Consider the following 71,562-nt stretch of genomic DNA (forward strand, 5'->3'; position numbering starts at 1 on the left):
ACCACAATAAAATAAAACAATTTTTAAAGTGCATATAAAGCACAGTGCCTCATACATACTAAACACTCAGTGCCTGGTAGTATTGATGATGGTCAGGATGACGATGGCAGTGACCACTTTAATTTTATTATTAGTAAGCTGTCTTTGTGGGGTGACCAGGTGAGAGAGTAAATGACTCAGCAAATAGAGGCCCATTGTTGGGTGTAGGCTCTCAGTGAGGATGGCTCAGACTTGGGGTCTTTGGATGCAAGCATCAGTGGTGGTAACTGTCACAGTTAGCAAACTAGGCCTGGTGGTCATAGGCGGGGGCACTCTGCCTGGTGCCTTTACCCAGCACTCGGCCCTGGAAACTTGGTTCTCTCCTTCCCTTGACTGTGCTCTGCTGAGCAAGGGTGCTGCTTCCAACTTTCCTGGACTACATTTGACAAGTCTCACAGCATGGGGCTCCCTACCGTCTGCTCCTAAAGGCTATCTGACCTTTAGCATAGGAGGCGGTTGGCTGGGCGTGACATGCACGCAAATATGTGAATGTTCACACACGTACCCGCACGCATGCTCACATGCACATTCTCAAGCACATGTGCTCCCCGACCGAGCTTCTGCGAGCCTCACGTCCCTACCCCCCGCCTCACCCCCTCCCCTTCCCCTCCCACCACAAAAGCCACAGGTAACAGCAGTCCCCAGCAACACAGAAGACACAATGCAAAACCCAGAGGCAGGCTTCGTTGCCATGCTGTTTTAAGCATCAAGCAGGATGTGAGCCCAGGTGGCTAACGGCAGGGCTGACCAAAGAAAACTCTGCCTCCCTCCCTTCTGCCCTGCCCCCAACAGCGGGCTCAGGGAACTTGGAGGTATGTTCAGGGATTTTCCACGGTGCCAGGGGGCAAAACAGCTGGACTGTCACTGCATTCTGGCCCCACCATGTCCTAGCCAAACAATGTGTGCCCTTGGAGAGGTCCCACCTGTCTGGAGCTCAGTTTTCCTATCTGTAAAATGGGGAAACCAGACTCACACATGTTAAACCAGCCCACACAGGTTAAAGACCATCCAAGGATGCTGGGGGATTTAACAGCATTGTCACCGTGGCTGGATTTTGGAAAGTGAAAAGGGCTACCCATGTGCTGGGAAGTCTGGGATAGTGACTGAGCACTGCTGCTCAGGTTGTTCCCAACTTTGAGTAAGGTCATATTCCAGAATGTTCCCCACATGCCCTCCTACCCGGTGGCCAAAGTCTTATGGCTTAACTCCCTATCCTGTCAAATGGCACGGAACCCACCCAGAGTTTAGAAGTGATGGGCTCGCATGTGGGGCAGGCTGGTGTACGTGCCCCTTTTCTGGCTAGCTTTCCTGGTTGCAGTGTGTAACCAGAACACTCAGCCACCTTCTTTTACTCTCTATCTACAGGCACAGCAGGGAACCTGGAGGCCCCCCTGGTTCCTTCAGCCTGTGCACTGCCGCCAAGAGGGCACTGGTGGGCCAGGGATAGGTTGGAGTGGTCAGAGGCAGCTTCAAGGGTGTGGAAAGACCAGCAAGTCAGGAGCCAGTGAGGGCGGGAACAACTCTGGCTATATCCAAAGGGTGGCAATAGGGTAGGGCTCTCCCAGGGCCATGGACCCCCCGGGGGTTAGGGTACTGCCTTATAGTGGTCTTTTGCTGGGGGGGGGGGGAGGCAGTGATAAGAGGCTCTGCCAAGTTGTAGATAGGTTAGGCCTACTGGGCTTACAGGAGGAAAGGGACTAGCTGGCTCTCTTATCCCAGGGCTAGGGTTGGGAACCCAGGGTGAGGTACACAAGCCCAGACGGGGCCTGCCCGGGGCCAAGAAGCTCTGTGTCTGTGGAACTTCGTCCTGGAGAAGGAGGCTGAGGGCAGTGGTTTTCAGGCAAGGGGCTGGCAAGGGCTCTTGGGGTGTGGGTGGTGCAGGGTGAGGGGAGCTGAGCTAGAGGGTTGGCCAGGGAGTCTGAGCCTCTAGACTCTGCAGCCGAGGATGGCCAGAGAGGAGACTGCCAACAGAGAGGCCAAGGGGGCAGTGTGTGGGGCCTTTGCTGACAGGGGCTCCGTGTGCTGCTGCAGCCACTCGAACTCCTCCAGCAGCTGCCGCTGCTGGAGCTCCGGGCCCACCTTCTCTCGGATGGTCTGGTAATAGTGGTTCAGGTACTGGAGCTGCAAAGGGAAGGAGGGGTTAGGACCTCCCCAGGCCAGGCTGCCAAAAGGTGAGACCTTTTCACCAAAAGGTGAGACCTCGGTGCCATCCAGCCCCCTGCTGTGGTACTGCAGCTGCCCACCTCAGCCCTTATGTACCCCACAGGTCCCTAGCCATCCTCAGGCCACAGGCATTTTCTGGGCCTTTTTAGAGGCAGTTCACCACAGTGGCTGTTTAGTGTCATAGTGACTTTCATGGGGTGGGTGGCAGATGGGAGTGGCTCAGGAATGAAAGTAAGGCAAGCATAATTATCCCCATTTTACAGAAGAAGGGACTGAGGCTTATGCTAGGACTTGAGGTGGCAGAGACTCCCCAGGAGTTCACTACTGGGGGTTGGGTAGGTTGGTCTGACCAAAGAGTTCTAGAAGCTTTGGGGTCTCTGGTGAGTAGGGGATGGATGCCTCAGGATGTGCTTATAAATGCCAACAGCGTGGACCCTCCCAGGTGAGGGGAAGTGGCAGAGGGTCTTGGGGTAGAGGGAGAAGAGGCAAGAGAGGCCCAGGGTTGGGAAGAAATCAGTCAGTGGTTCATGGGCTGAAAGATCAAAGTGCTGAGGATCACTTACCTGCTCAGGAGACAGCAGGCTGACATCAATGAGGTTCCGGTCATAGGGCACCAAGGATACCACTTCAAAGGTCAGGTAGGACCCGGGGTACTGGGATGCCACAGGGAAGGTGGGAAAGCAGGAGAATGAGTGAGGAGAAGGTGGTAGGCTGAAGGGAGGGAGGGAATGCTTCACTCAAGCCATGGGCACAGGGAACTGACACTTGTCAAGCTTGAGATTCAAGATAGGCCTGAACATCCTACAGTCTCCTTGACCCTCCCCAAACCCCAGTCTATCACTTAACACCTCGCCTTTGGTCCTTCCATCTGGATTCCTAAAATTTAGACTTAGGTCTGTATTTCTCAAAGTGTGTGCATCTATAGCACTGAGGGGGCTTGTTAAATATGTAGATTCCAGGGTCCACCCCCACCTCCCCAGACCACTGGAGTGAGAATCTCTAGCACAGGGTTGGGAAACTACATTTAAGTAATTTTAAGATAAGTTATTAGGTTTTTATATCTATCCATGTAATCTATATCTCTATATATTTCTATCTACCTACGTCTCTTTGTATCTATCAATGGACCTACCTATAGAGATAAATATAAAGAAGAATAAAGAGTCTATAATTCCCATTTCCCAGAGATCCTTTGCTTGCTTGTGCTTAGAAAGTTCAAACTACAAAAGAATACACAATAAAAATTGAAAGTCTCCTCCCTGCCTGGTTTCCTTCCTGAAAACATTTAAGACATATACAGTACGTAGGTTTATATGTGTGTATGTGTGTATGTATGTATTTTAATCCACACAAAATGGATCCCACCTGCTTTTCTGCACCTGCTCACCACCCTCTTAAAAGGGAACATAGGAGAGCACTGCATATTAGCACAAAGATATCTACCTCAGTCTCTTTTGAGGGCTGCGTAAGGGTCCATAGTATGCAGATGATGATTTATGTAATCAGTGATGGATATTTAATCTGTTTCCACTTCTTTTTCACTATGACCATAGTACAAGTACTACAATCAGCATCAATGTATAAAACAGTTTGGTGACCTTTTGGGACTATATCCAGAAGATACATATTTGGCAGAGGTATTGCTGAGACAAAAGGGATAGGCATTTCAAATAGATGTTTTGATAGATATTGTGAAGCTGTTCTCCAGAAAGATTGTATCAGTTTGTATTTCCTCCAGCAGTGTGAGAGGGCCCGTTTCCTCATACGTTCAACAGTACTGGGTATCACCAAAATCTCTCACTTTGGCCAATCACACAGGTGGAACATGGTATTCTATTGTTGTTTTGATTTGTATTTCTTTAAGAATAAAGATGAGCATCTTTTCACATTTATGGAGCATTTGTGTTGATCTTAGTGAGTTGCCTCTTCATGTCCTTTGCTTTTTTTTCCCCCCTGTTTTCCCTATTTTTGTCTTACTGGTTTGTAAAAAGCTCATGGTGAAAGAAGGAAATGCATCCTTTCTTTGCTATACGTGCTTTGTTTGTCATACATCTTTTGACTTTGTTTATGGTCTTGTTTCCATACAGACAGTTTTAAATTTAATTGATCAATTTCCTTCACGGCTTCCAGGTCTTGCATAGAAAGGCCCACTTTCACCCTGGGATTATAAATGAATTTATATAGATTTTCTTCCAGATCTTTTATGGTTTTTACCTTTAAATCTTGAGATCAATTCAGAATTTTATTTAGGTGTAAGAGTAAGGTTCTTCACTTTAATAAACCCCCAAATTAGCCATTTGTCCCCCCTGCCCATTTATAAAATGTCTCTGGTCTTTATTGTTTTGAAATGCCAGCTTTATTATAAATTAAATTCTCACTTTGTTTGTAGAAATTAGAGGACATATTTCTGGACTGACTATTCTGTTTCATTGTTACATCTGTCTCTCTCATCTTTAGTGCCATACTGTTTTAGTTACAGTAGCTTCAGAGTCTGTGCTAATATCTGAAAAGCCTAGTTTCCTTTATTGCTCTCCTTTCTCAGAATTTTCCTCTCTACTTAGCTATTTTTGCACGTTTATTTTTACAAATTTTACTATCATTTCGTGAAGTCACAAAAGCATCCAGTTAGCATTGGAATTGTGGTTGTCATGAATTTATAGATTAATTTAGGGAGAAATGACATCTCCATAATACTGAGGCTCCTTTCCAGAGAGCACCATTTACTTAAATCTTTTTTATGTCCCTCAGTAGAGATTTTCTCCATATAAGTCTTTTTAAGTTTATACATAAGAATTTTATCCTGTTGGCTGCTATTATAGGGAATCTTCATGTCGAACAAACTCCCCTGGCCATTATTATGTGCATTGAGGACCAATGATTTAGGGCAGGGACACAGATTCATTTGGTCTAGAGTGGGACCTGGGCACTGGCATTAAAAACAAAAAGCTCTTCTGATGATGCGGATATTCTATTGTGCAAACAGGTTTGAGAAACTCTGAGTTATGGAATTTTTCTAGAGCCCAGGAAAACTTCAAATGAATTCATGCCTGCCTATTTAATGCCCTTCTCCTTTGACCTTCCTTATACCCCATGCAGCCCAAAGTCACTGCTGTGCCGTTCACAGCTCTAGGCTGCTTCAGCAGCATTTTACCTTGGTCTTTGCTTCTACCACAAGGGCCACATCTTCAAGACGGATCCCGAATTCTCCATCCTGATAGTAACCAGGTTCTAGGAGACACAGAGATGCTTGTGGTATTAAGCAGGAGGAGGACCCAAGCCTGTGTTTCCTGTCCAAATTGAGGAGTGGCTGGAGTGCCCAGCTGTCTGGCTGTCTCTTGGCTCAGGCAGACCCGCCACTGGGTAGATGCTCACTGACCACGCAGAGGCAACCTGCCAGGCCTTGTAGCCAAGCAGAGAAGACTTAAGAGCTCACTTGGATCCTGGAGGCACCCCCATCTCCTTGTGTGCTACTGTCCTGTTTCCCCACCTTTGATTGAGTCTCCAGTGTTTGGATGTACAGTCAGGAACTGACTCCCAAGGGCAAAATGAGGGTATGAGCTGAAGGGATTTAGGATTGGGGTATGACAATCCACTTGGCGCTGGGAGTGGTGGATCCCAGTGGGTCTGTGCCTGGCATGCTCCCTGAAGGCTGGCACTCCCTCAACTATAGTCCTGGGCTAGTCTTGGGCGGGGGAGGGGGTGGAAGAGCTTGAGAGCCATACCGATGGAGGTGAACATGCCCTTAGCCATGGGGAGGTTGTTGTACTGGAATCCCACTGGCCCTGGAAAAGGAGATGTAGGCAGAGCATCAACCCTCTCATACTCTCCAGCTCAGAAACTAACAGGCTCTGGGGACCAACTGGGGAAACTGGGTTTTCTCCAGCAGCACTTGTCCACCACATCTTTGTCTACCTGGGGCTGGCACAGAGACCACATTGGCTCTGTTTTTTATTACTTTGGCATCTATGCCAGCCAGCCGCTAGGCCTTGACCTGCCACTCCTCTCTCTGAGGCCCTCTCAGATGCCAAGCAGGCAGCAGGAATGGCCAGGTGTCAAGATTTCTCACTTACCCTGTGGAGCATCACCTCCCACCAGCTGGTTAACCCTGGGTGGGTCACTGCATCTCTGTGGGTCTCGGTCATTTCCATAGAACATTTCATGTTCCATAGAACATACCTATGTTCTATCTCCTTCACAAGAAGTGGGGGGGGGGGGAGCCCAGGGAAGTGCCGAAGAGACACTTACACTCATGCACACAAAGGAAGTTGCCAATGCCATGGCCTGTCCCGTGACCATAATTGAGCCCAACATCCCATAAGGCTCTGCGGGCAAACACCTCCATCATTCGCCCTGGAAGAGAGATAGCCCCCAGTCAGTCAGCTGGACCCTAACTGTCTGCTTGGCCCCTTCCTGCTCTCTTGTCCCAGAGTCAACTACCAAGATGGTACCTGTGGAGAGTGGCTCCTGAGAGGCAGGTTAGCATGCATTGTTTACAGCACATCCTACATTGTACCTACGTTACCTAGACTGATGACTCTACTATAAATTCTCCCCATCCATCAAGACACCCACTTCCTCTAGGAGTCCTCCCATGACTGCTACAGCCCACAGTAGCCTCCCCTACCCCACTGAGCTGCAGTATTAGATTAGGAGTCAGGAGGCCTGGGTTCAAGGCTTGGCTCTCCCAGTAATCTTCTGTGTGACCTTGGGCAACCTGCTTTCACTCTCTGGGCTGGATTTTTTTCATCTATACAATGGATGGGATGGTGATATAATCCCTGCCACACTAGCCTTCTAGGGTGGCAGTCTGGGTCCAGAGAAATCAGGGCCTGAGGCTCTGGGTCCAGCCTGGTTTCCAAAACCCACCTGATGTATTAGCAGGAAAGACGAGTCTGGACAGATCGATATTTCCGATCAACACACGGGTGTATGCCTCCTGATGGGGAGAGGGAGAGGTAACGTGGTGAGTAAGGGGAGGATCCTGGGAGTTTCCGAGGGGGACCTGTTGAAAGCTGGAGCTTGGTCCATGTGGTTCTCTTTAACTGGTCCACAGGGACGCTTATAGATGGCGGTGGGCTGAGGCCTGACAGTACGGGGTTGGGAGGCAAACCCCCTGGGCTAGAGTCCTGACGTAGCCACTCACAAACTCTGAGACCTTGGGCAAGCTACTTTCACCACACTGTCCCTCAATTTCCTCATTTGTAATGGAATGATCATAGTACCAGCTCGTAAGGCTGTTAGGAAGAGTAGGCCCACTTATGCACATGAGGTGCTTCAAACAGTAAATGTTCAAATACAGATCAGCGCCCTTATTACTATTATGATCATCCCTGAGTTTCCTTCAGGCCTCAGGTTTGGGTTGGGGCCTCATAATCTGGCAGGTCAGCCTTGCTCGGTTGGGATGTTTACCTTGCGGATAAAGGGAGGGAGGTGGGCTGACAGCAACCTCTTCTCCTGTTCACTCCTTGTGGCAATGTGGTAAGTCCTCTCATCACACACGTGCACACGCACGTGGGCACGCAAGCACACAGGTTTGTCATCTTGCGCACGACAGCCCGGGGCATTGGACTCAACCCACTAAACTTGAGCTGTTTGAGGCCTGGCCAGCTCTTGTTTGTTCTGTATTTCCAGCACCACGTTCAAGCCACGGTCGACTTGCTGAAAGCATGAATGTGGCCCCCTGTTCCCTCGCCACCTAGAGCACCCTCCCCTCCGTGTACATAGAGCCTCTTCTCCATGTGGGCCAGCCCTCACTGCTTTCTGAAAACCTTCAGCTCCTTTCCACCTCCGCCTCTGAGACTTCTCGTGCAATTTCTCTCTGCCTGGAATGTTTTTTTCCTCTTTTCTACGGAGCATGGGGCTAGGCACACAGACAGCACTGAATAAATATTTGTTCACTGAGTCACTGAAATGGGATGATGATAAGCTTCAGCTGAGGCCCTGTTGGTGGCCTGAAATATCTCTGGGGAAGTAGCCAGGAGCACTGGGTTTTCTGGTACTAACTTGTTGTGTGACCTTGGGCAAACTACTTAACCTCTCTGGGCCTCAGCTTTAGCCTCCGTAAAATGGAGGGTTCTTGCTGGAGTGATTGCTTGGGTGTCCGTTGGGTAAAGGTGGGTAGGGGTATTCTGGGTCCAATTCTTACCTTTTGAAAAGCAGAGGGGGTGCCCCAGTGGACCGTTCTGGTGATGTCTGTGGTTCCATCCCTGTGGAGAAGGACAGTCAGCATACACAGCTTGGCCATGTGCTTCCCGTGTGTTTCCCATTGGGGTTTGAGTGGTAAGAGTGGGGTGGTGGTGAGGTGGGTTAGGGGTAAAGGAAGAACATAGATGCCATTGTCAATTTCTCATCTTCAGCTTCTGTGCATAAAGGGACTCTGAAAGCTATGAAGTTCAAAATCACTATGTTGTCTGACATTTCTGATCTCCCACATACATACATACTCCACCCCCATCCCACCTATTTTGGCTATTTTACAAATCTGAGTTTCTTGGGTCAGCCTAGCTTTACAAGCAAATTTTCTACCAGGCTTTCGGGGAGGCAGGAGGAAGGGGACTGTCCCATTTTTACAGGTGGAGAAACCGAGGTTCAGAGAGATCATCATACTCTTACACATTCACATAGTTATTTACCATTTCTAGAACACTTTTGCAGCTCCCTGGGAAGGGTAGCAGAGGGGGCTTCATTATCCTCATTTCCCAGATGAGGCAATTGAGGCCATGAGGCATCCCCCTTTCTGAGCCTCAGTGAAGCCAGGCCTCGAACAAGCATTGACTCTCTACACAGATCTCTCCTTGTAAATATGGATCTCACACAAGGGTTTGCTCAGAGTCCCAGGAAACTGAAGCCAGAAGCCAAAAAGTCTGACTCCCAACCACAGCAGCAGCTGTTCCCCCAGATGGTCCCTGTGGTCACCACTAGGAAGGGGGAGGGGAGAGAATCCCAGGGCCCTGGGGATTCCTCCTTGGGAGCAGGTCACAGGGCGTGGCAGACTTCTTCAGAAGAGGAGAAGAGGAAGTGAGGTGACCAGTTCCCCGGCCTCACCCTCTCTGAGCATGCCCCAATCCAGCAACGCCCGTCAAATTCACTTCCTCTTTGCACATTGGCCATTTCAAGTACACAGTAGCACAACGCCAGACTATGATGAGCACAATGTGATGAGCGAAGCCTGCTAGGCTGAGCTCTCGGGTTAGCTCCCAGAGCTGCACTAAAAGCAAGCGAAGAGCCTTTGTCACTGGCACATGCACCATTGCCACAGGATAGAGAATGGGAAACTGAAACTACTCCTCGCTCTTCCATCAGTTCAGCATACCCCTTCCTGCCCACCCCTGGCCCCCCGCCAACCCTGCCCAAGCTTTTCTACAATCCACTTGCTTCCTAGATAAGAAGGGAAAAATCTACTGACTCATCTCATCTCAACTCCTGTGTGAATGATTGGTCACAAATTAGGAAAAACTGGGGTTAGTTAGCCTATTCTGCATGGGTGACATGTCTGTGTGTTCAGATTGTGTACTGTACAAAGGTAACACATCTAAAGGGGTACCAGTCACTCCGTGGTTATATACTAATTTCAATGAGAGCACACAGGTGGATGCACAGATTGTGGAGTCTTAGAGGCGGCAGGGGTGGGGGGGGGGAGAGTGCCCTCCTACATAACCCTACACATGGTCACTCACACATATCTATTCACAGACATACCCATGCTGATAGGTGTGCCCTGTTTCAGCTGTGCTCTGGGCACCCTCTGAGGGTGCTTCTCTCCTCACCTGCTGCTTGCGGAGGCCTGATCTGGCCACCACCCCCAACCTGACATGGTCGCTGCATCTGTGCAGGGTGGGGAGAAGGGGCTGAGGGAGGATGCATGCTGCTGGTGTGTGCGTGAGTAGGTGAGAATGTGAGTACAGTGTTTGTGCAGCCAGGCAGGGCTGCTAAGCATGGCTGTTCAGACTGTGTAATAATATGCAGGCTTAAAAAACACTTCACTTGGGGCGCCTGGGTGGCTCAGTCAGTTGAGCATCCAACTTCGGCTCAGGTCATGATCTCACGGTTCATGAGTTCAAGCCCTGCGTCAGGCTCTGTGCTGACAGCTCAGAGCCTGGAGCCTGCTTTGGATTCTGTGTCTCCCTCTCTCTCTGTTCTTCCCCCGCTTGCACTCCATCTCTCTCTCTCAAAAATAAATAAAGATTAAAAAAATTAAAAAAAAAAACCACTTCACTTGAGCAAGGAGAGATGTTTCTGATTCTCCCAGAGGTGCTGCACGGGCAGCCCCAATGACTTGGCTTCTGTGTTTCCCATCGTGCAAGGATCCCCAAGTATGAACATGGGAACAATGCTCAGGGTCATTCAATCCAGGGCTCTCTTTTTTCATACAAAGGATCCACACCCAGGAAGGGAAAGCTTCGGCCAGCTCTCAGGCAGCCCAGGATGTCTGTGTTGAGATATTCGGGCAGGGCAGGGTGGGGAGTACATACCAGTATTGCCCCCCAGAATCCAGCAGGTACATCTCATCTGAGGATAGCTTGCGGTGCAGCTCCTTGGTCGGACTAGGAAGGGGAGAGCCACTGAGAAGGGAATAGCCTAACCCTACACTGGGCAGGGTGGAGGTCCCGAGTGGAAGCAGAGGAACCCCCTCACCCCTTATTTCCCAAAGGGCCCTGGAAGAGTACTCAGGTGATGCTGCTAATGTACTCAGTACACACCTGCTTGTCCTATACCTCACCAAGCAAGGCCTTGGTCCCTGGGAAGAGAGAGAAGAAGGAACCCAGAATGCAGGAGCCTGGAGAGCCTCAGAGAGCAAACCAGTGCAGTCGTCTCCTTCTACATAAGGGAGAAACAGGCCCACAGAAGCCAAGAGGCTTGCAGGAGGCTGTGCAGTAAAGCTGGGGAGGAGCTCGGCCTGGACCCAGATGCTCAGTCTAGTGCTCTCTTTCTTTCTGTGACCGCTGAGAAGCCAGGGAATATGAAGGGAGAGTCCTCGAGGGTGGGGCTAGAGAGCAAGAGTTGGTAGGGCCAAGGAATTCCTACCCTGCTACTCTCTAGAGGGGAGAAGGGGCTGGGCCAAGGCAGCTGTGGGCTTGGGAGACTTTGGGGGAGGGAATTCTGGGAGAGGCCAGGCTGGCCCATGGAGGACATCTGATCTCTTCCTGCTGTGCCCATGCCAGGCTGAGGCATTCTGGTGGGTTTGGGCCCCCAAATTCTATCAGGCTGGCCTGCAGGTGTTTGTTTTCTATGGAGCCAAACATCTGGTTAGCCCACCTCTGGGCCCTCCTTAGTTGGTTCAGGCTGGGTGAACAGGGCTTTCTCCTCATGTACTCGAGAGCTTTAAGAATTAGCTAATATAAACAACTCGCAGGAAGCCAAGGAAAAACATCCAGCAGCAGCCCCGCCTCCTTTCCAGATCCCTCAGCCCTGTGTGTTCACAAAGTCTCAGCCTTTTGTGGGGAAAACTGCTCAGGCCTTTTAATTCCAAGAAGACTCCCAATCCCTGACTGAGCTCCACTGCCCATCGTAGCCTCTACAGTGCTAAAGGGTCTCAAACCTTAAATGTGGGCCTGGGCCCCAGCATTCCTTCCTTCACACCCCCAGCCCCTGCATATACCCCAGGATCCCGTCCCTACAGGGCCCTAGAAAATTCCTTCTCCTGTACCTGTAGTGGGCCAAGGCAGCATTCAGGCCACTAGCAGAGATGGTTTCGAAACTGGGTCCAGAGGAGAACTGTTCCTTTCTGGAAAGTACATGGCAGGAATGGTCAGTGGATGGGCTCAGGGTCTAGGCTGGACCCAGCATATCTAATCAGGGCAAATGAAGGTTATGGCTGCCTCTACCTCAGCCAGACTCCATTTGGCTCTCCCAGCCCCACCTCCTGGTGCCATCTTCCCAGACTCCAGTCTGTCAGTTATAGAGCATTCAAGGTCAGAGAAGGAGGGGTTGTAGACACCAATTTGCCCCCCTCCTCCCCCATTTTACAGATGCGGAAACCAAGGCCCATTGTCCCAAAGTGAGTTTATGGTAAAGTGAGAGTGAAGAAACCTAGTTTCTTGTGTCTGAAAGCTTCCCCAGCCCCACAGCAGCATCCTGCACCTCAAACCTACAGTATGCTTATGGCCTGGGCCATGCGTGCCCTCAGGGAACTTCACTCCCCAACTTGATACTTTCAAGCGGCCCAGGAGCCATACCTGTCCTGAGCCAGCCTCCCCCAGGGAAACGGGGTCTGTGCCTGAAGCAGACACCAGGGGGCACTGATGGGTTGTGGCCCTTCAAGGTGTCCCGCTTCCAGCGATTCCAGGCACTGTCATCCAACCCGCCCTGCCCAGCTCCCCGACCCCCCCCCCCCCGGCCCCCGCCTCCAAAACCTGCTACTCCTTGTTCCAGAGAGGTCCCGCAAATACAAAGAGGGTCTTCCCGCTGAAGTAAGGAGACCAGGTGCCCCTCCCTGCCCCCACCCCCACCCTTAAAAATGGTCAAAATATCAGCAGTGGTTCTTCACCCTCGGAACTTGTTGAGCAGCTCTGCCCCGGAGAACTCATCCACCGTGCCTTTGGGCACGTTCTTCTCCAGCCACACCAAGTAGCGGATCACAGCCACGGCGTCCCGCACCTGCAGCGGGCAAGCAGAGGAGAGGGCTGCAGCAGGATCACAGCCAGGGCTCTGGGATCAAGGGGATCAGGCGGCTGCTGGGGAGCTGAGCTTTGAAAACTCGAGGGTTTCACTGACTATTTGATGATCTTAAGGGATTCTTAAAGTTTATATGTGATTACAGTGTGGTTATGTTTTAAAAAGAGTTCTTATCTTTTAGCGACACTTCCTAAGTGTTTTCTTTTAGAGATACTAGGGTGTTAACAGGAGACACTGTATGATAGCTGGGATTTGCTTTAAAACCAGCCAGCAGTGGAGGGTGGGGGCGTAGGCAATGAATCTGGAGTTGTAGACCAAATGCCAGGAGCTGAAGAGGGCTGGAGCAGAGAGGTGGTGCGTGGGGATCATTATGCTGTTTTCTCTACTTTTGTATACGTTTAAAATGATCTATAAGAAAGTTTTGTAAAATGCGGCGTTTCTTCTAATTTGAACAGGAATATCCAAAAGAGCAAGCTATCCTCTTGCCGGGGTGAGGAAATCAGGCCAGCTAACACTTACTTAACACTTGGAATGTGCCAGGCAGTGATCAAAGCAATATATATATATATAGACACATATATATATACACACATATATATAATTATTCAATATAATTACATTTGCATAATTATTAATTATGTTTATATATGCATATAATATGTATACAATTATGTATTTATATACTCCTATATTATATTTACATATATTTATTTATATAAGTATATATTTATATTCATATATATACACATAGTCTATGCATATTAATGTATATATGTACACATATGTATATATGATTATATATTATATTTTATATTACTTGTATATTATAATTAGTATGTTAATTATAAGTTACTTATATATTTTATACATATTATATATTGTATAGCATATATATTTATCTATTTAATCCTCACAACAACCCTATAGTGTAGACTACTGTTATGGTACTCATTTTACAGATGAGGTAACTGAGGCCCAGAGAGCTGAAGCAACTTGCCCAAAGTCACCCAGCTAGGAGGTAGGTAGAGGAGTTGGGATTTGAATTCAGACACTCTAGCTCTAGGGCCCATGCCCTAAACCACTGTACCAGGTCGGGCATGAGGGGATGAAGCCCAGGTAGGTGCCCAGGAGTTTGGTGTCTACTTCTCTGTTTCCTTAAGCTTCTTCAGGCTCCTTTCTGATTCATCAAATCAGGAGTTTCCAAAAGGCTAGTCTTCCTGCGACTTACGTGGCTGGCCCTGAGGAGGGCCTGTTCCTTGCTATTTTTCACCGCCTTGGTCACCATCACTGGGGAGTAGGTGTCTTCTATGAGTTTCTCCTGTCATGGGCAGAGAGGAAGAGGTATGGGGCCATCTCCAGGGCACAGTGGGGTTTGAAAAGTACTGGCAGGAAAGCCCAGCTTTCCTGGGCTAATCAAGCAACGTGGTCAATGGGCTAATCTAGCAATGTGAGTTTCCTGCATGTATCATGTCATAACAGCTACCATTTATTGAGTGCCTGCTGTGTGCCAGGCACCGGGCTTTACATGGACCATCTCCTCTAAATCTCTTCAGATAAAGTCCTCTGAGGTCAGGACTCTTATTTTACAGGTAAGGAAACAGAGGTTCGGACTGGCTAAGTCACTTGTCCAAGGTCATTGCACAGCCAGTTCAGGGCAGAACCAAGACCCAGTCTCAGGTTTGGTGACTTCATAGGCTCTGGTCTACTAGGCTGTTCCCTCTCTAGTCTCCTTGACAACCTCTGAGCTCTCTGTGGACAGACATCTGCTCCCTCTTTTTCCATCCTAGGAAAGGCCTAGAAGGGGATTGACCAACTGCCTGAATGGCCAAGGGGCTGTGGCCCCACTTTAGGTTGAAACTTATCAGGGCTGGAGCAGGGGCAGGCACGATGCCTGGCCTAGGCTGGGGCCTGGCAAACCTACCGTGGGTATCACTTCATAGAGCCCATATGTAGTATAGCTGGTCCCGATCCAGATCCTCACGTTTCCTGAGGCGTAGGCCTGGATGTTGTGACGGACTTGGCTGTAATCTTCGACTTGCACACACATGGAGCCCGTGCAGCTGGAGTTGAGGTACTTCAGGGTCTCAGAGTTTAAGCAACTCCTGTTTACAAATAACCTAGGTGGGGACGGAAGATGAGGAGGGTCCTGAGGGTCTCTAAGGTTGATTCACTTCCTGGAGGTCAGAGGAACTCCAGCAAAGAACCAAGCAAACCATATTTGGAGTAGGTGGGAACAGAGGTCAAGGGGTCAGGAAAAGCCCACTGCAGGCTTCCTAGAGGATCCTGTGGGGGCAGGCAGCAGGTTCCTGGGAAGGCCGTGTACCAGGGCCGTGTAAGTGGTAGAGCAGCAAGGGGTGGGAGTTGGAGGAAGTCCTGGAGAGCAAGCCAAGGAAAAGCCATACCTGATAGAGGAGTCTGTGAGCAGTGTGTAGGAGTAGAAGAAGGGGTTATAAGGGATGTCACTGCCACGAAGGTTGAAGAGCCCTGGGGAAGAGAATTGATGGGGTCTCTTTGAGGCTGGTCTGCCCAAGGCAAGGACTTGCACACCTTTGCCTCACCATTTGCTTTGGGCCCCAAAGAGTCCCGGCAATGTGCCTGAACATTTGCCTCTGAAAGTTTCTCAGTTTGGTGGGGAGGGGGGCTTTGAGGTGCTGATAAGAGCAATGGACCCCCCCTTCTCCCAGAAAAATGAAGATGCCCCGCCAGCAACCAGCACAGTTCCAGTGGGTTCCCAGAATATCTGAAGCCCAGAGCCAGGGTCAGGTCAGAAGCCCTATGCCACACTGGGACAGAATAGGGCTCCACCAGGTGCGAAAGCTAGGAGTCTGAATGCTTTTGGGTTGCTGGCCAGGCTGATGGCAGGTGTTAGCTGGGCCCCTTTCCCTTCATGGGACAGCCTTTGCTGTTGTGCTCAGCCCCTTCCTCTGATGGCCTGTGGGCTGCCTACAGCGTGCTCTGGGCTTCCTGGTTTTCTTATTAAGCAGACATGATCTCCTGCCCCCTAGCCTTCTTAGTTCCCACAGACCATGGCCATGGAGCTCTCAGAACCCGTGGTGATAGGGTGACTGGGGGAGGAGTTCTGGGTTGCAGGTCCAAGAGGCTTGGGGTTTGGGGGGACCGAGGCGCCCACCCATGTCCATGAGTCCACACTCACAGGCCGTCTCATCAAGCGCTGACAGAAGGACAGCAGTTGGTGCCTTGGGATGCTTTTGCATCTGGCTGCGGATGTCAGATACTTTCTTCTGCCAGGTGTTCCCTTGAAGCAAAGGAGCCAAAGAAAGCATAAGCAACATACTTTCCCTTTGGCACTCTGTTCCTGAGAGGGCTCCCTCAGGGCAATCGCTTTCTGTTTCTTTCTTTTTAAAAAAATTTTGTAATATTTATTTATTTTTGAGAGAGAGGGAGCACGTGGCAGCGCAGCAGAGGGGTAGAAGGAGAGGGACACAGAGGATCCAAAGCAGGCTCTGCACTGACAGCAGAGAGTTCAATGTGGGGTTCAAACTCACGAACCGTGAGATCATGACCTGAGGTGAAGTCAGATATTTAACCAACTAAGCCACCCAGGCACCCCTTCCCATTTCTTTAAAAGCAATAGAACACTGTCTTCATACAAACTCTCACTTCTGTAATTATTAAGGACATGGACTCTCTGGGCTGACTGGGTTCAAGTTCTGGCCCTGCCATTACTAGTTGTGTGATCTTGGACAAATCACTTAACGCTTCTGTGTCTTATTTTGCATATTTGTAAAATGAGGATGGATTATCATAGCAGTATTGACATCAATAGGGTTATTTTGGGCATCAAATGAATTAATATTTGTAATGCACATAGAATGGTGTCTTGATGTATAGTAAGTCTGGTGTAACCTTCTGATCCATAAATAAGCATGCAGAACAGAGATCAAGAGAGCAGCCTTGGCTGAAGGGCAAAGGGACAAGGCTGGGTCATGATCGAGCCTCTACTCTGAAGTAACCTGGTGCCTAATAAGACACGGGTCCTTGAACATTGTTTTAATTCTTATCTGACCCATTTACAGATAAGGATGTTGAGTCTTCAGGGAGGTAAAGTGACTTGTCTAAGATTTCGTAGGTAGCAAGGGGTGGAGGGGTGGAGCAGAGATTTCAACCCAGGTCTTTTTGACTACATGGCCCACCCTCCTAATCTATATGGACACTGGACTATCTTGCTAACACTGTCAGTCCCCAGACTTGTCCTTAAACTCTGTGCCACAGAGCTGTCCTTTCTAGGATGCTTGTGTCCTGGTTCTAAGACTTTAGTTTTCATCTTTTATCCCTAGTCTCTGTAATTCACATGAAGGGTCTGTTCTGAGGCACAGCTCATATTTTGCTGACAGAAGGTCATAAACATTAAGGGTCCTAGCTGGGCTCAGAGATTAACATAAGCAACTTAATGCCATTTAAAAAAACTTTATGCAAACAGGCAAAACTATCCAACAAGAACCAAAGCTTTGGGTATGACACTCTTTAATGATTGTTTTATTTTATTGTGGTAAAATACACATACCAAAAAAATGTATCATTTTAACCATTTTAAAGTGCACAATTCAGTGGCTTTAAGAACATTCATAAGATTATGCAACCACCACTGTCTAATTCCAGAACTAATTCCAGAACATTTTTATCATTCTGAAAGAAAACCCTGTAGTCATTAGGCAGTCATTCCCTATTCTCTTCTCCCCTCAGCTCCTGGAAAACATTAATCAGCTTTCTGCCTCTATGGATTTGGCTATATTGGATATTTCATACAAATGGAACCATACACTATGGGGCCTACTCTGGCTCCTTTCCCTTAGAATTATCTTGTCCAGGTTCATGAATGTGATACATTTTTGTGACAACAAATGCAGGCAACTTTAAATTGTCTGATGCATACAGGTATCTTGGAATAATTAACTTTTCCCGTTCTTTTCCTTTGTCCCCTTTAAAGCTTATCAGTTGCTGGAGAGAAAGTCTCTCTTGTCTCTGTAAGCTTAGTGACTCAAGAACTCTGTTCTTGGGCTGCCAGGCCCAGTTCTGGCTCTGGATGGCTTTTCCTTGAAGACGAGCAGCCTACGAAGCCTCAGCATCCTGTCACTTGTGGGAAGTGACTTTAAAACCCATGTGAACTCTCCCTCAGTCCCTTGGAAGGGTTCCCCCTTTTATCCCCTCCCCTTCCAGACATAACTGCTCTCTTCTTTATCTGAATGGAATGAGTATTATTTATGATGGTACAGTCTTGGATAGCAAGTTTCTTTAAAAGCTTTTGTGAGATGCAGAATGATTCTGCAAATTATACCAGAACAGATAAAGAAAATTGGGCAGTTTTAGCTTGTTTCATCATCCTTGCTATTTTGAAATTTTCCTCCTGCTCTTTTGACTCCTTTTCAAGCAAGAAATGTGCACGGACCTGTGTGTGGAAAGGGGCCTCTCAAATTGCCCAATATTGCTAGGAATCCAAGTCCATTGGCTTGTTCAGAATTCCTGGGGAGGTAGGGGGTGGTGGTGTCCAAGACAGTGATTCATAATCAATAGCCTGGTCATGGTCAGGATTTTAGTTGCTACTTAACAAAATCTAGAGCATGCTGTTCTTTTATGATGTATTTAGATGGTATCAATGAGGTCAAGATGAAAACTATTGATGTTAGGATTTGGGGGATCAGTCAACTTTCCTTTGTGGTCCGGCCAAAACTTGAACCTTAAGTTGTATCATGGATTGACCCTGAACTTAGTTACATACTTCCTTTGTTAGCCCGGCCCACCTGACCCCAGACATCTTATTACAGGAGGGCCAGAAGTCAAGGTTTGAATGAATCAATATAAACCAGTCTCCACTACCGCACAAGCAACTCATATCATGTTTTTTTCTCTCTTCAAAGGGGTGGGGTTCTTTTTTTCCCCATCTTGCTCTGATTCCCTTGTTTCCTCACTTGCTGTTCTGTCTTCAAATCCCCTTCCTGCTCCCTCTGTCTTCAAGTCCTAACACTATTTATTCCAGTGTTTTCTAAATATGGTCTGAGGACCTTTTGATTCAGATTCTTTGAGATGACATCTGTTTTTTAAATAATCATCCCAGGCAATTCAGGTGCACACAAAGGTTCAAGAACCATTGCTCTGGTAATTCCTAGGACAAAATTTTCACCCAAAGGAGCAGCAGTGGGGACCTGTGTTGCTTCAAGTTGGGAAGGAGAAGGGGCTTAGAGAATCACCTGTGAATGCCTCCTGCAGGACATAAATGGGCTGGCTCGGAACCAGAGGCTTCTCTGACCCCCATGCCTGGTCCACAAGGTTGGGTGTGATGGACACCAGTTTTATGTTAGAGTTCATGAGGGCCATGTTATAACTCTCCCAGGAACCTGCAGAGACAGGAAGCAGTCACTTGTCCCCTGCCTGTTAGCACCTCAGGGAAAACTGTGACTCAGGCAGTTAGTCCTTATCTGCTCTGCCCCCCACTCCACTGCTGAAGCCCAGCTGCTCAGAGCAGGTCCAAGCAGTCTGGTTCTCTTGGAGCATGTCCTCTCAGCCTCCTTGTTCTGCTTTCAAAGCCTAATTGCCCTGGGCCCACCCCAACCCTGCTCACAGCCAACTGGCTAGGTTTATCTTTTTAAGCACCAATGGCTATGGGGCCCTCTTCTCAGTACTTTCCATCGTAACTGAGCTTCAGTGCCACAGTCCAAAGAATGGTGATGCTCACACCATTGGAAAGGCTGGCAAAGAAGCCAGTTCTGAAGGGGGAACCTTTTGGTACATATTTGTGAAGACCCCACCCTTGGCCAGCTGGCTGGGGTCCCAGAGCTCAGGGACCTATGATCCTGGGGGGAGGGGAATATGCTTCTTTGCGCAGAAGCTCACTGAACTTCTTTGACCCTTCCAAGCTGCCTTTCAGAAGAGTGCTCCCAAGTGATTCTAGTGCCATAATTGGTACAGCTCCAGAGCACAGAGGATGGTTCTGGGTTCTAGAACATCCTGGCCTATTTGTCTGCTAGATATATATTATGTCTGTTAGATCTGAATGACTCCCTGGATCTTCTAGGTTGGGTCTCTGTACTCATGACTTAAAAAAAAATCTGCATTCATTCTTTTAAATATATTTACATTACACAGTCCATGAGTAAATCTTTGTTGCAAAATATTCTGCAACTATAACTTGAGACACTCTGTCTTTAGAGTCATCCTATTCCTCCTTCTACGAAGGTATGCGTCTTTACATCCCAGAGGGGCTGAGTCACCCTTGTTGCTGTGGACAAATGCAGGAATGAGGGAAAAACATACCAATGGAGAAGAGAAAGGGGTCGAAACCCACACGCTTTCCAGCAGGAACCTCAGTGAGGAGCCAGATGACTATGGAAGCTGTATCAACTAAGAGGAAGACAGGAAAGAATGGAAAGTCACCTCCAGGGACAGTCTCAGGCTCTCCAGTCAGGCTTCTGTCTGTGACAATCCTGCCAGGTCTGTCCTCCTTGATGTCAGCTTCAAAGGTGAGGGATGGCTTCAGATTTCCCAAGTTTCCCATAGAGGCCTTTCATGCATCCTCTTACCTGTACTTTCTTGAACCTAGTCTAGATTTCAGAGCTTGGGGGACAAATCCATGTGACCTTTTTACCTTCTTTATGTAGTTCCCAGTTGCAGTCCATCTGCCGCTCAGCCTGGGTCCAGTAGCGACTGTCGGTCCAGAGACCTGCTTTCCCCATGGTCACCACTGCAGTTCCTGAGGCAGAACAGAGAAATTTGGAGTTGAGGGTGAAGGTGAGGATGGTGGCCTTAGTTAGTGCATGGGCAATATGGTACTGGCTCCGAGAATGTCACAAGGGGTCTCCGGAAAGAACTTCCCTCCTCCATTACAAGGAAGTGAGGCAGGAGACATTAAGGAGAGCATCAGGGGAAGCCAGCTTGGGTCAGGCATCTCTGCTCTGTGTTGAGAGCCTCACCTAAGGAGGGACAAGTGGTGTCTGCTTCTGGCCTTCCAAAAGAGTCAATGCTGCATGTAGGTGCTCTCAGGAAAGATGGTGTGGTAGTTAGTATCAAGACTCAGTGGCTGATAGGGACACTAAGCCAGGGGCTTAGCTGAGGACAGGCAGAGAAGCCAAACCCAGTATCTTTGGCAAAGATGAGTAAGGCAAGGAAGCTTGAAGCTTAGGGGAGGAATGTTTAAGGATCAGCAAGGGAAGCGTGGATTTCATTCAGGGGGCCAGGATCAGAGTGGGGGGCCCCTTCAGAAACTGGGATCCCATAAAGTGCTTTTTTGTTTGCGACTCATTTGGCCATGTGAGGTGATGTTCCAGAAGGACCCATTAAGTAAAACTGTCCCCAGGTGAGCCATGTATGAAGGGAATCAGCGGGCCCCTAGTGGCTAGATGTGGAAGTGGCAGCTGTCCTGCCTTCTGCCTCATGAGAAGTGCGACTGGTGGGTTATGAGATGTATACCCTGGCGACCCTTTTCTGAAAGGTAGAGGGGAGACAGGACCACTGAACATTAGGTCTTGGGGTCCTGGCTTCTGAGAACTGGCCATATTAGAGCGTCTGTGACTACCTCTGGGTCTACCAACAGAAGCAATAAGGGCAGGGTAATGGCTGTCACCTGCGGACCCTGTGAAGCCTGTCATCCACGCACGCCTCTTGTCACGTGTGCCGATGTACTCACTCTAGGAAATCAACAACACCATTGTTAGCCTTCTTCATGGAGTCAGACCCCATGGAACGCCCCCAACCACATCCCAGTTCTTTCTGTCTGGTCAGATTCAACAAGTCCTACAAGCCCAGGCACACTGGGCACCTCTTCCGGGAAGTCCTCTGTCACTCCCCCAGATCTCAAGATCTTCCCTTCCTTTGGACAACTGTGTCTCTTGGAATCTCAATCCCATAGTCCAGAACTGGCCTGTTCTTGTCTCCCTGGTCAGAATGAAAATTCTGTGCTGTCTGGGATCGTGTCTTTTGGTTTTTCTGGTTTCTCCCCTCTAGCTGTCGCCACACCCTCCCCTGTCTAGTATGGTACACTGAGTACACCATAAATAACTTCTTCAGAGGGCTTTAAACATAATTGTCTTTTGGTCATCATAATCCTTTGAGACAGATCTCATTATTTCCATTTTTCAGAAGAGGAAACTGAGGCTCAGAGAAGTTGAGATACTTACCCAAGATGGGAAAACCAGTTCAAGCAATCTTATTAACACTGAAAATGCCTTCTCTTCCAAACAGGCTAGTGCTCAAAAGGTGGATGGGATGGAGGCAGAGCCGGTGGTGGGGAAAGGGTGGGATGGGTTGGCAGGGGTGCTGCTTTGGGAAAAGCAGTTCTTGTTCAGACCATCTTCTTTCCTGTCTGCTCCCCTCCCCCAGCCTACACCCCAAACTCAAGTAGTCCGGGACTCTGGATCATTCCAATGCTCCATCCATCAGGTTATTGAAAAGGCTGGGCTGGAAGGGAACTTAGAATTCTTCCGGTCTGATTCCTAGCCCACGCTCTAACCTCCTAGGGCTGGAGTGCCCTAGACATTCATTCTGTATCTGCCATCTAGGAACTGATCAAAATTGATTCTGAACTTGTTTATAGTCTCATTGCCTGGAGGCAAGGAGATTTGGTGATGGCTTCTCTCCTATGTAAAGGAATAGACTCTCTCAGCTGCCCTAAAACTCACATGTCCAAGCCTTGTACTTCCTTCCCTTGCCTTTTGAATCCTTTCTCTGCCTTCATCTTCTGAACCTTAGCAGCCTCTCGCTTGTACCCTGTTCTCATTGGTGGTTGACCCAGGATAGCAGAGGGCACGGGTGGGGGATGAGCTGTCCCTTACCATGTGGGCATCCGTTTCAGGGATGATGTAGGCAAAAAGATTCTGGATGTGCATCTGCTGGCGGAGGGCTGTGAGCTGTGCTGTGGTATTGACCACAGTAACTGGAAGGTACTGACATGTGACAGGAAGACACCAAGACACATAGAGACACACATTGCTTAGAGAAAATTATGCTTGAGCCCCAGCATCCAGAGGAGTCACCAGGCGCCCCCCCCCCCCCCACCGCCTTAGGCAGGTACTGGGTGTGGCCAGGCTGGACCAGCCTGCAGAGGAAAGGGGTGGCAGCTGACATTACGGGTGAGTCTAGAATAAGATGCCTGGGCTGAGAGGAGATGTAGGTGTTGAAGAACTTGGAGAGAAACTCCTTGTGACAATAATGGGATCTAAGTCTCAGATGGGGGCATGGGTGCAGGGATCTGAGCCCTGGCACTGGGCCAGGCTAGAAGGACAGTCTTTCTTTGGATACCTTGGCAGCAGAATTGCAAATTTAGCAAATAAAAATACAGGATGCCCATCCAGTTACATGTGAAATTCAGATAAGAAACGTATAATGTTTCAGTATAAGTATGTCCCACACACTATTTGGGGCATACTTATACTAAGACATTATTCATTATTTGAAATTCAGATGTAACTGGGCATCCTGTATTTCACCAGGCAACCCTACCTTGGGGACTTTTTCAAGTTTCCACCTACTAGTCCCAAATGGCAGAGGAGAGTGAATGAGTACCCCCAGAAGTTTGGGATATTGTCCAGAAAGATCCCCTCTAAGCCATTTCTTTAAAAGCTGTTTTATCTTTAAAATAGTGTGGTAGGCACTCAGATACCACCTCACGCCAGTCAGAGTGGCCAAAATGAAGAAATCAGGAGACTATAGATGCTGGAGAGGATGTGGAGAAACAGGAACCCTCTTGCACTGTTGGTGGGAATGCAAATTGGTGCAGCCGCTCTGGAAAGCAGTGTGGAGGTTCCTCAGAAAATTAAAAATAGACCTACCCTATGACCCAGCAATAGCACTGCTAGGAATTTATCCAAGGGATACAGGAGTACTGATGCATAGGGGCACCTGTACCCCAATGTTTATAGCGGCACTCTCAACAATAGCCAAATTATGGAAAGAGCCTAAATGTCCATCAACTGATGAATGGATAAAGAAATTGTGGTTTATATACACAATGGAATACTACGTGGCAATGAGAAAAAATGAAATATGGCCTTTTGTAGCAACATGGATGGAACTGGAGAGTGTGATGCTAAGTGAAATAAGCCATACAGAGAAAGACAGATACCATATGGTTTCACTCTTATGTGGATCCTGAGAAACATAACAGAAACCCATGGGGGAGGGGAAGGAAAAGAAAAAAAAAAAAAAAAAAAAAAAGAGGTTAGAGTGGGAGAGAGCCAAAGCATTAGAGACTGTTAAAAACTGAGAACAAACTGAGGGTTGATGGGGGGTGGGAGGGAGGGCAGGGTGGGAGGGAGGGCAGGGTGGGTGATGGGTATTGAGGAGGGCACCTTTTGGGATGAGCACTGGGTGTTGTATGGAAACCAATTTGACAGTAAATTTCATATATTAAAAAATAAAAAAATAAAAAAAAAAAAAATAGAAAAAAAAAAAAAATAAAATAAATTTCTATTGAAAAAAAAAAAAAAAAAAAAAAAAAAAAAAAAAAAATAAAATAGTGTGGTAGGGGCGCCTGGGTGGCTTAGTCCACTAAACAGCTGACTCTTGATTTCGGCCCAGGTTTGTGAGATCCAGCCCTGCATCGGGCTCTGTGCTGACAGTGCAGAGCCTGCTTGGGATTCTCTCTCTCTCCCTCTCTCTTTGTCCCTCCCCTGCATGGGTGTGTGCTTGCTCTCTCTCTCTCACTCTCGAAATAAATAAACTTAAAAAATAAAATAAAAAGTGTGGGTTTTTTGTTTTGTTTGCCTTCTACTTAATGATATATCCATGTCTGTTTTAATATAAAAGTAACATGGTTTTCCCACCCACCTGACTTCCCCAGTGGTCTCATAAACTTGACATTGCAAGCAGATGTACCCCATTGGCCCTGATGCTTAGTGAACTGTTGGCAGGCCACCAGCTTTCGCCTGTGCCTCCCCCTGCCCGAAGAAGCTCTTTTGCCCTACTCTTGTGGAAAGAATCTTCTGGTCTCCAGCTAGGAAGCTGAGACCTTTCAGCTCCAATATGCTATGCCTTCTCCTGTAGTCCCACCCTAGGCCTCCCTCTCGCCCTTCCATTGTCCTTTCTAGCTCTGTCTTCATCCCTCCTCCCTTCTGTGCCTCCCTTTGCACTGTAACTTTAGAATTTTTGTTTTCTTTCCTCCCATCCTCCTCCTTGCCTCTGCCCAGCGTCAGCCAAGGCTAGCTAAAGCCCCTCACCCTCCTTGCTGCCCCTCCTCCTTCCCTCTAGTGGGGCTGCCCAAACCCAGACGGAAGTAGATAACTTGATGTGGGAATGGATGGGAGGGAAGGATGGGGTGTGCCTGTCAGACACCTGAGAATGTGCTGCCCGACCTGAGGGATATTAATCATAAACTGTGGCCCCAGAGTCCGGAAGTCAGGAGAAAGGTGGGTAGAGGCAAAGGCTAGCAACTGAGCCAATGGGGGATGGGGAGAAGATGGGAGCTGTGGGGCGGGGCTGAGGCGGGGCCTTACCGGAGGGCTGATTAAACAGTTTCTCACATCCTCTGCCGTCAGGTCCACTGATTTTGGGTGGCCCCAGGCACCCAAAGCTAGAAACCAGGAGAAAAATCCAGGGTCACTTGGAGACCAGTTAGCTCCTAGAGAGCACAGGGACATGTTTCCCCAATCCTGCTCCCTGTCCCCACTGGGCCTCCATCCTTTGAAAAAGCAATGCTGTCCAACTCTACCTTAGGATAAAAATAATCACATTTCATAGGAAATTAGGCTGAATTGAATGCACCCTGGGTCATAATCAAAGAAACCTGTTTCATTGACAAGTGATTGCCACTTTTGCATGGGGTTTAGTGCTCATTAAATCAACTTTTCCCTTCTAATCTGATTGGGACTTTTCAGGGTTTACCAAACTAGAAAAGTTGTATGTAAATTAAAATTTTGTAATCAAATTTTCTTTGAAATTCTCTAGAGGATCTCGTTAAATAATCAACCCACCTTCATTTTACCCTTCTATACATTTAGTTATATATATATTGGGTTTCCTTAGCATTCTTTTTTAAATGTTTATTTATTTTGAGAGAGAGAGAGAGAGAGAGTGAAAGCACTCGCACATTTGTGCACATGAGCAGGGGGAGGGGCAGAGAGAAAGAGGAAGAGAGAGAATACCAAGCAGAGTCTGTGCTCAGTCCAGAGCCTAACTCGGGGCTCAATTGTACTACTTCGAGATCATGACCTGAGCTGGTATCAAGAGTCAGATGTTTCAATGACTGAGCTACCCAGGTGCCCCTATATTGAGTTTACTTAAATTCAAGGCCTATTTGTACCATTTCTTACAACCCAAATATCTGGCTCTCGTTTCAGGCTCATTTTTTTGAGAGAGAAAGAGAGAGAGAGATGGGAAGGGGGGAGACGGAGAGGGAGAGAAAGAATCTTTTTTTTTTTCAGTGAAAGAGAGAGAGAGAGTGCTTGAGTGGGGGAGAAGGGCAGAGGGAGAGAGAGAAAATCCCAAGCTCAGTAATTTATAGTATCTCATTATATACTTGCAATAAGCTTGTGAGGTGGATATTACTGTCTATTTTCTATAGATGATGAAGCTCAGGCCCAAATAGGTTTGGTAACTTGCCCAAGTTTTGCTACAGTGAGTCAGTGGTAGAGCAGGGATTTGAACTGGGGTCATCTGAGTACAAAAAGTAAACCATAGGAAGGGTGGTGCCACAGAAAGGACAGAGTATATGGAGACTTAGTTTCCAATTTGGGTCCCAAATTTGGTGTGACCCAAGGAGTCACCCAGTATTGACTGAGCAAACATTTCCTAAGTACCTACTCAATGCCAGACATTGGGCTAAGTCCCACAGGCTCTGGGTCGTCTAGGCCTGAGAGTCCAATGGCCTCTGATAGTCCTTCCCTCCAGCCCCCACTTTTAGGATGGATCTCTCCAGAGGGTAATGAGGGCCTGGGTGCAGGGAGACACTATACTTTTACCTTCTGAGCGGCTTGAGTTACAGATAGGAGCGTGGCTGGCATCTAACACTATAAATGTCCTGCATGGCTATGTTGGTCTCATAAACTCAAGGGGAAGGTGCAACCCATATTGTTGATCTAAGAAAATGAACCCCCATTTCTGTAGGGAATATTTGGCAAAATGGTGATGCTAGGATGCTAACATAAGAAGCAAGACTCAGCCAGACTATGTCTGTCTCAACACCCAGATTGTTGTTCTCTAAGGCCAAAGCTGTGGCTCCCAAGGTCAGGCTTGTGTTCCCTGACACAGGGCCTAACATTGGGGAGGTGCTCAGGAAGTGGGTGCCAACTGAATGAGCGGGGTCCTGCTGATAGAGAGCAAAGGCAACGAGGCCTCCCTAAGGCTGGGGGTGGAATGGGTGTGGAGGACATTGAGCTGGGCATCTAGTTGTAACCAAAGAGGACAAACAGGGCACCATGGGAGTGACAAAGACCAAACTTTAGTTATGCTCTTCAGAGCCTCTTCTTCACTAGAATTTGACTTTTGCTTTCCATGTCCATCTGGTCCTTGGTGGGCCTGTGTCACCCAGTCCTCAATAAGAATCTTGCTAAGTCAATTTAGAGATTGAATATCTGATCACTTTTGCTATCTGATCAAATTCCTCAGCCTTCACCCTTGATATCTGTTCACCCTGGCCTGCGTTCAGTAAGAATCCTATGAAGCTGGCTTAGCAAGAACTCCCCTACCCTTGATGTCTCCTCTTAGTAATTTTCCATCCACTGCCCCCTCACTCTGTTCATTGGCTGTTAAGTCCTCAGCCATCTTTGCTGTATTCAGAGTTGAGCCTGATCTTCCTCCCCTATTGCAATAATTTTGAATGAAGTCTCCCATACTCTTTTAACAAGTGCCAGAATCATCTTTTCTTTAACAGGTGGAAATGGAAAGGTGTCAATCCAGACTTGACCTGACTCTCTAGGTCCCTGAAGACTGGCTCTGGGGTTCTTCTTTCTCATGACAGCGAGGAGGACCAAGAGAGAAAGAGATAACCTCATCCCAGCCCTCACTCCAACCCTTTCTGAACCCAGAGGGGAGAGGCCAGAGCTGCTCTCCAGCTGGATCTGCCCTCCCAGCATGGGAGGGAAGGACCAGGATGCACATACCACAGAGGACGACAAGCCAGGGGCAGCAGCCCCAGTGAGCTTGGGCCATGGGGTCTCCAGATGCCGGTGCTGGGTGGATGGAGGGATGGGGGGGCTGGAAAAGGCAGGGCTGTTTCCCTGGCCTCTTCCTCCAGGCCTTCCGAGGACAGGAGCAGCCAGGGGGTGGGGGCTGGCGATGGGGAGGAGGCGTCCAGCTGGTGGATGGTGAGTCCCCCTCTGGTCTTTTGTATCTGAGGGCTCCGGACTCGGACTGGACTCGGGAGACCGGAGTCGGGAATCCGGGTGGGTGGGGAAGCTTCAGCTCTCCAAGCCCGCCCCGTGCAGAGTCCAAAGATCTCTGGGCAGAGGAGCCGCAGCTGGTCTCAATCAGCCTGCTCTTCCCCGCCCCCCACTTCAGCAGCACGTCTCAGTCATTCCCGAATTCTGTCCCCCTCCTTCCAGCAAGCTGTTTCCCATTAGCTCCCCCACCCCAGGCTCTGGATACAGCCCCACTTTTGCTCCCAGATGAATGTTTATCTTTCCTCCTCCTCGGAGCTGGCTTGTCTCAGAAAAAGCCAGTGTCCTCACTCCCTAGTGTTTGGGAAGCCCTGCTGCACCCCTCAGGGAAGGGGGAAGTTCGTAACAGCAGGAGAGCTACTTTCTTCAGCTGGGGTGAGTCCCCTCAGTAGAGCCCACTCTGTAAAAGTGCTGCCAGTCACTGGCAGAGAGGAAGACTGCCTTTCTCTTGGGATGTCTGGGATGGCAGGGTTCCATTCGGCTCTTTGAGCCACATATCTGAGAGAGAATGAAGACCGCATTTGGACGGGCCAGGAGATGCCACTGAAGAGGGAAATAGACTCAAAAAGGGGAGTTTGGGGGTCCCCAGAAGACAAATTTAGTGAACTGGACATGCCCTTGCTGCCATAGCTTCTAGAACAAGGCTTTGGTTCCCCTGCAGTATAGGTCACTCCTAACCAGCATGAGTCCCTACAGGGGAAGTGGAGAAGCTGAGACCAGCCTTGTGTCCACACCCAAGGCATCAGAGGGCAGCTGGCTGCACAGTGCCTAAACAGCTCCCAAAAAATGCCCTCTAGAACACTTGGCCAGAAAAAGCAATACTTGTGAGAGACAAACAGACCCAATGGACAGGTACTTGTCTAGCTTGGCGGTCCCGAGAGGCAAACCACACATTTCCTTTTGATCTTATTTTTAATGTATTTACACTCTGATTACATCTGCAACAAGTTTAAGGTGGCTTTCAAATACTTCATCCAAATACAATAAAATAGACCCATTCGGAGGAGGGAAAGGGGGCCTTCGCTGGACTCTTTGAAGGAGGGGAATTTAAATGAGGAAGGAGGTTCAGTGAACTCCACCTCCAGGAATAAAAGCAGAGCCCACAGCCTCAGAAGACAGACCAAGGACAAAGACTGTGAGAACCCTGTGTGGCTCTGGGACTGCTGATGCTCCCGCTGTCTTATCCCTGGCTCCCCAGCCCCATTCCATGAATGGGGATGATGTGATTCCCAGGAGCCAGAGGACTGGGGAAATGTCCCAGCAAAGGCCCTTACTCCCCTGTGAACTGCACTAGCCACCCTGAAGGGCAAGCTGGTAGACTTGATGGAGCCATGCACAGGAGGAACCACAATAGCCTTGTAGGACCAACAGCCCTGCCTTCACCAGTGGAGCCAGACTGTCAGGGTTTCAATCCCAGCTCTGTTACCCACTAGCCGCGTGGTCTCAGGCAAGTGACTTCACTTCTTTGAGCCCACAGTTTCCTTGCCTATGAAATAACAAGACTAAATTTTTAGCAATGAGTTCATGTTTGTGGAGCTCTCAGCATGCTTGCTGTGAGGAGTAAGTGCTATGTAAGTGTTAAGTCAAATATGTAACCGGTCTCATCTGTACCTTGTTCTTTTTACCCCTGGCATCCAACACTGCTGAAATGGCAGTTAATATTATAGCAAAGATCAGCTGGGCTGAAGTGTCAACCCTGGAAGCAAATAAACCAAGCAGGCATCCCTCCCCCATCTTCTGGACTCTGCCCAGGGATGGTCTTGAAGGCTACCAAGGCCGCACACAGTACTCAGCCCTGTGGTTCTGTCTCCAGGGAGCCTGTGTTGGCCCTGGTGACAATGATGACCTCACCTGCTTTCACCCTAAGTTTATCTCTTTATCTCAAAAGCAATGTCTTTACTCATCAGTTTGGGGCACTTGAACTCAAGTTGGCAACAGGCCTGAAGTAGAAAGAAATGATTCAGGGTGGGGAGGGTGAATGGCTGAGAGTCCTTGTATCAAAGTAGTTTAGAAGAACCGTAAGTCACTGGAGTCTTGCTGTGAACTGCACAGGCCTCCCGTCTCTGTTTGTCTCACTTTGAGGCCCAGGCCTAGCCTAAAGCCCAATTTCTGAAGTTGGAGAATTTGTTCTTCAGAGTTCTCCCTGTCCATGCCTCTTTTTTTGTGCCCTGATCCCACCTCAAGCTTGTTACCCTGCCTTCTGACCTGGGTCTGCCTTCCCTAGGCAACAATGACTACCTAACTTCCATCAGAATGCACCTACCTGGGGGTGCCTGGGTGGCTCAGTCAGTTAAGCATCTGACTGGTGGTAATGACATAAACAGCAGCTTGAGAGAGCGTGGAGCAGCCCCGTGGCAGCAGGAAAGTCAGAGACCCAAGTGGGGATCTGAGCATGGCCAAACACCCTGCTGGGGATGTCTCAAGATACTACTGAGGATGAAACGTTGAAAAGGGACCTGAGGTCCTGCAGTTATGCAGATGGGAAGGAGAGTTCAGATCTAATTGCTCATATGACCTCAGAGGCTGAGAGACTGGGTGCCCTTGGCCATGTGGGCATAGCCCCTTCCCACCATTCCATCAAGTCTGTCAACCATGCTCGGAGACAAGTGGGATCCTCACCTGCAGAAGAGGAGACAGGCTAGAGAAGAATAGTGGCTTTGCCCAGGTTCAAGCTGATCAGTGGCAGAGCTGGGACACAAACCTGAGCCTGGGGGACTGCACAGCCCTTGTTCCCTCCATTGGGCCTCACTGCTGCCTCCATCTGAAGTTCCTCCATTCTTCCCAGTCCTCAGGACAGAATTCAATCTCTCCAGTTCGGTGGTCATCTCCTTCCTCCCTGATATGCCTCATCACCCATCTTGGCCACATTCTCTCCATTCATCACAGTCTAGTTCAAAAGTCACCTCATCCACCATGCTCTGAACTTCCCCCTCAAATTCATCCCTCCATACTGGGGGCTCCCATAACATTTTGTTTGAGCCTCTATTTAAAAAGATTTGTGTTAACCCTTTGCTTTCTTGATTCTATCCTTCTAGGTCACCCATCCCTGAGGGCACGAGCTTGCTTTTACAAATTACTGGATGTACCAAAGCACCCAAGACACAGTCCAGCAATGAGTGGGCTCAATACAAGTTTGGTGAGTTGATGCTAAATAAATCCCAACAATGTGGTCTAGCCTTCCATCCCTAACCTGGAAGGAACGCCCTTGATGGAAGCAATTCTCTAGCCCCCAGAAGGCTGCCATGGTGCTGTTGGGTGGCCATTATATCATATATGCCCTGTTTTGACAAAGACAAGCCCCACCTGGGCTGCATGGTGTGTGTATGTGTGTATTATACGCATAGGGGTGGTCATAGAGGGTGGAGGCAAGAGTCAGTTTCATAGAAGCTGGTCTTTGTTGTGATGAGACCCAGAACCTCACTCTCAGCCAGGCAGCAGGAGGGGGGTTTATCCCCTCAGAGTAGGGTGGGACTTCCCTTTGCTGTGATTGGAGGACTCAGCAGGCAACTCCTTTCCAGCAGCAGACTCCTTCTTCTCATGGAATAAGATGGTGGTTATGGAACAGGAACTCTGTTAGCAAGACGCAGTGGGCCTTGCTGGAATTCCTTGTGAGCCAGTTAGCTTAGATTAGTTCTGTGGGCACAGAGTGAGTCAGACCTTGAGCCCTGGATGAGTGCTAAGGTTAGTCAGTCGTGTTAGAAACCTGTGCTGTCCCTTCAGAGGCCTTGTGCTACTGAAGGACATGTGGCTACAGTACCATTGTGGCTCACCAAGGTTCTAGTCAATTCCACTTAAGTCTCTATTTGGTGGTCCTTGGGCACTCTCCCAACCATCTGTCTTCTTTGTACCCTGATCCCTTCACTTCTCTGTCAGCTAATGCTTCTCTCCTCAATGCATCTGCTCCAAACACAGTGCCCTTCTGTCTGTCTTGCTTATTCATCATGTCCTGTCTTACCACACGGCCTTTGCCTGTTCTTCTTTCTCCACCTAGAATGTCCTTACTTGCTCTCTTGCCCTGTGAACTCCTTCTCCTTCAAGTCTCACCTCAAGTGTCACTTCATCTGGGAAGTTTGCCCAGACCACACCAAAAGTAACATTTCGGGCCCTGTCATTGCTGGGTATTGCCATGCTTTGATATATTGAACTCCAGCTTCCCATTCTCTGACCACATCCTCTTGTCCTTCTGTCAGTAGTCCTCTCTCCCTCACTTCTATTATACCTGCTTCTTTACCTCACCAAAACTTCCTGTCACTTACTTATGTTCTTTGTCTCCATGTATCAGCATCCCCAGTCTCACTTCCCTCCCTCTTTGGTCCAGATAACATAACCCATCACCCCAACTTCCCTTTTATTAGCACATTTAGCTTTCCTGTACTTTTTTCCTTCCACTACATCCATCCTGCCAATCTCCATGTTCAAGTAAAGCATACTCCTACCCCAGGGCCTTTGTACACACTGTTCCTACTAATAGGAATGCTCTTTTTCCAGATATCAACATGGCTCACTCTACTTCATTCAGACCTTCATTCAAATGTTATCTCTGCAGAAAGACCTCCCCTGATCTTCTTATTTGAACAGGGCCTCTGTCATTCTTTATCCTTTCTCCTTTATTTACCTTCAGAGCATTTACCTGGCAATATATTATTATCTGTTTGCTTATTTTTGTCCATCTCTCTCAGTAGTATGCAAGCTCCATGAAAGTAGGGACTCTATTTATTTTGTTCACTGCTGTGTCTCAGAGCCTAGAACACTGCCTGGCACTTAGTAGGTACCTGTAAATATTTGTTGAATGAATGAGTGAACCCCAAGGCATTTGAACTATCTGTCTTCACAGGAGAAAATATCACACCCCTGTGGGTTGGAGTCACTCCAAATTCATGGTGCCAAATATCAGCAGGCCTCTTGTTGCTACTTGGCAATCCTTTTTACTTGTCCTGGTTCAGTTCCCCTTGCTGCTGCCCTCGTAGGCAATTCCAGATTTTTACCCTGGTCCTCAAACTCCTAAACTCCCTGAATTCCATGACATTCCATGACCTATGGACCTTCTAGTCGTTTCTGACTTTGCATTATTTCAAACAAGTGAACTGAAAATCTCTGCACACATAGGAAGATTTCTCTAGGATCCACATCTAGAAGTGGAAAGTGTGCATTTTTCATTTCAGTATATTCTGTCAAACTGCCATCCAAGAAAAGCTGCACCAGATCACACTCATACTAACAGAGTATGAAAATAACTGGTTCTACAACCTGATCAACACGGATAGCATGAATTTTTAAAATTTTAATCAACTTGATGGGTGAAAATTTGTCACTTGTTGTTTTATTTGTATTTACCCTATGCCACTGAAGGTTGAGTATGTTTCTATATGTTTTATTTGCCTTTTATTTTTTCATCTCTGAGTACATGTTCCTTTCCTTAGCTCATTTTCCTGTTGGGTTATTTGTCTTTTTCTTATTGATTTAAAAAGATCTTTATATATTTTACATCTTTCTCCATTATATTTTTGCCATATTACAGATATTTATATGCCACAAATATTTTCTCCCTTTTAGCTTTGTCTTTCATTTTAAAGACTTAATTTTTATGTAGTAAAAAAAATCTATCAAGATATGATTTTATAATTTCTAGGATTTGTGACCTACTTGAAAAGAAAATATTATCCCACAAACTTTCTTACAGTTTTAGATTTGTGTGTGTGTGTGTGTGTGTGTGTGTGTGAGTACATGTGTGTTTTAGGTCATTATTTTATCTGGAGTTTGGATATGATATGTGTGGTAGAGATCCAACAGTAGTATGGTTTTCTTTTTCTAATTTGACAATTGTCCCAACATCATTTATTGGTTAGGATACGTTTCCTTATTGATTTGCAATGCTTACATGGGGCTGTACTGGACTCTGTTGTGTTCAATTGATCTGTTCGTGCCAACATCACACTGTTTTAGTTACTATAGTCTATGTTTTGTTTTGAGAGCTGGTATTGCAAGGCTTTCTCCCCCTTTTCATTTTTTAAAATGTTTATTTATTTATTTTGAGAGAGAGAGAATGCACAAGTCGGGGAGGGATAGAGAAAAAGGAGAGGGAGAGAGAGAGAGAGAGAGAGAGAGAGAGAGAGAGAGAGAGAGAGAATCCCAAGCAGGCTCCATGCTGTCAGCATGGAGCCCCATGTGGGACTCGAACTCGCCAACCATGAGATCATCACCCGAGCCAAAAACCTACTGAGCCACCCAGGCACCCCTTCCTCTGTCTTTTCAAATACTTCTTTGTCATAATTGCATAGTTTCTTCTTTAGGTGATCTCAAAATCAGCTCCTCAAGCCCTACAAAATTCTGTTATGATTTGAGTTGAGATTGCATTAAATGTATGGATTAATCTGGAGAGAATGTCTATTTTTGTAAGACTGGCTGTTTTTATTCTGGAACATACCATGTCTTTTCATTGACTCAGGCATTTTATGCCCTCTTGTCAAGTTTTTCATCCAGACCCTCGCCCACTGTGGTGTGATTTTAACCCCTATGACTCCACGACAGGTGCTCTTGTTAGAACCACCAATGACCTTTGAGGTGTTCTCCCACTGAGCGTGGGGACTATGTCTATTCTCTTTGAAGCTGGGTGGATTTTTGTGATATGGTGAAAATGACACCATGTGGTTTCTGAGGCTAGATCAGAAAAGTCAGTATGGCTCCTGCCTTGTTTGCAGAAACACTCCTTTAAAAAGAAACTGAGGTAAAATTTACATAACATAAAGCCGTTTTATTTATTAATTTTTAAAATGTTTATTCATTTTTGAAAGAGAGAGAGAGGTTGAGCATGGGAGGGGCAGAAAGAGAGTGGGTCAGAGGATCAGAAGTGGGCTCTGCGCTGACAGCAGCAAGCCCAATGCAAGGCTCAAACTCACGAAACTGTGAGATCGTGACCTGAGCTGAAGTCAGATGATCGACCAACTGAGCCACCCAGGCACCCCAAAGCCAGCCATTTTAAAATGAACAATTCAGTGGCATTTAGTACATTCATAATGTTGTGCAACCACCACCTCTGTATCGTTCCAAAACATTTTCATCACCCCCAAAATGAAACCCCATACTCGTTCCCCCCCTTCTTCCTGCCCCTGGCAGCTACTAATCTACCTTCTGTCTCTGTAGAATGTACTCTGTACATTTCATATAACTGGAATGATACACGACGTGACCTTTTGTGTCTAGCCTCTTGGCATAATGTCTTCAACACATTCATCCCTATTTTAGCATTATCAGTACTTCATTCTTTTTATGGCTGAATAATATGCCATTGTATGGATATATCACAATTTATTCATTCATTCATGCATTGATGGAATTCATTCATTCATGCATTGATGGAAATTTGGACTGTTGCCACCTTTTGGCCATTGTGAACACTGCTGCTATGAACATCCATGTACAAGTTTTTGTTTTAACACCTGTTTTCAATTCTTTAGAGTATATACCTAGAAGTGGAATTGCTGGGTCACAGGGTAATTCTACATTTGACTTTTCAAAGAGTCACCAAACTATTTTACACACCATTTTACATTCCCCACCAACAATGCACAAGGGTTTCAATTTCTCCACAGCCTTTCCAACGCTTGTTATTTTCCTTTTGAAAAATTATAACCATACTAATAGTTGTGAAGTGGTCTCATGTTTATGACTTGTATTTTCCTAATGACTAATAATGCTGAGCATCTTTTCATGCATTTGTTGGTCATTTGTATGTCTTCTTTGGAGAAATGTCCATTCAAGTCCCTTGCCCATTTTTAAGTTGGTTTGTTTGTTGTTCATTTAATGAGACTTATTTATGTATCCTAGGCACTAGACCCTTATCAGATACATGGTTTACAAATATTTTCTCCCATTCTATAGGTTATCTTTTCACTTTCTTGATAATGTCCTTTGATGAACAAAAGTTTATACTTTTGATGAAATCCAATTTATTTATTTATTTTGTTCTTTTGTTGTTTGGCTTTTGGTGTCATATCTAAGAATTCATTGCCAAATCCAAGGTCATGAAGATTTATCTCTATGTTTTCTTCTAAGGGTTTTATAATTTTATAATTTGAAAACACTTACATTTTGAAACCAGAAGGTGTGAGTTCTACAGCTTTACTCTTCTTTTTCAAGATTGTTTTGGCCATCAAGACCACTTGTAATTTCACATGAATTTGATGCTCAGCTTCCACTTCTGCACAATAACTCCATTGGAATTTTGATAGGGATTGCATTGAATTTTTAGCTCACTTTGGGGAATACTGCCATCTTAACAATATTACGTCTTCCAGTCCATGAGCACAGGATGTCTTTCCAAGACCTTCTTTAATTTAGTAAGCAATGTTTTGTACTTTTCAGTATACAAGACTTTCCCTTCCTTGGTGATATTTATTGATAGCTATTCTTTTGCATGTTATTATAAATGAAATTGTTTTCTTAAGTTCTTTGTGGATTGTTTTTGTTGGTGTATGGAAACATGAGGTCCTCACTTTCAAAGCCTTCAGCTGCCATGTAAGTGGTCCGCCTACCCTGAGACCTCCAGGTTACGAGGAAGCTCAAGGTAGCCCATTCAGGAGGCATTTTGGAGAGACCCTGAGACCATATGAAGAGAGAGAGATGCTCAGCCAGCTCCCAGCTGCTCCAACCACCTTCTTCCCCACAGAGTTTCAGCTCCAGCCACTCTGATTGTGACTATACAAGAGATCCTGAGCCAGACCGCTTAGTCCCCAGAATTCCTAACCCATAGAAACCATGAGAGATAATAGGCTAATACAATGATTTTTGTTGTTTTAAGCTACTAGGTTTTAAGGTGACTTATTTACTTATTTATTTTAATGTTATTTTATTATTATGTTTATTTATTTATTTTAATGTTAATTTTATTTAATTTTATTTTTGAGAGAGACAGACAGACAGAGCGTGACCGGGGAGGGGCAGAGAGAGAGGGAGACACAGAATCTGAAGCAGGCTCCAGGCTCTGAGCTGTCAGCACAGAGCCTGATGTGGGGCTCGACCTGACAAACTGTGAGATCATGACCTGAGCTGAAGTTGGATGCTTAACCGACTGAGCCACCCAGGCGTCCCTAAGGTGACTTTTCTTTTTAGACAGCAATAGCCCTCAAGATTCTGTTTCCAGAACAGCCCTCTAATGACAAAATCTAAAGGACCGTTTTAAGGGCCCTGACCTCTTTGTGGTAGTTGATCTGGTAGAACTCTTCCTTCCTTGAAACTTTCCCTTTCTTTGACTTCCTTGATAGTTTTTCCTGGTTTCCTTCCTGTATCCGTGGTTGCTGCTCCCTAGTCCTCCACCTACACTTCTTTTATTCCACCTTCTCCTCCAATATTGATTCTCTGGCCTCAGCAATCTCTTTACTCTTGCACCTCACTCTCTCTAGAAAATTTCCCATCTACAAAGTGATGCCAGCCCAGACCTCTTTCCTGAGCTCTAGACTCATAAAACCAACTTCCACTGACCACCTCCACCTGGATATCTCACACTCACCATGTCCAAAATGGATCTCTTCATTTCCCCTACATCCCATCACATTCCTCATCCAATCATCTCCAATGTTCCTATCTCAATGATTGGCATCCTTATCCACCCAGTTGTCTGAGCCAGAATCCTGAGACTTATTTCAGACCCTTTCTTCTCTCATGCCTTCACATGCAATCAATCGCCATATTTTGTCATCTCCACCTCCTAAGTGTATCTAAAGATCACTGTGTCTTCCATATCTACATTCTTCCGTAACCAATGCAAATGCACACACAGCCTTTCCTATTCACACCTGCCTTACCCAAGTCACAGCTGGTGTGGTCCATGAATTTGGAGCTGTTGTCTTCACTGAAAAAAGTGAGCTTCTAGAACCATCCAGATCTAACTCCCAACTCTGTGTTCTTAACCACTGGCCATGGTGTGGGGGCTAGTTTGGTAAGAAGAGAATGGAGACAGACAAACCAGATAGGGTCTGTAACAACTACCACATCTCTCCCACACACTAGCTTTGAGACCTTAGGCAAGACATTCATTTTTCTGAGTCTCAGTTCATCTGTAAAATGGGGATAATAATAATTTCCCCTACTTGCAAGTTTGTTGCCAGGATTCAGTAAGATAATGCATGTGCAACACTTAGCATAGTGCCCTGCACAGAGCAAATGCTCAATAAATGATGGTGGAATGTTTAAGAAGGAGACTCAGAATATGGCTGGCTCTAGTAGCTCACTTTCTTTGCTGAAGACAACAGCTCCAAACTCATGGACCACACCAGCTGTAGCTTGGGTATGTGGGGTCTGCATAAGGGAAGACTGTGTGTATTTGTGTTGATTAGGGGAGCGTGTGGGTGTCGCTGAAGACACTGCATTTTATTCTCAAGGTCAGGGTGGCAGATAGGGGCTGGAGAAACTGATAGGTGCTTGGAAGCGGACTTAACTTAACTGGAGCCAGCATATCTGGAGCCAGACAGCAGAGGGCAGCAGAGGTTGTTCTGATTGTAGTTCTCTGGGTTGGAGTGGGGGGTGGGGAAGAGAAACCTAAAGAACTTGGGGTCCTAATTCTAAATGCAGGGCGGGGGGCACCTGGGTGCCTCAGTCGGTTAAGCGGCCGACTTCGGCTCAGGTCGTGATCTCGCGGTCCGTGAGTTCGAGCCCCGCGTCGGGCTCTGTGCTGACAGCTCGGAGCCTGGAGCCTGTTTCCGATTCTATGTCTCCCTCTCTCTGACCCTCCCCCGTTCATGCTCTGTCTCTCTCTGTCTCAAAAATAAATAAAAAGGTTAAAAAAAAAATTTAAATGCAGGGCGGGGTTCTATGTCTCCCTCTCTCTGACCCTCCCCCGTTCATGCTCTGTCTCTCTCTGTCTCAAAAATAAATAAAAAGGTTAAAAAAAATTTTTAAATGCAGGGCGGGCTGGGCAAGCTGTTCAGAGCAGAGGAGTACTCTTGGGCTTGTTCTCCCTTAGGGCCTGGGATGAAGGTGATTAAGGAAGTAGGGCAGCTTGGGAGGGGCAGAAGGGGCTAGACTTTTGGGGTGATAGCTGAGTTGGGATATTTACAAAGTATATTAAAGAAACCACATCTATCTTAGTCTTGTGTATGCTTGGGCCTTCTCTCTTTTCTCAGAATCCCAATGGTCTTTCTAAGGGCACAGTTATCAACTAGGGACTCTCAAGGATGGAGATACCCTTATGTGTGTTAGATAATGAATTTGTAGTATAGGTAAGGAACATGTCCCTAAGGTAAGAATGAAAAAAGCCTCAGGCTCATGGGGAATCCAAGGCCCAGAGGAAGAGAAATGATTTACCTAAGTTAGGATTCAAAGTAAAAGTTAACACTTACTGAAACCTTACAGGTATTGCCGGACACATCACATACATTACCCTACTTAGCCCTCACAATAACCTTATGAAGCAGAATCAGATGTTGTATTATCACATTTTACAAATAATGAAACTGAAGCTCAGAAAAACTAAGACACTTGTCCAAGGTACAGCCAGGATGCAAACCCAGGCAGCCTGACTCCAGCACCTGTGCTATTAACCACCTTAGTCTGCTACTAGTTTAGACCAAGGATTAGGTCTCCATACTCCCAAATCCGGGCTGTTGTCATTATTCTACATTGTCTTGCATGGAAATGCAGTTTCAGTAAGTAAAATTCCGGTCCCAAATTAAATATAATAGCAAGGCAGTTTGTCACTTTAAATGGATTCTCAGTTAATTCTTTTGTAAGGTAAATACCCCATTAAAAAAAAGCCTCCTCTCATCCATAATTTACCTGCTTTGTGATGTTCCTATATTGTGAGAACCATCTGTGGGATTGGTTGGTTTGCTTCCTATACAGGCCTGTGTGAATTCTGCTTTAGGTGGCATCTTCCCCAGCCTGCTCTGGCTCTTTTATGGGCTACCTGCCTACAGCAGACTGTCAGTGTAAGTCCAGGAAAAGTGAAAGAAAGTTAAGTCAATGAAATTTTTTGGGCCATCTTCTATTTTGTTTTCCTTGTGCTATTGCTTATTGTTGAGCAAGCAAACATGAGTTATTTGGTGTTTGTATGGAGGAATGCATGAATACAGTCATTCATTTTGCACTTGCTGACACCTAGTATGTGCTAAACACTATGCTAAATCCTGGGGGACACAGGGATGAACAAGGTATGCATGGTCCCTGTCTTCATGGAATTTTGAGTCTAGAAGAAAAACATGTAGATTACAAATCACTCTCTCTCAGGTTCCCCTAAGTGGAATCTCCTGTCTTCTCCATCCCTATTGCCTTAGCATGAGCTCTCACCATCTGTCTCTTCCTTGGGCCACTGCAGCTGGTTTACCAGTCCCTGCCTCCTCCCAACCCTCCACCCCAGCCTGCACATAGCAGACAGCAGCAGACAGACTCCACCTTTGAAAACATCCCTTTCAACATGTCACATCCTTCCCCTGCTCAACCTGCTCAAAATCCTTGAATGACTCTCCATTTCCTGTCCAATGGGGTCCAAATTCCTTCACCATCTGGCTAGAGTCAAGCAATTCCATGAGCCCATCTTGCCTCATCTTCCCCTCCCTACCCTTATTCCCTACCTGTCCCTATACTCTAGTAGGGAGGGTCTTCTTACCATTCCTATAAACTGCCATCTTCTTCCTAATCTGTACTTCAGTTCTATCTCCTCAAATCTTACCTATCTTTCAAAAGATCCAGATAGAATACCACCTCCTGATGGAACTTTCCAGTAAGGACTGCCCCCTTCCTCTGCTCTCCTTTCCCTGTAATCCTGGGCCCAAATTCTGGTTGGTGTGAGGATCAAACAACATGCCATCATGGGTAAATGTTTTGTATCACATAATGTGAGGTTGTCTTCATACCAATTCTCATATCTACCATTTATTGAGCATTTGTCCTCTGCCAGGTAGTGGGGATCAGTGGTTTACAGACATTGAATCCTCAAAAAACTCCATGGAATAGATAATATCTATTATTAGGCCCATGATTCAGATGAACTGAGGCTTAGAGAAATTAGATATCTGGCCCAGGATCACACTTTTACAGATAGGTCCATCTGGGGAGCCTGTGCTCTTTCAGGAGATGGTCCATTGGACCAAGCTGGGTTGAATCTCAGTACTGCTTTTGTTTTTTTAGTTCCTTGTAGTTCACCACTATATGTCCCTTGCTGTTTTTTTAACACTTGATTTTTAAAAGTTCTATTGATATTTCTCTTGGTCGTGACTCTCTGTTTTTATTTTATCATTATTTTATTGTAGTAAGCTACTTCCAAGATTTTGGGAAACAAGGCGAAAGTAATTAAATACATGTAGATAAAATGCACTTCCCCATCTTCTCTCCCAGTGTCCAAGAAAGAAGTGGGTGCCAGTGCTGGGCAAGCATCATCTAACCCTGAACTCTGAGAGGCCTTGAGGAAAAGGCAATCTAAGGCAGAAGCCAAAGGTCAGTTCCTTCTGTGAAATAAAAGAGTACAGAGTCTGTGCCAGGTCCTCTAGCAAAATGCCAAACTGTGGCATGGACTCTATTTCCTTCCATGGTTTTATTTTTATTTTTAAGGAGCCATCAGGTGGTAATGGATGATTCATGCTTTACTTACTCTTCTTGTTTATTTCCCTTCCTTGACCTTCAGATTTTTTTTCCCTGAATGTTTGTTCCGGGTTTTGACAAAGCACTGAAGTACTAGACTTGCCTTGGTGACTTTTTTTTTGGTGTAACGTCTTCTTAGGAAAAAAAAAAATGAAAGGAAGTGACAGTATTCCCAAACCATCTTTTATCCCATGAGTGGATGGATTGCACCTGCTACCTCTAAGGTCACTCTCCGATTGTTTCCTTTTACAGTAAAACCTCATTAGAAGACACTTCATGAGCACCATGAGTAAGCTTGGGCCCTACCTGGCCTTACTTTGCCCACTCTTGGCAGAAAGAGCCATCTGAATAAACGGACTCCATGTGCTGGTTTTTCCATACTCTAGGCAGCAAATTTTGTCACTCCCTTTGGAAGCACCATTTGCATACAAATGATTGATGCTGGGGATTCTTTTTTTTTTTCCTTACATTAAGGCAAGTCTCAATTAGGCTACGATTTGTCAGCCTACTTGGAGTTACTGTGAATTATTCAAAGCAATAAAGCTTCATTTCTTTACACGTAACCTACAATACAAATGATTCACTAATTTGAAGGGCTACCTCCATTAGTTTGAGTAAGTGAGGTTGGACTACATTCAATAGCAATTTATTGATTTCTTTCATCATTCAAATCACTCTTCCTGGGTAAAAATTCTTTTTAACAGCCCCAGTTCACTTTAGGAAGACTGGAACAGTGGGTTCTCCCTCAGGGACAAAAATGTGCTGTCCACTCACCTGTCCTTGAGTTTGGAACCTTAATCATAGGGATCCCTTTGCCCTGATACATCCCGATGCTTGTAGTCTATTCCTTTGAGGCTAAAAACATGGGCTGCAGTTTCATGGTCGGGGTATGCCTGGGATGGAGGGTTGCTTCTGTGTGATGCAGTCCAAGTTGCTTTACCTCTCTAGGTTTGAGTTACCTCATCCTGCAATTGCACACTCAACCTGTGGAGATTAAGGATGGTCAGAGGCCAAGATTAGGGCTCAGACTGTGAATGAAGAACTAAGTGAAGGGGCCTTCCTTGTCTAATACTGACTGCCTTGCCTGCTCCTGGGTAGCCCTGTGCTCTACCCACTGAGCTAAAGACACAAGGCACTAGACAACTAGAGAAGACTAGAATTATAGGACAAAAACATTGAGGAAGGTGGAAAAAGATACCAGATAATTTGTATTCCTTACCCAGTACTTATAGGCCCTCTGTAAAGAAGGCAAGAAGGAAAAGCTTGCTTCCGCAGTTACTGGTGTAGCAAGGAATTCTCAGATTCCAAATAAATATTTGAAATGGGCGTCTTTCTTTATTGTGAATTTCTTTCTGGGAGACTCTGGCCATGGCACGCCACTCAGTATGCTTCAGCAAAGTGTCTCTTCTTTGCCTATACTAAGGGTGGAGAGGAAAGGAGATGGGCTGGGCCATCTTGGCCATGTTTGAGTTACCAAATGACAATAGAATTCCTGCTTAGAATGCTAGGGAAATGGATTTCTCTGATCTCCTGGGAGGAATTGTAATCACCAAGTTTTGAAAAGCCTAGGGAATCTGTAGCTGAAGGCTGTCTTTCATTTGGGACAGGAAGAGACAGACACGGAGGGTGAGACTGATAAGTGCAAGGGCGTGAAGCACCATTTCCCCCTGCAGGATGCTGGAGCTGGCTTGGAGAAGAGGAGGCAGTGGTAGTGATGGGGGAATCTACCCTATTTGACCTAAGTGCTTACAACCACCCTATGAGGTCACTGCCATTACTATCCCTACTTTATAGATCAAGAAACTGAGGCACAGAAAGAGAGTTCACATGGCTAGTGAATTACAGAGCTGCAATTTGAACCTTGGATTGTCTGACTCCAGAGCCTCCAGTCATAGTTATTTGGAAGTACATCTGGACTAGCAGGGAGAAAAGGAGAAGAAGAAGTGGGGGGGGGGTTATGATAACCTGGCACCTCAAGGGCTCTGAGGTGGCCTCAATGCCAAGAGGTAGCATAGTGTAGTGGTTAATAGCATACATCAGGGATCCAACAGTGTAAGTCAATAGTCTGGGTTCAAATCCCAGATCTATGACTACCTGACTGTGTGACCTTGGACAAGTTACTTGACCTCTCCATGCCTCAGCTTCTTCATCCTTGAAATTGGGATATAGGAATAATAATAGTACTCACTTGATAGGGTTCTTGTGAAGATTGAATGGTTCGGTGCAAGAGAATGTTTAGATACCACCTGACATTCAGTGAATGCTGCCTACATTTAACATTTAGCGTAGCAACGAGTGCACAAGTGCTAGGTCTGTGGTTTACTGGGAGATCTCTGAGCCTCAGTTCCTCCCTGAAACCTGCTTTATGGTTTCTGTGAGACTCTGAAGCAATGCATAAGAAGAAGAGCACACAATGAATAGTCAATTCCCAAAGTGGTTTTGAGTTATTATATCAGCCCCATGCAACTAACCCTGAGGTAGAGTCTGCATTCTCCTGTTGGCCTAGGATCTGGGAGTTCAGACATTAAATGAGTGGGTCATTTGGCAAGGGATGGGGAGCACCTTTAGCTATGCAAGGAATTCCATTAAAAATTTTTTTTTAGTCTTTAATTATTTTTGAGAGAGAAAGAGACAGAGTGAGAGCAGGGGAGGAACAGAGAGAGAGGGAGATGCAGAATCCGAAGCAGATGCCAGGCTCCAAGCTGTCAGCACAGAGCCTGACACGGGGCTCAAACCCACGAACCACGAGATCATGACCTAAGCCAAAGTTGGACGCTTAACCGACTAAGCCACCCAGGCGCCGCAAGGAATTCCATTTTTAATGCAAGTGACCTTAGGTCCTGCTGACAGACAGTGAAGAGGGAAAGAGGGCATGGCCTCAGATATCCCTGGGCCCAGGTCTAGAGCCTCAAGAATCCAAGTCCTGCAAGGTGGTAGAGCCAGTGGGGAAGCACTCAGCCTCCAGAGCCAGACCTGCCTGGGTTCAATCTCAGCTCTGTCACATATTGTGAGACCTTGGCCAAGTCATTTTTTTGCTCTGCGCCTCAGTTTCCCCATATGGGAAATGGAGATCATATTTGTACCATCCTCACAGTGGTGTTATCAGGATTAAGTGCATGAACACGTGTAGAGAGCTTAGAGTAGTGCTGGGCACATCGTATGATTATTGTTGATTTCTTTCCAGAGAAACCAGGAAGATGAATGAAAAATGAAGGAAAACTGTGACGCTTCTCTCCACCCTCTCCTCTTCCCCAGCGTCTGGAAGATACTCTTGTCCAAATGGGAAATTGAAGCTAAAATAGCACAATAAAGGAAAGGAAGCACGGGAGCAGATGGGCTCCCACTCACTGTCCTGAGGAATGTGCTGACTATTCAGGAACAGGGCCTTTGGCAGTCACTTAGCACAATCACGGAGCAAAAGGAAATGATCAAGTCTGTCATCAGGGTCAGTGCCAATTTATTTAAGAAAGTATCGAAGCTGAGAAGGAGGATGTTGGGAATGGGAGACCCCACACATTTCTGGAGCTAGTTCACAAAACCCCCCAGGGTGGCAACCCCAAGTGAGTATGGCTGGAGATGTCCCTTTCCTGAATGCTCTTCCAAAGTCCCCAGTGACCAGAGGCTGGGAATGGGGGCTTTGAGCCAGGAATGATAGGGGAATTGGTGGCCTGCATGGGCTGAGTCCAGCCTGGGCTCTAGTGCTTCCTTTATTCTATTTGGCAAACTTGTATCAAATGCCTTCTGGGCCAGCCAGTGGACTAGGAGCCATGGAGGATGATGGGAAGAATGGTACAGGTAAGGTCTTTGCCCTGGAAGAGCTCATACAGGATAAAAGCTGTGCTCCCTACCCATGGGAAACACTGAGTGGTCAGGGACCAAACTGCTACCCTCTTCCCAGGGAGTTTCCCCTGGAAAAAAGGGAATGTCTAGAAAGGATAATGCTTAACATGAAATAACCTCTTTTGGTGGAATTAGTGGGGTTTATATTTCCCAGAGCATAGAGTGGCCACAACAGACTGTAAATTCATTAGAGGAAAGGCTTATGCCTACATCAATCCCTTGAGCAGCCACTAGCACGGCTTTACACCTAAAGAGACTTATAAGCAGGGCATTTAGAATTAAATCCCACCAGCTCTGACTGAGTGTCCACTCTGTGCCAGGCACAATGCCGCATGCTCTCCCATGCTTGAATATCATAGAAAATTTATCTGTGGTGGATTAATGTGAATATTCAATGATTTGGCATGAATCATAGAAAGTCTGTAGATGTAATGTGGCCCAGTGGTCCTCACAGTGTGGTCTCTGGACAAGTAACATCAACATCACCTGGGAACTTGTTAGAAGTGCAAATTCTTGGCCCCATCCCATATGTACAAAATCAGAAACCCCAGGGGTGGGGCCCAGCAATCTATGGTTTAACAAGCCCTCCAAGGGATGCTGGTGCATGCTCAAGACTGAGGACCACTGCTCTAACCCGGTGATCTTTAAAACCCTTTAACCCAGGGATGGGAGGTACCATGAAGATTCTGACAAAACCCCTAGGGAGGAGAAGGGGCTTGAGCAGCTCTATTTTCAGGTGTGTTACATGTTGAGCTGCCACATCAAGATTGTGTCTAAAGAAAATGCTCCAAACTGAAAAAGTTTGAAAACTATGACTTCACTCTACCTATCCTGCCTTATCACCTGTACAGATGGGGACACTGAAGCCTAGAAAGGAGAAGGCTCCAGGAAGCAAGGACGGGACTAGAACCCTGGCCTCTTAACTGCTGCCCTGGATACTTTGAGGCATCTCAGGGAGCCCCCTCATGAGAGAGGAAACAGGAGGATAAGCCTTTGAACTATATTTTATTAAGATCCTGAGAGGAATTTGCTTGTCTTTCTAGTTGTGCCAGGAAAGGCCAGAGGTTTCTAAAGTTCTTGGAGGTAGCCCTTCTGGATTCCTCTGTCCTGTGGCCCAGGATTTGTAGCCTCAGACCACCTCCCAGCCAGCCTGACTCCTCCGACCAACCACCAGCATTCATCTCAAGGCAGAACATAATGGGGGTCTGCCTGAACTCCTAGTCTCTTCCTCCATTCCCCAGCCAGACCCTTCATGCCCACCTAATGTCTGCCCAAGTTTGCATTGCCATGGTCTCCATTCTTTACCCAGCTGTGCCCCAGGCAATGCCTTGTCAGTGCTATCATACCAGGAATTGGGATCATTGCGAGCCTTTCTTGGGGGAGGGTGGGTATCATTGCATCCTGTTCCATATCTCCTCTCTTCCCAGCCCCCAACACTGCCAAGTCTGTTGTCTAAGCAAGTGGCTCACAGAGATTGGTAAGTGAGCAGGGGAGATATTCATGGGATTGAGGTCTTTACCACCTGCTGCTGGTTCTGCCCAAGGCCCAAAGACTCAGCTGGTAGGACTTCCCCACTGCTGCCTATGCTTTTTTAAGATGCGGGTGTTACCTTTGACTTTGGACTTAGGTTGCTACCAACCTCTTAGGGCTGTTTTTCCCCAGGGCAATAGCACTTAGTCCAGTCATCTCCATGTGGAGGAGAAAATGCAGTGGCTTCTCTGGGTGCTGACTGACAGCACTGAAGCTAGGGCAAGAGTCTTAAGTGGCTGAGCCTACGTGAACAAAGTCAAGGCAACTGTGGTGTGGTGTGTGAGTCAGCGGCTTGGCTCTTCCCTTCCAAGCCAGAGAGAGGGAGGGCACACATGTGCACACATGGGTGGAGGAAATGGGTTCTAAAGGACAGAACCAATGAAAAAAAAAAAAAAGAAAAGAAAACATGACTCCTAAAGGCTAACATTTGCAGGGCAAGACAGCTCATCCCCCCCTTGCAAAAGAGTGTTTGAAACCCTAGCCAGGTCCCCCCTGTCTAACTTCTTGGCTTCTGTGGACTGACATAGCAGGAATTCTCAGCTGATGGAAGCCAAGCAGTGTGAAGGAAATAGCCTGACCTCTGGAGTCAGATGCATGAACATTCAACTCTGGGCTCAACCACTCACTAGATGATCAAATGTATGCTAGGGACTTTACCTCCTTGAACCTCGGTTTCCTCAGCTCCAAAAAGGGAATGGTAATATTAGATTGAACCCTATGAAAATGCCATTTTGTAAGTTAAGAAAGGTTGAATATTGCCAATTTCATATTGGTTCAATCCAGTTGGTTCAACCTTTCTCCCAGGGTTATTGTGCAGATTAGATGAGGTAATATAAAAAAGTGTCAACACTTGACACATAGTAAGTGTCCACTAAAAGATAGTGATAATGATGGTGATGACAGTGGGTCTAACAAGTGCTGGCCACAGATTGAGGCGTAGCCCTGACCATCTCACAAATACAGATCCTGGACAAGCTGAAATACATCAGGGACATCATCTGAGGGGTTAAAATGGACCCTTGGCCAAATACCCCTCCTTTCTGTGCTGGGTCAGCTCTTAAAATTTCTGGCTTGAGGCACCTGGGTGGCTCAGTCAGTTAAGCATCTGACTTCGGCTCAGGTCATGATCTCACAGTCTGTGAGTTTGAGCCCCATGTCGGGCTCTGCTCTGACAGCTCAGAGCCTGGATCCTGCTTGGGATTCTCTCTGTCCCTCCATCTGCCCCTCCCTCACTTGTTCTCCCTCTCTCTCTCTCAAAAATAAACATTTAAAAAAGTTAAAAAAATAAAATGTCTTGCTTACGGGTCACTCTTTGTGGTGAAGACACTCTCTAGCAAAGCTTCCCATTAAAGAGTCACAAAAGGGAACAGATACAGTCATCGGCTCACTGATCCACTCATTTATTCAGCAGTTTGAGACGCACTGTGCTAGGTGCTGGGTTGAAGAAGGTATGGTCCCTGCCCTGGAGGAATTTGCAATTTGGTATAGGAAAACCCGAAGACAGGTACTGAAAGTTCCTTGTTGACAAGTGTCATAGTCATAAAAATTGTGTCCCAAGACTCATGGGGGTACTGGGGAGGAGGGATCATCCAACTCTGTTTGGGGGTTAGGGAAAAAATTACACAGAAAAATATGACATGCCAGATGGCCTTGAAAGATATGTGGGAATTCCTGGGCTGGAGATGGCATGGCTCTAGAAGGACATTTCAAGCAGGGGAAACCTAGTATGTAGAGGCACAAGATTGCAAAGGAGAGTGATTGGGATTGGTTCGAAGTTCAGCAATAGGGATTGGTTCGAAGTGCAGTGTCTGGAGCATGGGGCAGGGAAAGGAGTATCAGAAGCTAAGGCTGATAGGGTAGGTCAGGACTGAGGAAGTGCAATTGTATGTCAGCCTAAAGGACTTGGATTTGATCCTATAGGCAAATGAGAACCAACAGATAAGGGTTTCCCAGAGTGTCCAGACAAAAAACCACCTGATTTTATCTGAAGTGGGTCCTGAGAATCTGAGATAGAGGGTTTTTTTTTTTTTTACCATTAGTAATTATTCTCAGCTTTACTGAGGTATAATTTATATACAATAAAATGCACCCAAATGTAAGTGTACATTTCAATGAGTTTTGATAAATAACATATATTCATATAATCAGTACCACCTTGGACCTGGGCAAATGGAGCCCCTGCCCCATGGCTTGCATCTTGCCGTGGCAGTGGGGTGAGTTCTGTGCTTTGTAACACTTTCCTTAACATTTTCAAAGTTCCCTTTTAGTTCCTGGGAGCAGACATGGCCAGCAATATCATCAGGGTGGGCTGCCCATAGTACACAATGGGTCCCAGGTTGACAAGGGACATGATAACATGTTTCTCCCCTTCAAGGAATTTTTGAGTCTCTAGACTCCTCCCCCACCATGCTTGGGGCCCACCAGGTGTCCCAAAGAACTCCAGGATTCTCACCTATGGGACTCTTGGTTGGTACCTAGCTCTGAGAGGGTAGTGAGGCCAGTGGAGCAATGCAGTATTTCTTTGACACAGATGCATGAAATTGGGCCACCAGAATGATACTGACACACTGGTTTTGGATGATTCAAATAGTGTCTATAGACAGGGGCCACGTAAAATGCATTTTCCCAGGCTCTAAGCCGTAAGAGTAGTTGAGTATGTATGATCACCCATGCAATCAAGATTTACACCATTTTCATCACTGCAAAAACTTTCCTTGAAGAGTTTTGGAATTAATTTTACTCCCACTCCCCACCCTTGACTACTACTGTCTTGCTTTCTGTCACTCTGAGGTTAGTTTTATCTATTCTAGAATTTCAAATAAATGAAATATTACAGTATCTAGTCTTTTATGTTTGGTTTATTTCAATTAGCATAATGCTTTTGAGGTTCTCCATGGTGTAGCAGGTATCAGTAGTTTGTTTCTGTTTATTGTTAAATATCCATTATATTAATATACCATAGTATATGTTCCATATTGATACTAATTATAATGTATATTTGCTATACCATTGTATTAACATACCATTGGTCCATTATACGGATATATCACAGTTTGTTTATCTATTCACCCATTCCTGGACACTGGGGCTATTTCTAGTTTGAGGTTTTTATAAATACAACTGCTCTGAATATTTTTGTACAAGGCTTTTTGTGGGCATATGTTTTAATTTCTCTTGGGTAAAAATACCTAGGAGTGAAATTACTGTGCTGAAACTTTGTATTATATTTAATTTTATGAGAAACTAAGACTGATTTCCACAATGGTTGTACCGTTTTTTATACCAATTGCTGATGCCTATTGCTTCGTATCTCCTTGGTTTTGTTATTTTCGAAAATTTCAGCTTTTCTTATGGGTGTGTGCTAGTATCTCATGATGGTTTTAATTTGCATGTCACTAATGACTAATGATGTTCAACATCTTTTCATGTGTTTAGTGGCCATTTGTCTGTCATCTTTTGTGAAGCGTCCATTCTTTGGGTATAATTTACAGACAATAAAACGCACCCATTAAAAGCATGCGATTCAATGAGTTTGGTCTTTTCAAAGCACCAGATTTTGGTTTCACTGATTCTCTCTCTCTCTCTCTCTCTCTCTCTCTCTCTCTCTCACTCTCTCTCTCTCTGTTTTGCTGTTTCGTTGATTTCTGCTCTAACCTTTATTATTCCCTTCCTTCTACTTACTTTGGGCTTAATTTGCTCTTCTTTTTCTAGTTGCTTAAATTGGAAGCTGAGTCATTGATCTGAGACCATTCTCTTCTAATACAGATATTGAGTGCTATAAGCTTCCCCATAAGTACTGTTTTAGAGGCATATCACAAATGTTTATATGTTGTTTTTGTTTTCTCTCATTTAAAAATATTTTCCAACTCCTTTTTGATGTATTCTTTGACCTGTGGATTCTTTAGAAGTGTGTCATTTCATTTCCAACTACTTAAGGATTTTCCAACATCTTTTTGTTATTGATTTCTAATTTAATTCTGTTAAGGTCAGAGAGCATATTCTATATGATTTCAGTCCTTTAAAATTTACTGAGCCTCATTTTATGACCCAGCATATGGTTTCTTTTGGTGAATATTCCATGTGTGCTTGAGAAGAATGTGTTTTCTGCAGATGTTGGGTGTAATGTTCTATTCATGTCAATTAGGTCAAGTTGATTGATAGTGTTGTTCAAGTCTCCTATGTCTTATTGATTTTCTGTTTACTTGTTTTATCAGTTACTGAGAGAGAACTGTTGAACTCTTCAACTACAATTGTGACTTTGTCTATTTCTTCTTTTAGTTCTGTCAGTTTGGGCTTCATGTATTGTGAAGCTTGTTGTTAGGTACATACACATTTAAGGTTGTTATATTGTCCTGATGAAGTTACCCTTTTATGATTATAAATGTCTTTACTCTTGGTAATATTCTGTGTCTTGAAGCTTACTTTGAAATTGATGTAACCATCCCTGGTATATCTTTTTTTTTAAGTTTGTTTGTTTGTTTGTTTGTTTTTAGCAGTCTCTACACCAAACGTGGGGCTTGAATTCATGACCCTGAAATCATGAGTCATACGCTCTTCTGACTGAGCCAACCAAGTGGCTCTTTCCCTGGTGTACTTTTATCAATCATCTTTGTTTTAAACTGTGTCTTTATACTTAAAAGATGCTTCCCATAGAGAGTAAAAAAAATGAAGCCAATTTTGTTTTTCATACATTAGGATAATCTCTGACTTTTAACTGTACTGCTTAGAGTACATTTACATTTAACGTAGTTATTGATATAATTGGGTTTATGTCATCAATTTCTCTATTTGTTTTCTATTCTTCCCATCTATACCTCACTAACTTTTCTCTCTTTTTCTGCCCTCTTTTGGATTGGGTATTTTCTTTAGAAACTTTCTATTTTGAAATAATTTTGGATTCACAGAAGAGCTGCAAAGATAGTACAGAGTGTTCCTATATACTTTTTATCCAATTTTCTTTAATGTTAACATTTTACATAAACATGGCATATTTATCAAAACTAAGAAATTCACATTGGTATAATATGACTAACTATAGACTTCATTTGGATTTTCTCATTAATGCCTTTTTCTGTTTCAGAATCTCACCCAGGATACCACATTTCAATTAGTCATCATGTCTCCTTAGGTTTCTCCTAGCTATGACAGTTTCTCAGACTTTTCTGGTTTTTGATGACCTGTACAGTTTTGGGAACTATGAGTCAGGTATTTTGTAGAATGTCCCAATTAGTGTTTGTCTGGTGTTTTCTCTTGATTAGTCTGTGGTTATAGATTTTGGGGAAGGATACCATAGAGGTATGTGCCCTTGTTATCCATCATATCAGGGGGGTATGTGACATCAACATGACTTACTGATGATGTTAACCTTGATTACTTGGTCAAGGTATGCCTTTCAGATTTCTCCACTGTAAACTACTGTTTTTCCCTTTTCAAATTCTATTGTTATATGCAAGTCACTAAAATCAGCCCACACTCAATGGGAGTGAATTAAGCTCCACCTCCTGAAGGGACAAGTGTCAAGGAATAATTGAAATCTTTTAATATTCTATTTTATCACAAGCATTAGCTATTTAGCTATAGCTAGTATTTTTTTTTTTACAGTTGCTCTAGGGTTTTATTTTTTTTAAGTTTATTTATTTTGTGAGACACTGAGAGGGAGAGACAGAGAGTGTGAGCAGGGGAGGGGCAGAGAGAGAGAGGGAGAGAAGAATCACAAGCAGACTCCAGACTGTCATTGTATAGCCCAATGCAGGGTTCGATCCCACAAACTATGAGATAATGACCTCATAGCCAAAACCAAGAGTCGGACGCTCAACTGACTGAGCTACTCAGGCACCCCTCTCCAGGGCTTAAAAAAAAAAGCCTTTTTAACATGTCACAAACTACTTCAAATACACTTATGTGACTTCATGTACAAGAACCTTAAAACAGCATACTTTGATTTCTCCCCTCTGGTCCTTTGTGGCATTGTAATACATTTTGCTTCTATATATATTATAAACTCTCAAATACATTGTTATTATTTTTGCTTTATATAGTCACTTATATTTTTTTGAAATAATGTATTAAGGTGAAATTCACAGAACATAAAATTAACCATTTTAAATGAACAATTAGTTGAGGCCCCTGGGTGGCTCAGACGGTTAAGTGTCTAACTTCAGCTCAGGTCATGATCTCGTGGTTTGTGACTTTGAGCCCTGCATCCAGCTCTGTGCTGACAGCTCAGAGCCTGGAGCCTGCTTCAGATTCTGTGTCTCCCTCTCTCTCTGACCCTCCCCTGCACACACTCTGTCTCTCTCTCTTTCTCAAAATAAATAAATAAATAAATAATAAACATTAAAAAAAATTAAAAAATAAACTGAACAATTAGTGGCATTCAGTAGCCAGTTACCCTTTTGGGTTTCTTGTAAAGATTTTATCTTATTTATTTATCTATTTATTTTTAAATATTTATTTTTGAGAGAGAGAGAGTGTGTGTATGAGTAGGGGAGGGGCAGAGAGAGAGGGAGAACAGAGTATCCAAAATGGGCTCTGTGCAGGCAGCAGAGAGCCTGATGTGGGGCTCAAACTCACGAACCATGAGATCATGACTTGAGCTGAAGCTGGAAGTTTAACTGACTGAGTCACCCAGGCACCCCTATTTTATTTTTAAGGAATCTCTCTACACCCAGTGTGGGACTTGAACTCACAACCTGAGATCAAGAGTCGCATGCTCCACCGACTAAGCCAGACAGGTGCCTCTTGTAGTCAATTACCTTTTATAGAAAAATTTTAAAATGGAAAGGAAGTCTTTTAATATTTATCTACATGTTTATCATTTATGGCACCCATCATTGCTTTTTGTGCATCTGAGTTTCCATCCAGGATCATTCTCCTTCAACTTGAAGAATTTCCGTTAATATTTATTGTAGTGTAGGTCTTTGAATACTTTAAAGATGTCAATTTATTATCTTTTGGTTTGCAACATTTTGGTTGAGAAGTCTGTGATAATCTTTAGCTTGGCACCCCTGTATATAATGCATCTTTTTTCTAGTGCTGGTATATTAGCATTTTCTCTATATCTGTGTTTTCAACAATTTTCTTATGATGTGCCTTGGTTTGGTTTTCTACATTTTTACCATTCTCGAGGTTTGTTGAGCTTCTTGGATCTACAGTTAATAGTTAAAAATTTAGCCATTATTTGCTCAAATATTTTTTTTCTGCCTCCAGTTCCTCCTGGAACTCTAATTACACATATGTTATACCATGTGATATTGAATCACAGGTCACTGAGGCTCTGTTAATGTTTTTTTTTTAATGTTTATTTTTGAGAGAGAGAGAGAGAGACAGTGTGAATGAGGTGAGAGTAGAGAGAGAAGGAGACACAGAATCTGAAGTAGGTTCCAGGCTCTGAGCTGTCAGCACAGAGCCCATCGTAGGACTCAAACCCACGAACTGCGAGATCATGACCTGAGCTGAAGTCGGACACTTAATTAACAGAGCCACCCAGGCGCCACTGTTAATGTTTTTTTAAATAACAGTTTTATTGAGATATAATTCACAACCCATACAATTTGCCCATTTAAAGAGTACAATTCAATGACTTTTAGTATAGTCGTAGATATGCACACCATTACCACAGTCAATTTTAGAATATTTTCATCACCTCCAAAGAAACCCCACACTCTTTAGCTATCGCCCCATTCTTAAACAACCGTTAATCTACTTTCTGTTTCTATAGCTTCACCTATTTTAGAATTTTCACATAAGTGGAATCACGTACATTCTGGTCTTCTGTTTCTGGCTTCTTTCACTCAGCATAATGTTTCCAAGGTTCATCCATGTGGTAGCATGGATTAGAACTTTGATCCTTTTTATGGACAAATAATATTCCAGTATCTTGGTATACCACTCTTTGCTTACCCATTCATTTTGTTAACTTTGGATCAGCCATTTTTCCCTATGTGAGTTATTTTAAATAGCTTCTATTGCTATTTTTTATTTTTGCTTAAATTTTTAATGTTTATTTATTTTTGAGAGAGAGAGAGAGAGAGAGAGAGACAGAGTGTGAGTGGGGGAGAGGCAGAGAGAGAGGGAGACACAGAATCTGAAACAGGCTCCAGGCTCTGAGCTGTTGGCACAGAGCCCAATGCAGGGCTTGAACTCAGGAACCTTGAGATCATGACCTGAGCTGAAGTTGGACACTCAACCAACTGAGCCACCCAGGCACCCCTGTTGCTATTTTTTCTAACTCATTGAACTTTTCTTCTGCATTATCTAATCTGCTGTTAAAGCCCATCTTGTGAACTATTTATTTCAAATATTATATTTTTCACCTCTAAAAATTCTATTTGGTGTGAATATATACATAGATATATATTAATTTCTTTCCCCACTATATTCATGTTTTCCTTTAAATCCTTGAGCATATTTATAATAGCTGTTTTAAAAGTCCTGTTTTGTTAATTTTATCATCTCTGTCATTTCTGGCTGTTCCTTTTGAGTGACTTTTCTCCCCTGGTTATGGAAGAGCACATTTTCTTGCTTCTTTTTTTAAAAATTAAATCCTAGGTGAATGTGAATGTTTCATTCTTAAGTATCTAGAGTTTCAGTCTTCCTTTAACTATGTTCTGGAAGGCAATTAAGTTACTTGCTTATCACCATGAAACTTTCCAGACTTGTTTTTAAGATTCATTACAACAGATCCAGAGTAGCATTTATTCTAGGACTGGTTTATCCCTACTGCTAAGATACAACTTTTCTTGGGGCTTCTACTGAATGCCCTGGGTTCTGGGAACTTCAGCTTACAGCTTTCTGGTAGTTCTTGCCTGTTTTGTGGAGTTTTGCCCTACATGTATATAACTTAGTACTCAGCAACCCAATTAAGAGGATCCCTATGTAGATTTCTGGAACTCTTTCTGTGTTGCTCCCTCCTTTCCAGAATTCTGCCCTGCAAATCCCATGTCTTTCTCTTTAACTCTGGGAGACCACTAAGCTTTCCTGGGGGTTCCCTGCCCCATACCTTGGTCCAGAAAGTGCCTTCAGGCAGAAACCAAAGGCTATGATAGACTTCATTTGTTTCCCTTTTCTCAAGGATCACAGTTCTGCACTGATTGTTGTTTAAAGTCTAAAAACATCTCTTCATATCTTTTGTTTAGCTTTCTAGTTTTTTTCCATGTTAGGAGAAAAAGTCTGATACGATTTACCTCAACATGATTGGACGCAGAAGTCACAGTAGAGATTTTTAAGCAGGGGAGAGACATGATCATATTTGATTTTAAGGAAAAGCTGGTGGCCACCTGGTGGTCTCTTGGATGGACGGGAGGAAAATATTGAGGCAGAAAAACAAATTAAAGTTTAAGTTGTCTCTGAGTGAGCTGATCGTGGTCTTAACTAGAAGAGGGGCAGTGGCACTGAGGAGATGTGAAAACATTTGAGAGCTAGTTTGGAGGTGGGATTGATGAGAGTTGATGACAGATTGGATGTGGGCTGTGGGTGAAATAAAGGGCAGAGTCTGGGAGGACCTCCTGTTTTCTGGCTTGAACAACTAGAAGGATGCTAGTGCCATTCACTGAGACTGGGACAGGAAAAGATTTTTTTTTCTTTTCTAGAGGGTTGTGTTGTTTATTTGGTGGCTGGGTGGAGTGCAGATGGTGAATTCAGTTGTGGGCATGTGGAATTTGAGGTGCCTGTGAGCCACCCAAGTGGGGAGGGCAATTGGATATGTAGATGTGGGATTCAGAGGGGAGCTGGGGACTGGAGAAATAAATGTGGAGTTTATGACATACACGTGATAACCGTGCCAATGGAATGGGTGAGACTGTCCAGGGAGAGGAAGTCCAATGAGATGAGAAGGTGGTTTGGGACAGAGTGACTGGTCTTGTTTACCAGCAGAGAGCTAGATGCTGAGAGAATGGGCCACTGCCTAGGGGAATTGTGATGGGGGGGGGCGGGAAATGGGATAGGGGAAGAGCCTTGTTGGTTCTCATCCTTGAGAGTAAGCCCTGGGAGGGCCTGCGGAGGATGCCCGGTCCCCAGGGATGGGAGGACAGGGTGCTGGAAGATAAGTTGCCGCCCCCTCACCACAGGGCACATTCTGCTGACTTCACTGTTCTTTTGGCTCTTGTCTGCCCTCCCTGTCTCACCTCCAGGCACAACCATAAACATTATTACAAAGAAAAGGAAAACTAGGGCAAAACAACAGCATAATAGAACTGGAGATTGTTTCTAAACCCCAAAGTAGGAGAAAACCTCAACTGGTATTTTGGAGGCAGCAGCAGTTGCCACTGTATCTCTGCCAGCCCTGCAGCTGGGCCCTGGGGACTGGCCACACTCCAGCCAGCCCACACATCTTCACCCCCAACTCTGGCACGGAACCACGCCAGGGCCTCCTTGGGCAGCCAACCATGTGGCCAGGCCCGGGGAGCCCAGTGAGAAGACTAAGGAGCAACTGGGATGGACAGAGACAGGAAGGGGACAAGTCTGTGCAGTGGTGGTGGGGATGCCCGGAGCCCCGTCCCAGGTGCCCAGCCTCAGCGTCCTACCTGACTATTCTTGCCTAAATACACTTCTGCTTCAGAGCTAGTGAACTAGCAATGGCATCGCCGTGCAGATATCATTCAAATTCATCCTTTGTGGCCTATCGTTCTCCATTTGGATGCTATCTCCCCTGTGGGCTGGAAGCTCCCCAAGGCCAGGAACCTGCTGCAATTACTGTTTGCTCAACTTCTCTACAGTATACCCACCTTGGAAACATGCTTTGGGGCAGGTCAAAGGGGACTCTTCTTCATCAGCTGTCCTGTCAACTTTGCTGTCAACTCAGATATGTGGCATGCTGACTGACTCTGATGTACTTCAGAGTTCTTTTTTAATAGTGAGCCTCCTGGGGTGTGGACAATAGGTTCTGATTCTCCCAAATTCAATTTGCTCTCCACTTCTCAAGGACACAGCTCTTGGGTCAAGTGAGGTACATCTGGATTTCTTTGAGTTCAAATGAATAAATATTTTGACACGTTGGGGGAGAATTTTCCAAGACTTCTACTTGAGGAAACTGGAGGCCTCTGAGTTGAGACAGGGAGAGCTGGTGCACGTTCTCCTCAGTGGGACAGAGCTGTGTGTGGCTGGGACCCCTTCTAGGCCATGAGAGAAGAGCCCATTCTCATCCTCCTTCCCCAGATTTGAGGAAACAATGCTTTCATGCTAGCAGGTACTGGACTTTCTGGGCTGCAGGGGGCATATGCATCTATTAGGTTTCTTGTTCCCACCCACAGGATCTTTGCCTTCTGCCAGTGTGGGTCTTCTGAGAGGCAGACATCAAGATGGGGTTAAATGTGCTAGTGATTTATTGGGGGGATCACCTGTGAAGTATACAGAGGCAGGAGCAGAGGTGGGCGGGGAGACCTTCCTACCACCATGCAGGACTGACATCTGAGAAAAGAGAAAAGAAAGGAAGGAGGCCTGGGTAGGAAGAGTCTCACACTGTAGCTCAGTTCTGAGAAAGTCTTGGCCATATTGATGGGAAATCCCTCAGCAAGGCTTGCCTGTTGGAGGAGTCCCATGTCACAGGAATGGGCTGAGACTGGTATCGCTGCCAGCTTGAGCCATTGGCTGGGGGCAGCCCAGGGGAAACATGGCTTTGGTGTGAGCACCACCATAGGTACAAAAGCATAGCAGCTGGGGCTGGCAGTGAATTCTGCCTCCATGTGGCAGGCTGTTAGCGATCTGAGCAGTGAATCACTGTGCCCTCTGCACCAACACTGGGGCCTCTGAGATCTCTACCTTGCCACCTTGCCTCCTTGCCCGGGACCAGTCCTCAATGGTTTGTTCCCAAGGCAATTGTTTCTCCTCTTTCAACCAAACTTCAGGCCAGACAATCTGCCTGGGCCTCCTCCAGCTCCAGAGTAGGGCCCTGGGTCCCAGATCTCCACCTTGCTGGAGTGTCGAGCAAGCAGGTTGTGGGGGCCACTGGGGAGGGGCTGTGGGCTTTGATTCATCCACCCATCAGGTGGTCAGTGCATGTGGTAGAGATGTTAACAATACCCCCAGAGGAAGGTTGCTGCTGCTTCTTTCCCTGCTCTACTCCCTTTGCTCAGACATGAGCCTGGAAATTAACTCCTCCTTCCCTTGGCCTTCAAGGAAATACTAAGTCTGGTTTCTTGTAGATATATGTGTAAATGGCTCCCTCTGAGCTCTCAGCTGACCTGTGCTGCTTGTGATAAGGAAAAGGGTGAAGGAATGGGGTGGTGGGTAGTGGGTAGTTGAACAGGGCCAGTGGAGCCACTTTCAGCCAGGATCCTGAGAGAAAACATTTCCTGTGAAAAGTGGCCACAACACTCACCTTGTTGGTGCCTCCTCCTGGCCAACTACCAGGTCTGCTTTGCTATCATGCCTTTGAGACCTAGTCTAAAAGCTGGGACACAGTGGGTACCCAATACGTGTTGGTTGAACAAGTGCCTTCTCCTGGTTTCCCCTCCCAGTGATCCCCTTTGTCTTCCACTGGAATGTCAGGTTCATGAGGGCTGGAACTTTGTTTTGTTTACTGCAATATCCTAGCTCAGAGTCTACTACATAATAAGCACTCAACAAAGAGTATCCAGTGGGTGCACAAAAAGGAGGAAAGGGCAGGCCCTGCCAATGAAAACTCCCAGCCTGATGGTTAGACACAGCTCCTTAGGCAGCAGATGGGGAGAGAGGATTTACTCGGAAGTAGCTAGACACAAGGACTCATTTAAAAGAAGTTATGAGCAAGAATATAGCTGCCTGCAGCTGGCTGGAGAAGACTTTGGCATTGAGGGGGACACTGAATAACTGAGGTGACAAGAGCTAGCTGTAGCCAGCTGCTCCACATTTCATTTCTAGGCTTCTTATTTATGGGGAACACAAGTTCTGACCCAAAACTCTGGACACATATTGTGAACAAGGGCCTGCATATTAGAAATTGGGGCTGGCCTGAAAGATCCAATAGGATACTTCCTAGTGTCATGCTGATATTGTTCATGATAAGGGACAGTCCAGATGGAGGCCACATCTCTGTGCCAGGGGCTGGACCAAGTTCTCAGGCAGTGGGTCCTACCAGCAAGACCCACCCACCTCTGGCTCCCTTGTTGGAGATTGGCATAACCTGAGTGCACTGAGAAAGGAGAAAGACTTCTTGGACCTACAAGATAGCAGCAACATACTTTCTGTACCTAGTTCAGCCTGGGAACACCCCCTCCCACCCCAGGATCATCCTCACAATGGCATCCTACCCCTCCAGGTCCTTGAGTCTTGATCCAACAAGAGAGAACATCTTATCCATTAATACACTGCCTTTGTACTCCTAGCTATTGTCATGAGCAGCTTGGGACTACAAGTGCCCAGAGGGGATGGTCTAAGCCTCTATCATTCTTTGGAGGAGGTTATTCTGTGCAGCTTCAGGTTCAGTGAGGGTTGGTAAATGGGAGAGAACAAATCAATAAGCCAGTGCCATTCATATGAGATGTTTTTAGGCTGTTTTTCCAACACTAGGGATAGCTTTGGCCTGACCCTTTCTCATACTCCATCTGAAGCAGGCAGACTAAAGTTGGAAGCTCAGGTTGAGGCCAGAGTTAGGATTCAGTTAGGGCTTAGTCCATAGCTAGGGCTAGAATAAAAGAAAGTGGTCCACAATGGGATGGGATCCACAGTTTTGGTCCCCATAGAGACCACATCAACCAAAGGTAACAAGCCCAGACATTTAGATATTATCTGTTACTCACAAATGACACACTAGGACTTGTTTTATGAATCTTTAAGAAAAAACTCAAAGTTCAAAATTTTAGTTCTGGCTAAAGGTCTGGTGGACTCCATTAATGCAGGAGTTGTGAGTGAAGTAAGTGATTTGACATGATTGGTCATGAATGTAGAAATGGCAGTTCTTTCAGCAACTGAGGCTGGGCAGAGAGCAGCGTTTGGAGGGGCAGTTTTCTTCAAGCTCAGGAGAGAATGGGTTGGTCTGGAGCCCCAGAAGGGATGGGCTATCAGGGGAAGAACTATAGAAGGACACCATGGTGAGGGCTCTGGAGCACAGTCTTTGGTTTCTTCCTCCTCCTCTTCCTCTTCTTGGCTGACCCTGTGTGCTAAGACCTGTGCTTGTCACTTCTTATGCATTATCTTATTTGATCCTCAGGACACCCTATGAGGAAGGTCAAATATCATCCCATTTTACAGATGAGGAAACTGAACCTGAAGGAAGTTAGATAACTAGTCTACAAGTTCAGAACAGGGCTAGGAGTGGGACACCTAGAGTCTGCCTGACTATAGAGGCTTTATCACTGCCATCTTCTGCTGACGTAAGTTCTTCCCAAAGTATAGGCTTTCTGTTGGGCACCCCAGGGGACATGTGGGCACCAGAATGCAAAACTATTATTCTTGATGCAAAACTATCTCAAGGATGGCTCACCCAAAACACCCTGCCTAGTGCCTCTAAAGCTCTTCCCCCCCTGCAACCCTTTGGTCATCCTAGCCCTTCTTGGAATCCTTCTAGGCCCACATGGACAGGAGCCTACTCCCTGCTGCATGGGCTGTCTCTACAGACCCCCAAATGACTGGGGTGGGGCCACCTCCCCCAAGCCCCTGCCACATCCCACCCTCTGTCTCCCTGAGTCCTGCTGCTCTCCACAGCCCTCCTGCCTCCTGGTAGCTGTGGGAGAATCTGGCAGTGTGTACATAAGGTTACCTGGCCCCTGTCCAGGCAGAATTTCCCTGGGTTATTTTCTCACTATATTTCTAACCTCTTAGTCCCTCTAGAGACTCAGTCTCAGTCTTGGCTGATTCTGAACAGTCCAGGTTTAGCTCATCTGTGGATTTCATTAGTGTGCTGTTTACTGGCATCTCACAAAGTTTTAAATGAAGACATTCCTGGAGACTGTGCATGGGGTTGGTCACTCTGGTTGCTCAGAGTTTGGTGTTAATGAAGCTGAGCATGTGGGCCCATGTGGCCTGGCCTTGGAGATGGGGCCTGTGCTGGGCTGCCAGCCGCAGACCAGACTGTTTCAGATTAAGCCTGAATCCTATCCACAGGCCAACTCTGGAGCCCTGAACTATAGGGTGGCAGTGGGCATGGAAATTCATACTAATAAACAAGCCAAGGCACTTGCAAAGACACTGGTTTAGAAGCTTATCCCAGATATTTGTTCCCTCTCTCATCTGCTTGTTTTCCTCATCACAGGCTTTAATGCAGACCCAGGCCTTCCTGTGTTGTAAAGATGGGGTAGTAATTATGTGCAGAAGGGTGCTGGTCCTGACCCCCCTCCCCATACCCGCTACAGTTTCTGGCCCTTGCCACAATATCATGGTGTCTCAGTGGAAGGAGGGAATGGGTCTTTCATGCCCGGCCTCCACTGGGCTCTCTTCTCTGTTCTTCCTCCTTATCCCAGCTGAACTGACCCAAGCTGCCCCCTAGAGGAATATAGATGGCTAACCTGTGGTGTTCATGGCTCTTCTGGTTGGGAAGGGTCACATTTGCCTCACTTCCAAGACAGTACAGAAAGATGGGAAGAAAACACAGTGACTGTGTTGCCCTGTATGCCCATATTTCTGCTCTAGTGGTGGAAATGGCTGGGCTGGCATGAGCTGTTACAAGCTGTCCCCTGTGCTGATTTACAAGGTCCTGAAGAGTAAAGCCTGTGACTCAAAAACACTGGAAAGCACACCGGCTGGGTCCACACTGGGTCCACACTGTTGCCCTCATTAGCCTAGACTTCTCCCTTAACCAAAGGGACCCTGAGTTCTGGAGTGTTCTATTTATTTTGCAGGCTCTGCAAGCATGTAGACTATGCCGTCTATTCTGTTCATGATTTTTCATGATTTTTCGATTATTATTTTTCTCTGCCTCTTCCCTCTGCTCAGAGCATGGGTTGAGTATAAGGGAGACAGAGAGCAGGAGCTGAAGGCTACTCCACCAAGGGCCAGTCAGCCTCATCGCTCTGCTCACTTGTGGTGCCAAGCTGCTGCATTGCACACCTCCAGAGGGGTCAGTGCCTGCGTGCAACATGATGGGTGCTATAGACTGCATGGTTGTGTCCCTCCTGTAATTCATATGTTAAAACCTTAGTCCTCAATGTGGTGATCTTTGGAGATGGGGGTCTTCGGGCGGGATTAAGTCATGAGGGTGGACCCATCATGATGGGATTAGTGCCCTTATAAGAAGAGACGGGAGGATAAAAAAGAAGAGACAGGAAAGAGTTTGTTTCTTGTCTTTCTCCCTCTGTTCTCTGCCACAGTGATACAGTGAGAAGGCCTGAACTGTCAGCAACTTGATCTTGGACTTCCCAGCTCCAGAACTCTGGGAAGTAAATGTTTGTAACCCACCCAGTTTATGGTCTTTTTGTCGTAGCAGCCTGAATTAAGACAATGGGCATCTTTAACCCAGCGGGCTTTGCAGATGCCAAACTATGGCTGGTCCTGATTTTGAAAGTGGGCCCCTCTGGAGTTTAGGTTTTCAACTGGATCCTGAGAAAGAGGGTGGTATCAGATCATCGGTCTCCAGTATAAATGCTTCTCTAATATGCCATTTGGTAAAATGTCTCTCAGAACCTCTTGGTCTGTCACAGTCAGCAAAGCCCCCAAACTGGTCATGCTTTCCAGCTCCCCCTCTAATTAGGGTGACTATCTAATGGAGCTGAAGATCCTATTCTCAGTTTGACTTGATTCTGTGAGATTTGACATTTACCGAAGGAGCTACTGCTCTAGGCTCAGCCCTAAGGCACTACGGGGAACAAAGTTAAGTCTTGGTTCTTGTCCTCAAGGAGCTTGAGGACAGGTAGTTGAGTTGGAGAGCCAGGTAGGAGGCAGAGACCATTTCAGTCCAGGGTAAGAGGGCACTGATAGAATGGGTTGCTAGGAGTGCATAGGGGAGGTAAATAAGCTTGCTGGGGCGTGAGGGTAGACAGGGAGCTCAGGCAAGTCATTATGGACCAAAGGTTTGTGTTCTCCCTAAATTCATATTTTGAAATCATAACCCCTCATACGATGGTATTAGGAAACAAGGCCTTTGGGAGGTGATGAGGTTGTGAGACTGGAGCCCTCATGATGGGATTAGTGTCCTTCCAAAAAGAGACAAGAGAGCGCTTGCTTCCTGTCTCTCTCTCCTCTCTGCCATGAGAGTATGCAACAAGAAGATGGCCGTCTGCAAAGCAGGGACAAGGTCTTCAAGAATTGGCCCATGATGGGTGCCCTAACCTCACATGTCCAGCCTCCAGAAATATGAGGAAAAAAGTTTGTTGTTTAAGCTAGGCAGCCTATGGTATTGTGTTATAGCAGCTAGGACTAAAAGTCTTCACAAAGGAATTGATTCCTGGCCAGGTGTTTGAAGGGTTAATAATTTTCCTGATGGATAAAATGAGACTGGTAATGCTGGGGGAGGGAATAATGTAAGCACATGTGCAAAAAGCAAGAGTAACTGGGTGGGTTTGGGAACCTGCAGCTAGTTCAGCATAGTTCTTTGACTTTGGCCTCCCAGTGCCTGGCACGGCACTCAGGAGATGTTGGGTGAGGGAATGAACGCACTTCCTTGATCCTGGGGTATCAGATCCATCTGTAGGAGTTCTGGCCCCCACATTCCCTGCTACAGTGTAAGCTGGCGGAGGGTGGGTCTGTGAGAGAGAAGTGATGCACAGTATGACACAGAGGACTGGGAAATGAACTGGGCTGGAATCCAGGTCTCCTGACTCCCAGCCCAGTGCTCTTTTCATGCCATCTACTTTGCTCTCAGCCCTACTATCTCTCTGTTCCCTGGAGCCCCTTCAGCACTTTCCAGCAGAGCCTCAGGCTCTCACACTGTTCTTCAGCTCTCTTGTACATGAATTCTTTCCAGTGTGTTCCACTTGTCTCTCCGATTAGACCATCAGCTCCTTCAAGGCAGAGACTGGGGCCTCTTCTTTTCTGCGTTCTCTGCAGTGAGTGATTAAGTGTGCAAAAACAGAAATAAGCCAGAGTTGAAGAAATGCAGAAAAACTCACATTTCCCACCCCACATTCTCTCTTTTCTTTCTTCTCCAACAGCTTATTGGCTCATTTTCCAAGAGCTGACTTACCCAAACTTAGGGGTTCAAGACCTCTCCATGTTCATACCTACAGTCCATGTGATGTGCAGAGAAATCAATACACTGAAGATACCATCACCACTCTCAGAGAGCTCACAGCCTGGAAAGGGAGGGGCAATGGCCCCAAATATACAGGAGGGTGTAGCTCTTTTATTTTCTGAATAAGTGTGTCCCTTAAATGTGTGTGGGAGTGGAATCCTATATTTGATGCACTGTGAAAAATCACTGGTTGAGGAAATTCTATGGTGAAACAAAAAAATTATTATTAAGTTTATTTATTTTGAGAGAGAGAGAGACAGACTGTGAGTGGGGGGAAGGGTGGAGAGAAAGGGAGACCCAGAATCCAAAGCAGGCTCCAGGATCTGTGCTATAGCACAGAGCCCAATGTGGGACTGGAACCCATAAGCTGTGAGATCATGACCTGAGCCAAAGTCGGATGCTTAACTGAGCCACGGAGGCGCCCCTATGGAGAAATTTTTTAAACTGATGTTAAGTCATTGGATATTTATTTCATTTCTCTGTGGTATCTTTTGCTAATTAGAGTCTGGTTCTATTCATTTACCAATTATCTAAGAAAACTTCATCTAGGGGCACCTGGGTGGCTCAGTTGGTTAAGTGTCTGACTCTTGATCTCAGCTCAGATCATGGCCTCACATTTCGTGAGATCCAGCCCCATATTGGGCTCTGCGCTGACAGTGTGGAGCCTGTTTGGGATTCTCTCTTTCTCTGTCTCTCTCTCTCTGCCTCTCCTCCCTTTAAAATAAATAAATAAACTTTAAAAAAATCCATCTATCTTGGTGAATACAAAGAAAAGTAAATACACACAGACTTATAAAAGGGAATAAATGTATGTTACTTGCAATAACTTATTTTTCAAAATAAAGAGTCACACCCTAATGGACCCATGGATTATACTAAGACTAGAAGCTGTGTACAAATAAAAGTGATTCTTCTTACTGCTCTCATCCTATAGACTGTTATAGAAGTGTACTTTGCATTTATATTTAAATCTCATTTGGGCCTACTACCTAGCTTCACCTATGGAATCCACAGAGTGCAGTGAATCAGAGATACTGTATTTGGATTCCACTTCTGCTACTCACTGAGTGACCTTGAGCAGGTGACTTAGCTTTTCTGGCCTTCAGTTTCCTTGGCTATAAAATGAAGACAATCAGAGCAATTAGCTTGTAGGGTTGTGGTATGCACGAAACCTGACACTGAATGTCAAGGGTGGGGATCAATTGGATTTAGTGAAGGTAGGGAAGTATTCCCTTCCTAAGCTAACTCTGAAGCATAATTGCACTACCCCAGGGGCAAGTGCTCCCTACTGCATGCCCACAGTGTAAATGGTTTTAGCTTCACAGAAGCAGGACCCAGGAGGAGAGGCAAGGCACTCATGGTTTTCGGCAGGCCATCGACAGATTCGCCCATGAAGACACCCTTGTGGGCAAGGTGTCCGCTGGGGTTGGATGATAGTCATAATCTTAATTGTGAGAGCTCGCTTGGGTAGCTCATGCACTGAAAATAGAATGGTAGAGGCACAAATGACATGCAACCCTGGAAGTCTTCTGGAGCAGATGATGGTGACCTCCCTCACCCCCGCAGCCCAGCTGAGGTCACCTGCAGCTGCAGGAGGTAGCTGTTTGCAGCACGTCCCTGAGTGCTACCTCCAGTGCCTGCAGCTTCTCCACTGGAGGGAAGGCTTGCTCTAGTGCCTGGGGAGCTTGCCCCTCTGGACACAGGAACTCGATCCCAGGGCAACCTGGGAGAACAGGAATCAGTGGGAAAATGCTCTAGGCCCCTTACCCCATTCCAGCCATCCAGCAAGCCAGTTCTGAAGAGTGTCTCCACAGCTTCGACCAGTCCCTAGCAGGATGGAGCCCTAGTTGCCCCCGGGACCACGCTTAGGTTGACCTTCACTGGCTTCTCTCCCTTTTCTCTTTCCCTACTTCCAAATGTGTGCTTCACAGGACCACCTCCCCAATAAACTACTTAGACCCAAGTCCTTGTCTCTGAGTCTGCTTTTGAGGGGAGCCCAAATGAAAACGTATTTTCTATTTTCTACAGTTTGCTGGACAGCCAGGTGGGGCAGGGGGAAACCGAAGCGTGAGAAAAGGTCATTACAAAAGAAATGGAATAAGCCTATAGATGCCCGTTTTTAAAACGCTCTCTTACAGCTACATCCTTGTTATTCAAAGCGTTGAGAAGCAGCAAGGGTATCACCTGGGAGCTTGTGAGAAATGCAGACCCACCCCAGGCTGGCTGAATCTGAATCTGCATTTTAACAAGATCCCCATGTTGTTTGTGTGCACTTCACTGTTTGAGAAGCCCTGCTCTCTATCATCTTGCCGGGTTCTCACAAAGGGGTTGTGAGAAAGTATTGCTACCTATAACAGGTTGAGCGGTGTCTCCCCCAGAATTTCTGTCCACCCAGAACTTCAGAATGTGGCTTTATTTGAACACAGGGTCTTTGCAGATGTAATTCGTTAAAATAAAGTCATACTGGAGCAGGGTGGGCCCTAAATTCAATGACTGATAGCCTTATAAAAACAGGAGAGGACACACAGATATACATACAGAGAAAACCATGTGGTGTAGATTGGTGTTATGCCACTGTAAGCCAAGGAATCAACAGGAGCTGGAAGAGGCAAGGAAGGATCCTCCATAGAGACTTCAGTGGGGCCTGTGCCCTGCAGACACCTTGGTTTTGGACTTCTAACGTCCAAAACTGTAAGGGAATAAATTTCTGTTGTTTCAAGCCACGAAGTTTGTGGTATCTCATTACAGTGGCCCTAAGAGATGAATATACTGTTATTCTCAGGTTCGAAGCCACAAAAGTGGTAAAGCCAAGACTTGACCTAGGCACGGTGTGTGTTACTGATTCAATACCCTGCAATGTATGGCAGGCCCAGGGGGCCTCTGGCCGCATTTCCAGGGCCCTGTTAATAGCCTTGCCCTGTTCCATGTTGTTTTTCAGGACTTGGAAGCAGGCACAGGACCACATCGTACAGGTGTGCAGATGATACGAGGCTGAGAGGGCTGGTTAATATGGTGGATGGCTGACTTGGGATTGAGGAAGATTTAGCCAGGTCGGGACAAGGACCGCAAAGCTGGAGGAGGGAATCCCATGGTGATGAGAGGAAAGCTCAACATTTTGGTTACACATGTTCTGATGGAAACACATATTGGGATGTACAGATGGGTGGTCTTCATGGCCCCAGGTTCAGCTCAAGCTGAGGGTGTGATGGGTTAGTGATAAAGGAACACAGACTTCAGCTGCATTAATAGAAGTGGGACACCCTCAATAAGCAGGGACAGCATATTCAACTTCTACTTTGTGATGCTCTTGCCGCCTGGAGGACTAGGTCAAGGTAGGGGCACCACATTTTCAAGAGGACAGCCGGGGGGTGGGGGTGCCTGGGTGGCTCAGTCACTTAAGCATTCAACTCTTGATTTCGGCTCAGGTCATGATCTCAGGGTTCATGGGACTGAGCCTCGCGTTGGGCTCTGTGCTGACAGTGCAGGGCCTTGCTTGGGATTCTCTCTCTCCCTCTCTCTCTGCCCCTCCCCTGCTTGTGCTCTCTCTCTCTTTTTCTCTCTCTCTCTCTCAAAATAAATAAACATGTAAAAAAATAAAGAGGAGTGAAAACTAGAGAGTATTTTCGGGGTGACCAGAACGATGAGGATTCAGAAATAAAACAGTGATAAATGTTGCCACTTATGAACTGCTTCCTATGTACCAGACACTGGCTAGGCAAGGTAAGACAGATACTGATCCTGCCCTTAGGAAGCTTATAGTCTACTGGGCAAAGGTAGGCAATACATCCCAAGGCAGATAAATAAATATATTTATTTTAAAACCCACAAGTGCTGCAGAGGTGTGTAATGTGCTCTGAGGGCACTTATCCAGAGAACCTGACCCAGACCAGGGACCAGCTCAGGCTGCCTGGAGGAAATGGCATTTTCATCTTTGAGTCAATTTATGAAGGTAACTAAATGTTACCCAGGGGACCATGGCACCTTTTAAATAAACAGGACCGCAGGTTCAAAGGTTCTGGGGCACATTTGAAGAACATGGAAAAGAGTTGTATTAAGAGATGTGGTTTGGTTAAATAAGAGTCTTGGAAACATCATTTTGGCTGCATTATAAGGAACAGATTGGAGTGAGGTAAGAGTGGGTATGGGCATACCAGTCAGGAGGGGGTCATAGCCATCCTGTGTTAGTTTCCTATTGCCATTCTAACAAAATACCACAAACTTAGTGGCTTAAAACAACACAGATGTGTCCTCTTGCAGTTCTGGAGGTCAGAAGTCCAAAACAGTTCTCACTGGGCTAAAACTAAGGTGTCAGCAAGGCTGTGTTCCTTCTGGAGGCTCTAAGGGAGAATCCATTTCCTCACCAATTCTGGCTTCTAGAAGCTGCCCACATTTCTTGGCCTATGATGCCTTTCCATGTTCAAAGGCAGCATTGGCTGATTGAAACTTTCTCATGTCTCATCAATTCTGGATCTGACTTTCCTGCCTCCCTCTTTGACTTATAGGGACCCTCATGATTATATTGAGGCCATCTACACTATCTGGGACAATTTCCTAATCACCCTTTTTTAAAGTCAGCTGATTAGCAAGTGTAATACCCCCTTGCCATGTAACCTAACACAATCACAGGTTTTGGGGGTTAGGATGTGGACATCTTTGGGAGGCCATTACTCTACCTACAACACAGCCCGATTTATATACATTACCTCATTTACTCCCATATCCCTTCCCCTTCAAGTTGGTACTATTAGTCCCTTTATACAGATAGTATGATGAGGCTCTGGGAAGTGGCAGAATCCAAGGTCAGACTCCAGGCTGCCTAACTGCAGATCCTGTGATCTTAGTTCCTGCCCAATGCTGCCTATGTGCTATGAAGATAATGAATGTACAGGGCAGGGGAGCCAACCTCTAGTGTGTGATGGGCTGGCTATTAATGTCTCACAGGGCCAAGTTCTGGGTGCCTCCGGGAGGCAAAACCAGGTCAATAGTCACAAGGAGGCAAATCCCAATGTCTAACAACTCAAATGTTAGAGCCAGAGGGGACCTGAGAGGTCATCTAGTCCATTTGCTTCTAAGGAAAGCAAGGCCTAGAGAGAGGAAGTAATCCACCCAAGACTACACAGCTGATCAGTAGCCTTACACAGAACTTTCTATTATAGTTGGTATCGGCTGCAGTACTGAGGGGCCCCTCGTCACTGGAGGAGGCTGGTCATCTGATGGGGACCCCAGCACAGGCATTTCTGGCTATTGTGAAGCATGTTGAGGGTAAGTTTTTATTAACAACAAAATGTAAAAGTTTGTGAATGATTTCCTTGTGTTCATAAGTTAGTAAGTGATACAACAGTATCACTGTCACCCATTTGTCTTCTGGTATGAGGTTTTTATAAAAATTGGGTTTAGTGGGGCTCCTGGGTGGCTCAGTCACTTAAGTGTCTGACTCTTAGTTTCAGCTCAGGTCATGATCTCATGGTTTGTGAGAGTGAGCCCCGTGTTGGGCTCTGTGCTGATAGCATGGAACCTGCTTGGGATTCTCTCTCCCTCTCTCCCTGCCCCTCCCCCTGCTCACACATGCATATGCACACACACTCTCTCTCTCTCCGTGTCTCAAAATAAATAAATAAACATTTAAATAAAAATTGGGCTTATTAAGGCATAATTTACATACATTAAAATTCATCCTGTCACATGTTACAGCTCAATAAGTTTTAACAAATGTATACAACATGTAACCAGCAGCACCACATTCAAGACAGGAAACATTTCCATCACCTCAAAATATTCAACAAGATCTCTGTGCCTCTTCGTTCTTGTTTATTTTCAAATAATTATAGACTCACAAGTTGCAAAAACAGTACAGAAGGGTCCCGTGTACCCTTCATACAGCTGTCTCCAATAATAACATCGTACATAACTACAGCACAATATCAAATCCAGTGAAGTTCAGTGACATTGGTACACTATCAGTAGCTGGGCTTTATTCAGATTTCATGAGGTTTTCCATGCCTTCATGTGTGTGCATGTTTGTGGGTATACTTCTATGCAATTTTATCTTGTGCATAGATTTGTATAACCACCATCCTAAAAGAACTCCCTGGTGCTACTCCTTCAGAGCTGTGCCTATCCCTCCCTCCTGCCATCCCTAACCCCCCCCCCCAACCCCCTGTAAACCAACCACTAATCTGTTTGTGTCCCTTTTCATATGCTTTATTGTTAAATTGAATTTTTTAAAGATTTTATTTTTAAGTAATCTCCACACCCAACGTGGCGCTCTAGCTCAAAATTCCGAGATCAAGAGTTGCATGCTCCACTGACTGAGCCAGCCAGGTGCCCCTAAATTGCATTTTAATTAGCAAATAAATGGATGAATCAATTCATGTTGGAAAAATCCAAACTATTCAGGTATTTTTGGAA

General features: G+C 45.9%; 1 protein-coding gene across 1 annotated transcript; it reads right to left on the minus strand.

Annotated features, from left to right (window-relative positions):
* Positions 1 to 721: 721 nt before the first annotated feature.
* Positions 722 to 28,148, minus strand: XPNPEP2 (X-prolyl aminopeptidase 2). The gene is made up of 21 exons (XM_081793825.1): positions 27,861 to 28,148; positions 25,257 to 25,333; positions 22,599 to 22,709; positions 21,392 to 21,455; positions 20,417 to 20,521; positions 20,086 to 20,172; positions 19,023 to 19,169; positions 15,971 to 16,072; positions 15,219 to 15,300; positions 14,738 to 14,933; positions 14,045 to 14,134; positions 12,689 to 12,798; positions 11,849 to 11,926; positions 10,674 to 10,745; positions 8,348 to 8,408; positions 7,069 to 7,138; positions 6,448 to 6,552; positions 5,925 to 5,984; positions 5,354 to 5,430; positions 2,766 to 2,855; positions 722 to 2,160 (listed from the first exon to the last, which is right to left on the minus strand). The coding sequence occupies exons 1-21, from the start codon at positions 27,907 to 27,909 to the stop codon at positions 1,966 to 1,968; spliced, it is 2,028 nt and encodes a 675-aa protein (XP_081649951.1). The 5' UTR covers positions 27,910 to 28,148; the 3' UTR covers positions 722 to 1,965.
* Between the last annotated feature and the right edge of the window lie 43,414 nt (positions 28,149 to 71,562).

This window comes from Panthera onca, chromosome X, assembly GCF_046562875.1.
Source record: "Panthera onca isolate mPanOnc1 chromosome X, mPanOnc1 haplotype 2, whole genome shotgun sequence".
Taxonomy (NCBI): domain Eukaryota; kingdom Metazoa; phylum Chordata; class Mammalia; order Carnivora; family Felidae; genus Panthera; species Panthera onca.

Coding starts and splice junctions, on each gene's coding strand:
- XPNPEP2 (XM_081793825.1), bottom strand. CDS start 27,909: ATGGCCCAAGCTCACTGGGGCTGCTGCCCCTGGCTTGTCGTCCTCTGT. Junction 25,334..27,860: donor CTGGCTTGTCGTCCTCTGTG/GTATGTGCATCC, acceptor CCTGGTTTCTAG/CTTTGGGTGCCTGGGGCCAC. Junction 14,934..15,218: donor CTCACAGACTCCTCTATCAG/GTATGGCTTTTC, acceptor GTCCCCACCTAG/GTTATTTGTAAACAGGAGTT.